Source organism: Haliotis rubra, unplaced genomic scaffold (genome assembly GCF_003918875.1).
Source record: "Haliotis rubra isolate DU_JTF1 unplaced genomic scaffold, ASM391887v1 Scf45, whole genome shotgun sequence".
NCBI lineage: Eukaryota > Metazoa > Mollusca > Gastropoda > Lepetellida > Haliotidae > Haliotis > Haliotis rubra.
The window spans coordinates 743,365-815,047 of record NW_025767135.1 but is presented as its reverse complement, the minus strand read 5'-3'; the positions used below and the strand labels follow the sequence as shown (position 1 = coordinate 815,047).

At 41.0% G+C, this 71,683-nt stretch overlaps 1 protein-coding gene and 1 long non-coding RNA gene across 3 annotated transcripts; one reads left to right on the top strand and one right to left on the bottom strand.

Annotated features, from left to right (window-relative positions):
• The first annotated feature begins 12,093 nt into the window (after positions 1–12,093).
• LOC124289823 (calmodulin-A-like) lies at positions 12,094–53,718 on the top strand. 2 transcript variants are annotated; one of them, XM_046726497.1, is made up of 6 exons: positions 12,094–12,333; positions 32,585–32,608; positions 38,072–38,102; positions 47,368–47,511; positions 50,182–50,421; positions 51,919–53,718. In XM_046726497.1, exons 1-6 carry the CDS (start codon positions 12,316–12,318, stop codon positions 51,945–51,947), a joined length of 486 nt encoding a protein of 161 aa, XP_046582453.1. In that variant the 5' UTR covers positions 12,094–12,315; the 3' UTR covers positions 51,948–53,718. The 2 variants fall into 2 exon arrangements, with proteins under 2 accessions (XP_046582453.1, XP_046582454.1); XM_046726498.1 differs by lacking the exon at positions 32,585–32,608 and having other exon boundaries at positions 12,099–12,333.
• Positions 30,616–45,478, bottom strand: LOC124289833. The gene is made up of 3 exons (XR_006901770.1): positions 45,467–45,478; positions 38,439–38,445; positions 30,616–30,702 (listed from the first exon to the last, which is right to left on the bottom strand). It is a non-coding gene; the product is annotated as an uncharacterized LOC124289833 (long non-coding RNA).
• Positions 53,719–71,683: the final 17,965 nt, after the last annotated feature.

The following is a 71,683-nucleotide window of genomic DNA, read 5'->3' as shown; positions in this document are numbered from 1 at the left end:
GCATGCGCACAGCGAGTTGACAAGTAATGTGAAACCAACGAATTGAAAGGCATAGGCCCAAATGTTAGACTAAGTGTACTCTGTGAATCTCCGTAATTGTCGCTGTGTAAGTATAATACTGATAAACTTATAAACATATGATTCTTTAGCCTGCAGAGACGTCTACAACTGTGGTAAAACCCAAGAGAACTAGCCATTATTAAATCAAATCTGCCACATCTTTCTGGCCTGTGGTAGAGGTACTATCCTAGGCGCATGGAACTCTGGGTAGGAGAGTGCCCTGACGCGCGATATGCGAGACGGGCCTCAGCTTACTCCAGGTACCAGATCATTCTTGACCCACGTATATTAACCAGTTCTGGTTCCAAATTGCGCAACCGCGAAATATGACTTTACTAGACCAGACCAAGTGTACAGACATGCTTGGTTGTTACAGCTGTTGACAGTAGTAATAGTTGTCTAATTTTGGGATGGTTAGATCGGACATTTGTTATTCGTGCAAGGATTATCGGTTCCTTACTGTCCACTGACAACCATGAGTCCATTCGAAACGGTATGAAACGTTGTTTGTCACCGGAAGTATTACGGTATCGCAAAGTGCCGTGACCTATGGCCGAGCCACATGTATTCTGCGACAAGTCATCACAATCTTGGTCCAGATGAAAAACAATTTCCATCGATTTATTTCAAACAACTCCGATACATAAAGCAGTGTACACAGTGATGTTGTCCACACTGTTGCGTTCGCTCTCCAAAGAGAACCTGGGCCTAGATTTTTTAAGCTCTCTTAGCGCTAAAATAAGTTAATGTTAATGTATGGCACTTACGACTATCTTAGAGCTAAGAGAGCTTCGAAAATCTAAGCCCATGTACTTACCACATTCGTCATCCTGAGTTTACCATAATGTTATATACAAGCAACACAAGAGACGATTTACGTGAGACATCATCAACTGCAGCACAAGTTATCATCTCTTTATGAAAATGTCAAACACTTAAGATTAGACCCAGACAGTGTGGGTCGCATCCCATGATGCTATTCCCAGATTCGAATAATTACAATTAACTTGGTTAGTGTATGAGTGGGTTGGGTTTTATGCCGCCTTTATCAATATTACCAGAAATGGGCTTCAGATATTGTACCGATGTGGGGAATCGAACCCGGGCCTTCGACGTGACGAGCGAATGCTTTAACCTCTAGGCTACCCCACCACCGCTTATATAATTTAAAGGTTTAGAACACTCAAAGCGTACAAATATTCAACAGATCATATAAAGTGGGTGAGTGCGTTTAGTTTTACGCCGCTTTGAGCAATATTCCAGTAATATCACGGCGGGGAACACCAGAAAAGGCCTTCATACATTGTACCCATATGGGGAATATATATGTATATGTTTCAAACAAAAACGAAGGTTTTGGAACTAGGAAATAGTGTTACCAATAGCTTGACCCTTCATTAATGACGCCGTGTATATATGAATCTGCCTGTCAGTGTTTGTTATGCCATGCAGACCATGATACATACAATATTTTACGGACGCTTCTAATACCGGACGGCGTAATTTGCCCGGAGTTCTTAAATCGAAGGGGACATGTCGGCCAACATCGGGAGAAGTGAGTGAGTAATCCAGCTATATGGCGGCGGTCTGTAAATAATTGAGTCTGGACCAGACAATCCAATGATCAACAGCATGAGATCGATCAACGAAAATTGGGATACGATGACATGTGTCAACCAAGTCAGCGAGCCTGACCACCCGATCCCGCTAGACGCCTCTTACGACAAGCATGGGTTACTGAATAAACCCGGATCTTCACGGGTCGGCGTTGGGAGGAATTGGTTTGACATGGTTCACGAGTTCACATGACTATCACCAGAGACCATATAAAAGATGGTCTCTGCTATCACAGAACATGTCGACAGTGGGTGTTAAAATGTTTGCTCAGTATCAAATTGTTTTCGAAATTTTACTGCATTCTAAAAGTCTTTTCTCAAAAATCATCATCTTACGTTTGTGCTCATATCACATGTTTGTGCTCATTTCACTACCCTGGCCGACCCAGGGTATCCATGTTGACCAAAGACCAACCCAGATTAACCTTGGTTGACCAAAGTTAGCAGATGATTCTGATATACGTCTTGCTTCTGTTAGCCTTAGTATGCCCTCCTTAGGTACTGTTTGATTGTTTGTTGTTTAACCCCACACTCACCATTATTCCAGCTATATTGCAGCATTCTGTAAATAATCGAGTCTGGATCAGACAATCCAGTGATCAACTTCATGAGCATCGATCAAAGAAATTGGGATACGATGACATGTGTCAACCAAGTCAGCGAGCCTGACCATCCGATCCCGTTAGTCGCCTCCTGCGACAAGCATAGGTTGCTGACGACGGGTCCTGAAGTACTGAACATGTGCAACCATTGGTCAGCTCAGGTTGGGTTACACATTGGTGGTATTACATCTTCCCATCAACCTACTGCAGGTGTGCTGAAGCTTTACTGTTTAACTGATGACTGGGAAATGATGTCTGTGATCACACCTCCATGGGTGAAATGTCCCAGATGACGGGACATCAAATGCCTGAGACATATTAATCCGAGGTCCGAGGCAACTAATCAAAACATGTGATGCAAATATGTCCTATCATAGATTGTCCGAGGCCACCTGTGACTACACTGCATGTCCAATACAGCTTCTCCTATCATAGATTGTCCGAGGCCACCTGTCACCACACTGCATGTCCAATACAGCTTCTCCTATCATTGATTGTCCGAGGCCACCTGTGACCACACTGCATGTCCAATACAGCTTCTCCTATCATAGATTGTCCGAGGTCCAATACAGCTTCCTATCATAGATTGTCACCCACCACACTGCATGTCCAATACAGCTTCTCCTATCACACCTGTCACCACACTGCATGTCCAATACAGCTTCTCCTATCATAGATTGTCCGAGGCCACCTGTGACCACACTGCATGTCCAATACAGCTTCTCCTATCATTGATTGTCCGAGGCCACCTGTCACCACACTGCATGTCCAATACAGCTTCTCCTATCATAGATTGTCCGAGGCCACCTGTCACCACACTGCATGTCCAATACAGCTTCTCCTATCATAGATTGTCCGAGGAGGCATGTCCAATACCACCTGTCACCACCACACTGCACTGCATGTCCAATACAGCTTCTCCTATCATAGATTGTCCGAGGCCACCTGTCACCCACACTGCATGTCCAATCAGCTTCTCCTATGATTGTCCGAGGCCACCTGTCACCACACTGCATGTCCAATACAGCTCTCCTATCATGATTGTCCGAGGCCACCTGTAGACACACACTGCATGTCCAATACAGCTTCTCCTATCATAGATTGTCCGAGGCCATAACCACACTGCATGTCAATACAGCTTCTCCTATCATAGATTGTCCGAGGCCACCTGTCACCACACTGCATGTCCAATACAGCTTCTCCTATCATAGATTGTCCGAGGTCACCTGTCACCACACTGCATGTCCAATACAGCTTCTTCCTATCATTGACCACACTGCAATACAGAGGCCACCTACTGCTAACCACACTGCATGTCCAATACAGCCTCTCCTATCATAGATTGTCCGAGGCCACCTGTGACCACACTGCTATCAATACAGCTTCTCCTATCATGATTGTCCGAGGCCACCTGTGACCACACTGCATGTCCAATACAGCTTCTCCTATCATTGATTGTCCGAGGCCACCTGTAACCACACTGCATGTCCAATACAGCTTCTCCTATCATAGATTGTCCGAGGCCACCTGTGACCACACTGCATGTCCAATACAGCTTCTCCTATCATGATTGTCCGAGGTCCGAGGCACCAGACCACACTGCATGTCCAATACAGCTTCTCCTATCATAGATTGTCCGAGGCCACCTGTCACCACTGCACTGCATGTCCAATACAGCTTCTCCTATCATTGATTGTCCGAGGTCACCTTAACCACACTGCATGTCCAATACAGCTTCTCCTATCATTGATTGTCCGAGGCCACCTGTCACCACACTGCATGTCCAATACAGCTTCTCCTATCATAGATTGTCCGAGGCCACCTGTGACCACACTGCATGTCCAATACAGCTTCTCCTATCATAGGATTGTCCGAGGCCACCTGTCACCACACTGCATGTCCAATACAGCTTCTCCTATCATAGATTGTCCGAGGCCACCTGTCACCACACTGCATGTCCAATACAGCTTCTCCTATCATAGATTGTCCGAGGCCACCTGTCACCACACTGCATGTCCAATACAGCTTCTCCTATCATAGATTGTCCGAGGCCACCTGTGACCACACTGCATGTCCAATACAGCTTCTCCTATCATAGATTGTCCGAGGACACCATACAGAGATTGTCCGACCACCACACTCTGTCACCACACTGCATGTCCAATGTCCTATCATAGATTGTCCGAGGCCACCTGTCACCACACTGCATGTCCAATACAGCTTCTCCTATCATAGATTGTCCGAGGCCACCTGTCACCACATCTATCCTATAGATGTCCAATACAGCTTCTCAATACAGCTCCTATCATAGATTGTCCGAGGCCACCTGTCACCACACTGCATGTCCAATACAGCTTCTCCTATCATAGATTGTCCGAGGCCACCTGTCACCACACTGCATGTCCAATACAGCTTCTCCTATCATAGATTGTCCGAGGCCACCTGTCACCACACTGCATGTCCAATGCAGCCTCTCCTATGATTGTCCGAGGCGACCTTAACCACACTGCATGTCCAATGTTTCTTCTCCTATCACTGATAGTCGGAGGTCATATATCCAGATCCAGATCTCAATCCAGTGATCAACATCATGAGCATCGATCGACGAAATTGGGATTCAACGAGTCTGGCCACCCGCTCCTGTTCGTCGCCTCTTACGCCTTGAATACTCGGGTTACTTGTCAAGACATTGAAGAGTGCTTCTCATTGCTTTGAAGGTCCGGGGCTACAATTCCTGACTTTGAATGTCCGAGACCAGAAGGTTTTATATAGAGAGATAGAGATTGAGGGCACTGCTTTGCGATGTTCTCCACTTTGTGTCACTGATTGTTACATATGGAGATGTATACAGTAATATTGGAACACTTAGTTTGAGAATATATAAGAAAATATGCGTGGATTAAATAGATCATTCACTCTACTGAAACTACAGTAAACAACGTTATAACGAAGACCCGAAAAACGAATTGACGGATATAACGAACTGTTTTTGGTCCACTTATTATGTATGTTATTTCTAGTATAACGAACTACGGTTATGACGAAACTGCCTTCAGCGGTAGGTTTGTGTTCTAACTGTGGGGACTGTATTATCATGCAACATCTTACAGACGCTTTAACTTGTCAACTTCGTGTTCATGTTCAATTTCAAGCTTTTGAACACCGATTTGAAACTTTTATGGTTTTCGTGTTGTACTGGCATACTAGACGGTTGACTTATCAATTTATAATGAGGGGCAGTGGGTTAGCTTAGTGGTTAAAGCATGCGCTCGTCACGCCGAACACCCGGGTTCCATTCCCCACATGGGTACAATGTGTGAAGCCCATTTCCGGTGTCCTTCGCCGTAATATTGCTGGAATATTGCTAAAAGCGGCGTAAAACCAAACTCACTCACTCACTTATCTATTTAACAACGTTATATACGGGAGATTACACTGTAAAACAATGAATTTTAAGGGCCTAGGAAATTTTTAAAAATGCTTAGTAATATTGATATTTGAACATGCTTGTAAATATAATCGCTGCTTCGATGTTTATACAGAGCTGACCGTCTGTTTCATATTGTTGTTTTTTAACGGGTTTGATTTGAGACAAAATACAAATTTGTTTCCTGTTTTGCACACACTTTTTGGCGTGGTCTATCATTACCTTGGCAATAAATCTTACGTTCTTATTTTGGTTACGTCTGATCAGAAACTACAAATAATGTCCTCTCAGTCCAATATACAGCTGTTAGGATACCGTACTTGTGTATTGAACTGCCGAGAGACCGTCCATTGGAACGATTGCCTGCACTCAGTTTTTCATTTCCATTTCAAATCTGTAGATGATGCAATTAAGTGAGTATTCTCGAGAGAGACTGTGCGGCGCTTGAGGAGATTTAATCACATATAGAACTTCTGCTTTCCTTTCTGTCTTGACGGCCAGCCATATTTATTTGGGAATATTATTAGGGATAAACATACTTTTCAGTTTAGAGCTAAGTTATATGTTGATTTAATCGCGATAAAGGGAATTTGAAACCAAAGGCACATCGGACTTGGTGTGTTTTGGATCCTTGCTGTCATGGCGGACACTGAATCCTTATCACAGTGTAAACGGGATTATCGTCATCATTGCGGCCACGGGGTCCTCGTCATCATGGCGGACACGGGATCCTCGTCATCATGGCGGACACGGGATCCTCGTCATCATAGCGGACACGGGGTCCTCACCATCATAGTGAACAAGGGATCCTCGTCATCATGGCGGACACGGGATCCTGGTCATCATGGCGGACACGGGATCCTCGTCATCATGGCGGACACGGGATCCTCGTCATCATAGCGGACACGGGATCCTGGTCATCATAGCGGACACGGGATCCTGGTCCTCATAGCGGACACGGGATCCTGGTCATCATGGCGGACACGGGATCCTCGTCATCATAGCGGACACGGGATCCTCGTCATCATAGCGGACACGGGATCCTCGTCATCATAGCGGACACGGGATCCTAGTCATCATGGCGGACACGGGATCCTGGTCATCATTGCGGACACGGGATCCTCGTCATCATAGCGGACACGGGATCCTCGTAATCATAGCGGACACAGGATCCTCGTCATCATGGTGGACACGGGATCCTGGCCATCATGGCGGACACGGGATCCTCGTCATCATGGCGGACACGGGATCCTCGACATCATAGCGGACACGGGATCCTGGCCATCATAGTGAACAAGGGATCCTCACTCATCATGGCGGACACGGGATCCTCACCATCATGGCGGACACGTGATCCTGTTCATCATGGGATAAACATACTTTTCAGTGTAGAGCTAAGTTATATGTTGATTTAATCGCGATTAAGGGAATTTGAAACCAAGGGCACAGCGAATTAGTGTGTTTTGGATCCTTGCTATCATGGCGGACACTGAATCCTCGCCATCACTGCGGACACCGAATCCTTATCTCAGGGTAAACGGGATTATCGTCATCATTGCGGCCACGGGGTCCTCACCATCACAGCGAACAAGGGATCCTCACCATCATGTCGGACACGGGATCCTTATCATCATTGCGGACATTGAATCCTTAGCACAGAGTAAACGGGATCATCGTCATCATTGCGGCCACGGGTCCTCACCATCATAGCGGACACGACATCCTCGTCATCATGGCAGACATGGGATCCTCGTCATCACGGCGGACATGGGATCCTCGTCATCACGGCGGACACTGGATCCTCTTCAGCGAGGTTGTTACGGGATCTTCATCAGAATCCCCCAAAATTCATACAACGCCCCTCGTTTCCCCCCCATTTCGTGATTGATCACATAGATTTGGGTACGTGTTCCGTAGTGACTCGCTAGTAAGGTAAAACGTAATATGTTTATAACGAACTAAAATTAGTGGTCCTGTTGAATTCGCTATAACCTTAGTTAACTGTACATAGCAAGGAGAAAATTATTAGCGGAACACAGTCACTCATAATTACATACTGAGCTTAAGACGAGCCTCAAAGCGGTGTGATACCTGAAATACATTTCTCAATATTTTGATATATTCCATAAAATGATGGAAGATATTCATTCCGTATTTTATAAGTGATGCATTTAGATAAAATTGATACAATTTAAATTTAATACAAAGGGATCAAAGCCTATCTTCCTTATAAATATATTATACCAGTTTCAAGTTTCAGTTTGGAGTCGGTGGTTTGAAGGGAAGTGTCCCTGTTCCATATTCCAACAAGACTATAGACTAACTCCGTGACAGATGATTGAGTGGACGTCACAATGCATGCCCAATCTCACGTTGCATGCATACTAAAGCGGCTGTTGTTTTCCTGCATGCACAAGTAAAGTCTGAGTAATCAACATCAGGGGAAGAATTGAGTGAGTTTAGTTTTACGCCGCACTCAGCAATATTCAAGCTACATGGCGGCGGTCTGTAAATAATCGAGTCTGGACCAGACAATCCAGTGATCAGCAGCATGCGCATCGATCTGTGCAATTGGGATACGATGACTTGTCAACCTAATCAGCGAGCCTGACCACCCGATCCCGTTAGTCACCCCTAACGACAAGCATGGGTTACTGAAGATCAGTTCTAACCCGGATCTTCACGGGTTTAAGGAAAGAAAGCTAAAACGTTGAGTTTATATGTACTTGATGCTTACGTCTGTGGTTCGGCGGACTGACATCGGGTTCTGTGATCAAATACAGACGGTGAAATGTGTCAGTTTTATCTGACAGGTTATACATTGTCATTGTTCATTGCGAAGAACTATTGAAAGTTAATATGCTGTTATAATTTTAATCCAGTGGTTAAATCTGAGGACAAGATTGAATCATTGAGCTTTGAACAACAACATGTCAGTATAATACCACGGCAGGTCAGTTTAACGGGGGAAGGAAGCCCGAAATAAATGCAGGTGTTAGACATTGACGCCAAAGGGCGAAAGAAAAAAACGAAAAACCAATAAACATATTCAGGAGGAATCATGGATTCGAACACCCGCTCATAATTGTTTAGCAGTCATAAGGGGAAGAAGACGTGATGGCCTCCAAAAAGTACCGACAGCCCAAGAGGCCTTGGATAAAGAAAGTGCTTTATGCAAAGCAAGTATCCTTATGGATGGTCTTTGATGATGAGTGAGTATGGTTTTACGCCGCTTTAAGCAATATTCCTGCAATATCATGGCGGGAGACACCTTTTATCGGCTTCACACATTGTACCTATGAGGGGAATCGAACCCGGGTCGTCGGCGGGATAAGCGAACCCTTTAACCACCTAGGCTACTCCACCGCCATTGTTTGATGAAGACCATCTTGGGCATGTGTTGCCATTGGTGTGCTAGCCACTGTCCGCGGTCCACGATGAGGATGGAGAGGTGCGGTCACAGTATAATCTGTAGTTCCGGAAGTTGACGCGTCTGGTGAAGCTTAAGACCACGCCATCACAATGACACCGATAGGTGCTCATCGACCAAACCTTGTCTGAACTGAGTCAGGCATTGTTCTCCTCCAGTATCATTTCATGTTAATCTTGAGCGAAATATTCAGGACGACTTGCCGTTGGATTTCATCCTTATACCCTTATAATTATTTCCAGTCCTATACATAGGTCGATACCGATACACCGGGGATCCCGTGACGAGGATCCCGTGTCCGCCGTGATGACGAGGATCCCATGTATGCCGTGATGACGAGGATCCCATGTCTGCCATGATGACGAGGATGTCGTGTCCGCTATGATGGTGAGGACCCGTGGCCGCAATGATGACGATCATCCCGTTTACTCTGTGATAAGGATTCACCAGCTGCACCCTGTATGGAACAAATTAAACCTCTCCCCTGAAATAAATATCTCCCCTTGCAAGTCATGTCCGTCAGAGTTTCAGCCCACCAGCAAATGATGTGGAGATATTTAAGCCGAAGTAATTCTTCTGTTCGGACTGCACATCCTGGTGATTGCAAAATATTATTTTTGTGCTAAAACATTGTATAGTTCAATATCTAATTTGTCTGTTCGTTCAATGTAGTCAGCAGAAACGTTGTATAAATCGTCCTAATGCTAATGTCGTTAACAGGTTTATAATCCTTTCAGTATGATGTTTGTTCTTCACCAAATGTTATGATCTCAGGTAATCAGAATCCGACGTTCATTTGTTAGGTAATATGAGCGTCTCTGATCCTGGCCATTACGAGATGACGCTCACATGTATTGTCTGGCCATGGATCAAATGCTAGGTAATGGTGAACCGTGTTGTCTCCGATGCCAGTGCCCACGGGATACATGAACAAGACCATGCATCACAAGAAAGGATGTGGACCGTATGAATGCTTTTAACAATGAGTCTGTCACATCTGCGATATCTTGTTACACTTAACCTCATTTTCTTGGAAAATGGTTTAAATTCCTTAAGGCTGTTCCCCCACATTAAGATAGCATAGTGTTATATAACTGAAATACAGTTCAGTGCGATGAACTTAGGCTCTCTGAGCTCCATCAGATGAAGAATGCTGAATGCACCTTGGTCATAAAATATTAACCTAAGCTGTCTCGGAGGTTGTGTGTCACTGTGTAGTAATCGAGAGAGACATGATGATACATGAATGTGCATTGCCTCAGAAATCGGACGGGGCGGTGGGGTAGCCTCGTGGTTGCTCGTCACGCCTAAGACTCAGGTTCGATTCCCCACATTGGTACAATTTGTTAAGCCCCTTTCTGATGTACCCCGCAATGATATTGCTGCAATATTGCTAAAAGTGGCGTAAAACTAAACTCAATCACTCAGAAATCAGACCCATGAACCACTGAACCGTATTCTCTCTCTCTCTCTCTCTCTCTCTCTCTCTCTCTCTCTCTCTCTCTCTCTCTCTCTCTCTCTCTCTCTCTCTCTCTCTCTCTCTCTCTCTCTCTCTCTCTCTCTCTCTCTCTCTCTCTCTCTCTCTCTCTCTCTCTCTCTCTCTCTCTCTCTCTCTCTCTCTCTCGTACTTTAGCAGCTCCTCAATCATTTGTAATTTTTGCATTTAAACAATTTGAATCGTAATCTGTATCCCTAGACATTGTAGATTATTTATGCCCATTTCATTTTCTTTCGAATTGTGCGTCTTCAAGGATGCTCTTCGATTAGATTCCCAGATCAACCCCTGAGGTTTCGTGTGTGTTTCTTTATTTTTCTTCAGGCTTTTCCTCGTCATTAATCAGCCAAGCCATGATATCACTGAAATGTTATTCGCAGGAAAGTCAAGCCCTTATGTAAAATAATATGAGCAAGGCGCGCAGGTAATATTCACCTTAAAGACATTAGGTTTTAGCAATTGATCCGAAACAAAGACGTCTTTTGCACGCCAAGTATCAGCCATCTAGATTTTGTATTTTCATTTGTAAACGTCCTGTCCCATTGCAATACATCTGATATAAATTGTTGTAAATATCTTGCAAATTACCCCAAACCGATATCGGAACATTATGTTTGGACACAGTGATGTCATCCACAGCCCTATGATGAAAATGCACGCTCAATCAAACTTATGCCTGTGACCCATATCTTCAGCCCTTGAAGATCCCGGGGGCGGTCGGGTAGCCTAATGGTTAAAGCGTTGGCCCGTCACGCCGAAGGCCCGGGTTCGAATCCCCACATGGGCACCATGTGTGACGCCCGTTTCTGGTGTCCCCCGCCGTGATATTGCTGGAATATTGCTAAAAGCGGCCTAAAACCAAACTCAGTCAGTCAGTCAGTTGAAGATCCCGGTTAGAACTGATCTTCAGCTACCCATGCTTACTACTGTAAGAGGCGACTATTGGGATCGGGTGATCAGGCTCGCTGACTTGGTTGACACATGTCATCGTATCCCAGTTGTGTAGATCGATGCTCATGATGTTGATCACTGGATTGTCTGGTCCAGACTCGACTATTTACAGACCGCCGCCATATAGCTGGAATAATACCCGTTGTCCCATTCAGAATAAGTCATCATGTAAAAAAAGGAAGCACTAAATATTTTACAATATGGTCAGTTTTGATTACTGGATAAAAATACATTTAAGAAACAAAAACATCTTACACAAAATCATCCAATCACAGCCGTCGAAAGGATCAATCTGCACTGAAGATTCCCTACGAAAAGTGCTTGCAAAACTACGGATTCTGATTTGGTGTAGTATAACCTTGACTGAAACCCTTTCGCAAATATGAAATTATATCCTACATCATCAGGAACTGATAAAAAGCCATATAACACCGATATCGTTCGGACTCTCTAGAGAGCTGATCACATGCTGTCCACCAATCATCTACGGGTTACTGATACTGTCCTCCTCACAACTGCATCCAGTGGTTATAAGCGGCAGTTGGTTCTGTCTCTGCGCGTCATTCCGCGAGGCTCGCTGCATAGTCGTATAAGGACGACTGTTGTAACGGTGGAAGGACGTTCACGCGCGACTGTTGGCGTTGTGAAACGACAGGACCAGGCTTCTTATTTGGAATTCTAAACTGGAAATTTATCCAAGACTTTGATTTATTCAACAAAGTCATGTCTACTACATGCCAAGCAAGTCAAAGGTAAGCATAATTATTTTTTACCCCTAAATCATACAGAAAGTGTGTTATAAAACCATTGAGTTTTGAAACAACAGTATGACTAATCAATTGATACTGTATTGTGACAAAACTTTGTGAAATTTAATTAAAATTGATTTTATAAGAAATCAAAAAAAAGCAAGAAATATCGCAGTGTTTCTACATATATGTCGTTGTATAGCCAAATGCATCCACCCTCTTCATTGGACGTGCTGGTTCCAGTGATGACCGCTTCTTCGATGCATTTTGTCGAACCCAAATAGTATAACAAATGTAACCCTACGTATTTATAAACAAGTTCTGGACACAGATAAGCTCCGTGGTGTTTCTACTATTGCACAGTGTGTGTACAGCGTGTGTACACTGGGTTGTCCACAGCGTAATTTGCTGGTTGCGTCAACCGACAATTGCTGTACCAACGGAATGGTATTGCAGAGCATGGTAATTATTATACTTCCTCGTAGATTAGGAATGTGACTTTCGCCATGACTGCGTACCCTTCAGTGACATTAAATATACATATAATAGGCGCATACGTAGTTAATACGATGATTGACGTAACCCTTCAGGTTACACTCGAGGTCATTGCCAGGCCAATTTTTTGCATTAATTCTACTGTCTGTCTAACACTGGGAATTAAGGAATTCCAAAGGTTTGTTAATTGACATAATAACAGTTAATCAAGAACACATAATTATGGCAGTTTCTTTACAGTGCACAGTTCGAAGCCTTTTAACATTGTAAATTAGTGAGGGGTGCGTGAGAATGGTTTTACGCCACTTTTAGCAATATTCCTGCAATATAACGGTTGGAGAAACCAGGAATGGGCTTCTCATGACATTGTAAATAGAGTTTACCATTCTTATAACTGCTTGTTATTAAATATTGTGTTATTTGACGCTGCTAGAAAAACCGATTAACTGTTAGGTAAGCCATCAACAGTCCAATCGCGGCATCCAACAGAACTATTATTCAGTTATCACGGTCAACCGACAAACTGGACGCTGACCATTGTTCAGGGCCAAGATTTTCGAAGCTCTCTTAGCGCTAAGATAGTCGTAAGTTAATGCTAATGTTAATGTATGGCACTTACGACTATCTTAGCGCTAAGGGAGCTTCGAAATTCTAGGCCCTGTTTGTCTGTTCGTTGCTTAACGCCGCACTATTCCAGCTATATGGGGGCGGTCTGTAAATAATCGAGTCTGGAGTGAGCGAGTTCAGTTTTACGCCGCTTTTAGCAATATTCCAGAAATATCACGGCGGGGGACACCAGAAATGGGCTTCACACGTTGTACCCATGTAGAGAATCGAACCCAGGTCTTCGGCGTGACGAGCGAACGCTTTAACCACTAAGCTACCTCACCGCCCCTCGAATCTGGACCAGACATTCCCGCATCATAAGCATCACGAGCTTCAATCTACGAATTTGGTATACGATGACATGTGTTAACCAAGAGAATAGCTATGTAACAATGTTCTCGCTGCAAGGTTGTCAAGAAGTGCCTACCTAAACCCATACGTTCACGTCCGAGTGCTTCTAACAGTTCACGGACCATAAATATATTGTCTTAAAACTTAAGAAGAATATTACCCGTATTTTGTCAATGAAATACCGATTCAAGATGTTATTGGCACACTGTCCATGAGCAATAATGTAAGCTCATTGACCATGCACAGACAATTTTATTGGTAACGCTGTATGAATTACAACGACACCTTCGATTGACAATTTTCTATCAACTATTTGTGCCTTCATGGAACATCAAACGTTTACTACTACTACTACTACTACTACTACTACTACTACTACTACTACTACTACTACTACTACTACCACCACCACCAAGACCACCACCACCACCACGGAGATCCGGGTTAGAATTGGTCTTCAGCAACCCTTGTTAGGTGACTAACGAAACCGGGTGGTCAGACTCACTGACCTAGTTAACACATGTCATCGTGTCCACTAAATTGATGGTTCACTTTCTACAGGCGATCTTAATTCCTATACAATTGTAAATCTAGTATTCCCTGCATGTCTAAGACTGCTTCCTGGGTTCGAGACCGAATATCATAAACAGTGTTTCTTACGAACATTCCATACGTATATGTAGTTCGTCTCTTCCGATAATCATCTATATAATTCCACAGGCCACTGTGTCCTCCAAGACCGTTCTGTCCTCTCGTGACATTACTAAACTTACAGAATAAGTGATTTTCTAACCTTTTGCTAGTAGTGCTCTTAGAGCATATCTTACATTTACAGTCCAGAGTACTAGTTCTACTTTCTGAGCCTCCTCAATCTTAACCACAGACTGACGGATATGTGAATCACTTACATTAATGTACTTATCCCGTTCCATCAGTCGGTACTGCGAACTCTCAACAGAATAATCGGATACCATTTTCGTAAAAAATCCTATCTGGTCAAGCCATCAACTTGACCTAAACCAGGACATACTTTTGACTTAAACCAGGTCAACCTCAGAAGATCCTCGAAAGTCGGTTATGATGTTGAGCCATCCCTTAAAGACGACGTTCATGTAATCTGCTGTCGCTGTAGAGGACGTTGTCGTGTCACCGATGACTGTCAAGATCCCTGTGGTCCTAATTGCCGACCACCAGGATCAATAGAGGGGAGCTGGTCACCGAGCCTTTTATTTGTTGAGACCGACTAAAGAGATCCACGTCCGTTACACCACCTTACACAACCCAGACTTCCGAGTCCAGACTTGGGCTCACAAACACCGATTGATCAGTCTCGAGTTCCAGCTGCTGGGAATAAACCAAATAAATCAATTGAAAACGTTTTTCGATACCGATTAATTTCAGAATAAGAACGTTCTTGATGACTCTTTCGTGGGAATGGATTGCTCTTTCTCATTTTTGTGGCAATCTTTGTTCCGGGAGATATGAATGTATTTACTTAAACGCTTCCTCTTTGGGCTTATATGTTTCCAGATATCCTAAGCTTGATGATATGGACCCAATAGTCTTTCTTAAACGCTCTTTGTCGTGCAAAGCTGTTTTAGTGCACCTTTTTGCAGTGTAGGTTCATACATCTTTAACCTTGAATAATATACTGTTTGCATGTTGCCGTGTCATTTAGCATAGAGCAATAGCTGCGTCCGTTATTTTTTATGTAGCATGTCACAGAGGTGGGTCAGATGGTTGTATGTTTTCTGTACAGCAGTATGGCTCTACAAAATATATCCACAATTTGACCAAGATGATGTACATGTAGCCGTGCACCAGAATACGAAAACGGAGTATTTGAGTGACGACCGAGCATGCTCTTTCTACCAAGACTTCAAGATCGTCATAAGGTTATTGGTCTTTTTTATCATGGTTAAACATTCCAGGATTCAGTAGGGCCGCTAAAAGACTTATTGGTAGACACTCGGAGTACATTTCCGGATTTGAAATGAACAACTGACCTGTCTTTGTGTTTAAGACGGGCGCCACATCTTCGCCAACACCTGGGGGTATCTCTGTTTGACAATGATTAACAGACTAATGCTTATGATATATTGGCTATAGCACAATGGACTCTTTTTCAGCTTAACTGTATATGACTATGGTTTGGTTCGTTTTGAGTGATATTTATGGAATCCTGGAAGGGACATTGTCGCGTTGTCGCCCTCTCAAATACAAGCAAAATGAGGCAAAATTAACCAAAACGCGACACGCGACATCGTGACAATGATACAAATTGGCGAAATGGCGAAATGTCGCGTTGTCGCGATGTCGCGACAATGTCCCTTCTCGGATTCCACAGATACTAGACTGAGTTAGCACAATGGTGGACATGCAATAATATATGCATCAAGATTAAGAGTAATATGCTTTGCAAAGGAGAATACTAGTATATAGATAGATATAGATCCGATATAGATCAAAAGTTTTTTCGTAAATACATTCAACCATCAAGATGTTGAATGGCGTGAGTTAGGCACCGACCTTCTGGTACTTTGGTGTGCTTGAAAATATAATCATCAATAAGATATTTGAAATACAATTTAATATCAATTTTCTGCAAAAGAAAACCTTAATTGGTGAGTTTAGTAAGAAGACCATACAAATAGTCTCCATACGAATTCCCAGAACAGTATATATCAACTTGCTTCCTATTCTTTTTTTTTTTTTTTTGGGGTCATGACATGAAATAATGTTTTTTCACACAAAGGAGTTACAAAGGACAAATGTTTGTTTTTTTACGGAGCGCTCAGCAATATTCCAGATACCTGATGGCCTTCAGTGAAGAATAGACTGTGAATGCTCGCTGACTGAACCACAATCCCACAATGCATCCGTGGAATGTCCCGTGACTAGTCAACTTCATCTGGATTTACTGTTCTAAATGTACGTTGGTAGTAGAAGTACGACGTTCACATTGCCCAGTGTGGTTTACGATAATCACAGACGAAACTAAAATAATATTGAGAAGATATTTAGCCCGTACGTAGACCGTATTCAAACTGTTTATCATTTGTTTTCACGGCAACGTGCGTCTTAACGTAGGTGGGTCAGAAACGTTAGATAGCCCTCAACGAGGATTGCCAATTTAGGTCACCGACGCCGTCTCTTTTCTGTTTGTTTTCTGCCTAGATTAATTCCTGTGTGTATTAAATTTGGCATCATATAATAGGAATACAGTTCGCTCTACCCCGATGTATAGTGTAATACAGTACACTTTTGCCCTAAACTATTGTAGGTAAATTACGAGGACGCTTGCGTCAGAGTGCTTTAACGTTATAATAGTTCAGGACAAAAGGTTCTTTACTACACTATACACGGGGATAGAGCAAACTGTGTTTTTTTATTATTATTATTATTATTATTATTATTATTATTATTATTAAAAGTGTTGTCTAATATATTCAAAACTACAAGAAGTAAGAATACAGGAATACAACAGGTTCCTGTTTGTGGTGGACACGAAGACACAGCATTCAGACTCATACAGACATATAGATTTGGTAAACATTGTATTGGAAAGAAATGTCATGCGGTATTCGGCATCAATGCAGATAAATCCAGACAGAGCACATTATAACCAGAACTGATGGCAAAATACATAATGACAAGCAAAAAAGATCAGTGGTTGCAAAGAACGGTCATTAAACACATTTTGTAAACATCAGAAGTTTCCCGACAAATGTAGGTCCAAGTCGTGTTATGTCAGACAGAGGATCAGTGAACGAATAACAGAAAACAACGTCGGCAGGAACGTCTTTACAACAAGGCGCGGCTTCAGACTTCAATGTTTATTGATTTTTCCACCACTAACAGTGTAGGTGTCTCATGTCGTGGGTCTTTGGCGTCTTTCTTTATCGATTTGTTAATGATTTTATCCCATTTCCATATATCTCCATATGTAGTCTCTAAATTATCTTAATATGCGTTCTATTTGACAGAAGACGTCCAGATCACGGAGTTTCTTTGTTCGTTTGGAAGGTTCTATGCACATAAACGCTCTCATTAAAAGAAACAAGCTGAATTCCCAGTAACAGTACAGTGCCACCACCACTTGTTTGGGGCAAAACTCGACTGAAATGACGATCAGGTGGTCTGGTTCTGTGACATTCATTGATTGCCATTTGTGATGATGAAGACGTTGATCACTTTTACTGGTTTCAGCCATTGGTTTGCCTGGTTCAGATTTGTATATTTTTAACCATTGGTGTGTATGGTTCAGATTTGTATATTTTTCAGCCATTTGTTTGTTTGGTTCAGATTTGTATATTTTTAACCATTGGTGTGTATGGTTCAGATTTGTATATTTTTCAGCCATTGGTTTGCCTGGTTCAGATTTGTATATTGTTCAGCCAGAATAGTTCAGTGTAAAACTCCTTGAAACATGCTGTGGGGTAGCATAATGGTTGATGGGTCTGCTCATAACACTACAAATCTGGGTTTGATTCCCCTCATGGGTACAATGTGTGAAGCTCATTTCTTGGGTCCCCCGCCGTGATATTGCTGGAATATTGCTAAAAGCGCCGTAATCTGGAATAATGGTTTAAGGTGGCAAGAATTCCAGGTTTTGTAAACATATGTCATCCGTACAGCAGGAGTAGGCGCAGACGTTCCGTGTTTGTTAACAACAAAGGGGGATAACCCCAAATCGCACTTCCTGTTACAATGTGGCCACAATATCGCTGGACATTTTACCTGCGCTTCAATCAATGGCTGCCACTGTCAAAATACCGGAACACCAGTGCATATGTAACAGGGCGCGGGGTCATCCCATCGATGGCATACCTTTTCCGATTGCTGACGGTGTTAACCTCTTTGGTCATGGGGAATCCATGGTTCGAATCCATGCACGGGACTCTGAAATTTATTTGGCTCTACTTTGGTGACTTCTTGTGAGATTTGCGCAGGAGGAGCATCTAGAAATCTAATCTTGTTAAATTGAACTTGGGAACGAAACAGCAGAAAACATTTTTTGACATTTTGAAATTCAATGTGCTGCTATTTTAGTAGATTACAAAAATATTGTCTTCTACTGTATCCCCATGGGATTTACATACATAATATAAGTGAGGTCTGTCAGTGTGGCAAGAAAAGTGCCTTTGCCATACTCATCCTTAACTACGTCAGCAGTATTCCCGCTGAATTAATCCTTAACTGTGACTGGATCTATCAGGCAAGATCTGACAACTCCGAAAAAATAGGTCGCATTAGGTGAACCCTTGGCGAACTATGAGTGTCCAAACGAATGGAGGATAGAGACGTTTTGAGCCAATCAGATGACACCATTCTCAAACAACTTCATATTGCCAATAATGCCATCGTTATCACTTTCATTCCGGAAGCCCGTAAACTTCATTTTCGAAAAAGAGGCATTAGTATTGTTGCTTGGAATATTTAACTCGCTGGTAAGGATACTGTATAAGCCTCCACACTGATTTCAACTTTGTCGTTTAACATCGCACTACAGCTATATGACAGCTGTCTGTAAACAATCGCATTAGGATTCGATGAGTGAGTGAGTGAGTTTGGTTTTACGCAGCTTTTAGCAATATTCCAGCAACATCACGGCGGGGGACACCAGAAATAGGCTTCACACAATGTACCCATGTGGGGATTCGAACCCGGGTCTTCGGCGTGACGAGCGAACGCTTTAACCACTAGGCTACCCCCACCGCCCCTAGGATTCGATGATATCTGTCAACAAGGTCAGTAAGCCTGACCACCCCGTACGGCAAGGATCATAATCAGGAGACGTGATCCTATATTGGAATGACTCTCAGATCTTGACAGATAGCGATTTGAACTTAATGCGATTATGTCAGATGAGCCTGTTTGGAATAAGACACCGAGTGTCCTCATAGTTGCAACCACTAGTCTGTTCGAGTAGATGCTACAAAACAGGCTACAATCATACTGCTGATTATCGCGGTGTAAAACAACATGCACTCCTATCTCACAGATTTCAAATACCGGTGAAAGAGAAACCATATTCAACCACTGCTTTAAACTATAACTTTGTGGACTGTAACTTCATCTCACCAACAGGGATGGATTAATCCCACATGCCTGCAGCGCTAAGTCCCCATGTCACAGAGCACAGAAACCATGTTAAATCTTACAAAATCCTAAGGAACATTTCCTCGATAATAAGCTTAGAGGATCACAGAGTACATGCAGCTCTACACAACAGGAAGGTGAGTAGGTTGGATGCGTTATTGTTAATGGGCAGTTGCTGCTGCTGATTCTTCTCTGAATGACCTCTTTTTATCAAAGATGATAATAACAACTGTAGGCTTGAGTGGCTGGTCTTGATCTCTGGAATAGTGGAGCTTGCTTTGACGAGAGATCAGGTCAGAAGAAATCGTGAACAACACGAGTAGTCTGGAGACTTTCGGTGAAGTCGATTCGAGGAAAGCTACCATTTTAATTATTTGTCAGAGGTACTAAATCATATGACCGCCTCCGTGGTGTAGTGGTTTGAGCGTCCACCCGGAGTGCGGAAGGTCGCGGGTTCGATCCCTGACCGCGTCATACCAAAAGATGTTAAAATATGGTACTTGTTGGTCCCTGCCTGGCACTCGGCATTTTTGGGTACAACAAGGACTGGTCGGCTCGGAGTCAGTATAATGTGTCTGAGTGGGGTATTCATGCTTCCCTCCGGCATGGTATCTCAGTGGGCTAGCACTATAAAGCCGGCTTCAGTCTGGGCTAGTATAAGCAGCCGCACATACACATACACACGCATGCACGTCGTCATATGAGCGAAATATTCTCAAGCACGACGTTAAACCCAATTTCACCTCACCTCACCTAAGTCAAATAATATTATGTATATCTCGATTGTTATCCGGTTCAAAGTTTTGGTTTGGTTTGTTGTTTAACGCTGCACTCATCAATATTTCAGATAGAGGTTACAGATGCTGCAGTTGGAACTGGGCCGCCGTTATCGCGAGGTCTCAGTGTCATGACACCCGTGAAGGTCCGGGTTAGAATATTGATCTTCAGTAACCCATGCTTGTCGTAAGAGGCGACTAACGGGATCGGGTGGTCAGGCTCGCTGACACATGTTATCGGTTCCCAATTGCGCAAATTGATGCTCATGCTGTTGATCAGTGGATTGTCTGGTCCAGCCTCGATTATTTACAGACCGCAGCCATATAGCTGGAATATTGTTGAGTGTGGCGTTATACTAAACTCACTCACTCACTCACTCAGTGTCATGACTACTTTTCTTATATTTGTTCAACTTGTTATACAGCTGGAATATTCTTGGTACAGGACTGATTAAAAAACAAACAAACAAACATCAATCTGCCACCTGTCCGTGTAACCAGGCAACGGGTGGCTCATTCGTCTAAGGTCCTAAATTCAGCTTCAGAATCCTATATGGCGGTGGAGTAGCCAAGTGGTTAAGGCGTAGACTCGTCACGCCAAAGACCCGGGTTCGATTCCCCACATAGGTACAATGTGTGAAGCCCATTTCTGGTGTAGCCCGCCGTGATATTACTGGAATATTGCTAAAAGCGGCGTAAAACTAAACTCACTCACTCACTCAGAATCCTATAATCATGGGTTCTAATCAGAGATTCGTCCAGTTCCTGGTTTGCCTGCACCATAGCGTTGCTGGTGGGAATTGGTCACAGTAGTAATAGTCTTCAAACAGCCTCACTTCAGGATCTCCACTGACATTAAGTAGACACTGATGCTGTTCAAAGCCGTCTACACAGCATTACTCTCCGTCTTGAAAGAAATACCCAACCACACAACAGAAAAGCCTGTTGATCAGGACAGAAATCTGTATTCGTGTCATCTGGTATGGACAACGAAGCACATAATCAAATCAATGTTCTTGTCGAAAGCAGATTACGCCAGACCTCCATCTGTAATGCTACTCCAAGTGGAGATTATATAATGCCGTGTTTGCCATTATCCAATTTCTGCTGGATGAGCTCCAGGCTTCTCCCTGGAGTAATTACGCAGCAAACAGAGCCCGTGTCCACAACTCATTAAACGCCTAGGAAATATTATCTTAAAGCACGGTTCAACTAAATATGGAAATCTCTTGAACTGTCAAACTCCGACTCACAAAACTTCGTGAAAGCAGATTGGTAATATGAATATACGATTGCATTTTACATTTATTTCTTAAATAAAAAGCCTCGGGCAAACAATTTAAATTTCATTGTGTTATATCGGGTGCATGGATACATGTCACACACCTACTACCAGATTCCACAAGGTGTAAAGACAACATAAGCAGTGAAACATTATGAATAGATCACTAAGAATCAGTGATGACACCAGGTGTTCACGAAAGGGGTAAGCATGTTCTGCCCTACATTTTGCATCCTCCACTCACACGGTGTTCATATACAGTAAGTATTTGTTATCAGACGCTGCACAGCAGTACGCCTGACACACAACGACGGCCCTAAGTCTTCATCAGATAATCAAAGGATGGACCAGACAATCAATGGACACGACAGCATATTTACTGAGTTTCATGAATGAACAAGGACGTTAAGGATATGATACCCCAAACGACATTAAAAGGTTCCGACAAGAGACTTCACCAAACCCAACGTCCAAAGAAAAACCATTTCGTTCAGTATCTCATGACATATCGATTTTAATGTTTACATTATTAATAGATGAGCACGTCGGTTGCCTTTCGTCCACAACGCCAGTTTGCAGATTTGTGTTTGGTAGTATGTTTACAAACAGCGCAATCTATTACCTTCAGCACGCGCGTTTCCGATCAATTCAAGGTCATTTGACACAACCACTTCCTGTGCAGGTAAGATACTGATTAGACTGAATCATGTCAAATGGTGTACAGACAGGCCGTCATGGCACTTTGTCTGTGATGTAGAGCAAGACAAATACATCAGGTTAGTACAACCATCAGCTGCGATCGCTGCAATTGGAAACACGGGATAGGATCTCATTCAGACAGAAAAAATAACAGAAATTATTCGTGTTCACCTGGGTCTTTCCGGACCATTTCCTGAATCTGACAAGAGTTTGATATAAAAGCATATAGCTAATGTTGGCCGGATGTATTAACCGTATTCAAATCGACACATAAACATTTGAAGATGTTACCGATATTGATGTTTTTCTAAAACTCCCGAATGACACAACAACATAAATATGCTGAAGGTCTTTAAAAGCATACCTTTTCTATATTCATTAGCTAAAAGCAGAGTCGTTTTTAAATATCCGACTGTATGATATGAGAATGGATGCATGATGGATGGAACTACCAATGAAAACGGTTGAACATGTCATCGTATCCCAACTGCGTATGTCGATGTCCATGCTGTTGATCACCGGATTGTCTTGTCCAGACTCAATTACTTACATATAACGCCGCCATATAGCATAAACAACCAACCAACCATTCAAAATGTAATGATTCCAGGTGTTTGTGTCGTACCCGATTGGTGGCACCCATCACACACACATGCAAAGGCTAGTCAATTGTTCACCCGAAAAATCACGGAGACATATGGTACATGTACATAAATATGGAGTTACATCGGACATAATTTTCACTGTTGCGCTAATTGTGAAATGTCCCCCATATGTCAGCTAAACAACGAAGTGAAACCTCTCCTCTAAGCTTTGACTGTTGTAACATTGATTAAACGAGTCATATGGCGGTCTTTGAAATCTTTGTGGAAGGAACATGCTCGATTGTTCCTTGAAAAATGCCTGATATGTAGAAAAGTTAGGTGGGGTTACTTGAATTTTTTTTTACATGAAGGAGAAATTGACTCTTTCAAAGTATCCCTCTTGTCAGACAGTATCATAATGAAGTTTTAATTGTCACTAAATCTTTATGCATAGCTCTAGATGAGAAACAGATAAGGAGGTTTATAAGTGGCTATACGACCATTATTCAACGATATCTGATCATCGATGAATCTGAAGCCTAATTTAAATGTCTTTGCTTGTTTTGACTTTGCTGCTCCAGAAATTCCGTGCCAAATGCTTTAAGAAGAGTATGAGCAAGACGCGGAGCATTGGGCCTATGTGCCAATACCTTCTTCCGGGGTGAGAAGTCTAACACCTAATTTTTTTGTTGCCAATGAGGACATTCAGCATTATTGTCTAAGAACAACATTTGCTTTTATTTTTGACATGTCTGAAACTTCTGTTTCTGAGACGTGGTCATCATGTTTAGTAATGAATGAATGGGTCAAGGCATGAGGTTTTTCCCTAAGTTAAAATATATTTGACAGAAGTTTGCTGTTCTTAGTGTTTTATTTCAAGAAAGTCACCCCTTCAGTGCATTAGAGAATTAAGACTAACCTTTGGGGCATGATTTGGTGCTACATTTGCTGGGTCCAGAACTCTATTTCTCTCTCTTGTTTGGATTATCATTGAGCTTTGAAATCTAGTACAAAACAAGGAATGAACATATTAAGTATCGACATTTGGTAGTGCTGATGCATAGTTTTTGCAGATCCTCCTCAGTTAACATACTCGCTTCAAACAGAGCAATTGTTTACATCAAGTTCTTTGATCAAACAATGAATAGGTAATGCTCATATGTAATGGATACATATTTGAAGCATTGTCAGTTACAAACGAAGAAGCTGGGTGACAGATGACTGTCATAAAGGATATTATTCCCGTACCGAACCTCCATCCTCTCTTACAGCTCTGTTGGCTCATTTTGGGGATATCTATTATTATACTGCTGCAAAGAATGTGTGATCCAAATTTGAAGGCGTTTGTTTGGAGATTAATTCCATGACTTGATTTAGAAACTTTGATCGCAAACAGCATATGTGGCTTCCTGAGATTACTTGACCACCGACCGACCTTTTCATGTTCTGATAGGAATGCTTTTAAAAGACAAATTATGATTTTCACAAAACAACCCATCCACCCACCTCTCCGTTTAATGTCAACCTGTTAGTCCCATACACGGCTAGGTATGAATATGTCATGGTGTACCAAGAGTAATGAAGGCTCTTTCGAGTGGCCAAGTTATTGCTTGGCGGTCAGTGATTGGGGTGACATTTGAAATTACCCTTCGAACAGCCTATATAAAACGCTTATTATCTTCGTTTTTCCCAATCATGGAAGGTAATACGAAGATCGGAAGTCCATTGCATCCGGTGGTTCGGATTTCCTTTTGCGTCTACACCAGCATTTAGACACCTCACATTGTCTGACAGCAATTTTTCCGGGGACAGTTATCTCTATTGATCTAAATGATAATAGACAAGTGATATGTTTGCAGAGAGTTAGGGATTCCTATCTCGAGTGTCTGTACAACATAGCAGTGATGGGCGTGACGTTTACTTTAAGCAAGGCGTGTATAGGATCATTAGCATCTTCGTATTCTCAGATCGTTGCATTTACAAAAAATAAATACCTCTCTTTATTGACATTAACGATTGATGTCTAAAATTTTAAACGACCTCCATCTGAAAAGTACGCTTAATGAGCAGTAATAATATTTTGATGTGACATTAATATTGTGAACAGATCTAAAAGATAAGCATCAAACATTTGAGAGTACTCAATCAATCTTTTCGTCTGTAACTTATCCCCCGAAGGATCTTACTTTGTAAAGATTAAACCACTGATTGGTGGCTATCATGAAATTAGCGCTCTGAGGATTGGAAAGACAGTATTTCTCTGAAACAATTATGTAAAGACCTTTTGACGGAATCTGCGCCTATTTTAGCACTGGCTTAATACCACGGAGCGGTGAAGGATTTACGGACATATTTGTGATTCGGGCATTGGTCTGATTTAAGACACGCATAAATCAGCTAAGACGAACCGCTCTCTGTCCTTTGATGACCATCTTCAGGGACGAGTGCATAAATAGAATGGACCCGTGTCTCGTGTGTTGCTATTTTCGCTGGTAAGTGTTAAAATATAATATAGTGCCCAATTCTTATAAACTAATGTCATCCATATTCACAGAATATTTGGTCTACTCGTGTCAACACTTTTTTATAACCCGCATCAACATTGATCAAAGTATGTGTCGTTGGTTTGATCAGCAAAATCACGAACTGGACGCCTGGTATCAACCATAGAACATGTTATCATCACTATTGTATTTGAAAACGGCATTTGTGTATTTCAAACAGCTGATGTCACCCCAGTTTCTTATCAGTAAATGTCACTGTTTTGATCTCTTCTTGCCATCACTGTTTTGATCATTCGGTTTGATCAATTTTTCATTGCAAATTAACGCCTCCATATTATTGATAACATGGTGGCATTACTATTTGAATCAAATGGTTACGTCACTGTTTTGATCACATCACGTGTCCTTATTTTTGATCATTTGGTGACATCATTTTCCGCAATAAATTTTTATAATCATTTTTGTTGGTTTATTCACTCCCGGATTTGAATGTTTTGGAAGCGCTAGATTTAAGATTCAACCATCACATAAACAATAAACGGTAAACGCTGTGACATACTGCAGAGACTTTAAAGTACACAACGTTGATCATAATCAACGGTACAACAGATGGGAGTTGGTTTTATGTTGACTACCCAGCGAGAAGTCGGGAAGTGTGTCTCTGAAAAACAGCAGCTGTTTGGCGCAGTGCAATTTATTTCTATAAAACAAGCGACAAACCAATTTCATGAGTCAGACACCCTTTGAACCAGTGTCCTGCTACAAAAATCGATAGGAAAACAAATTAAGCATGTAGTGTATCACTTATTCTAATAGCCGTGCAGCGCTAACGTGGGAACATGAGTCTGCTTGGCTGAAGAGGGTTTATCACACACCTCTAAGCACATGCTCCATCAGACAGAGATATGTGTGTTGCCCGCACCGTGTGACTTGTACCGTTAGTAACAGTTAAAGGGTAACGGTATGGGGGGATTGGGATCCAGCGTTACTCCACATTTCATTAATGTGACTGTTTCTAAAGAGCCCTGTCTTGTGTTCATAAACTAGTGCGGCAATAACAGAAGAATATTAACGGCATCAAAAAGGCCATCATCACCATCGTCGCTACTGTCATCGGTATTTGGGGCGTTGTGGTAGCCTAGTGCTTAAAGCGTTCACACGTCACGTCGAAGACCCGGGTTCGATTCCCCACATGGGTACAATGTATGAAGCTCATTTCTGGTGTCCACCGCCGTGATATTACTGGAATGTTGCTTAAAACGTCGTAAAAGTATATTAACACACTCATTGTCATTATTTACAAATTAAAATCTATACGTGAAGCAAAGAGGGCTCGGGTAATCCTGATACAGGCAGGCTGGTTAGGTTCATCATCAGCTCAAGGCCCTCTTTACACGCAGACCAGACAGCGAAAGTATTTTCTCCCAGGAAGCGCTGTCCAGTCGAACTTTTGCCAAGAATACCCTACATTGCAGCCTTCTGCATGAGTGTCGGAAAGGCCGTGGTCCCGATGGAGGACCCTGGCACGCTCCAGATTTGCGTCAAGAGATCAGGAGGTACCAAACCAATGACACCGAAAACAATGGGGAGCCTGGCGAAAGTGTACTTGGGATGCAAGCGAAACGTTTCAAAGGTCCTCATATTTATCATGCTTTTCCTGATTTTTTTTGCAATCACTTTACTATCAAAAGAGACAGACAATTCAATAGCATACCAAATTTCACTGGCTTTATCAAAAAGAACAAGATCTGGTCTGTTGGCTGGAATTCATGGCCTGTTCCAAAGAGGTTTACAAGCGTCATTTTCCATGACCACCTGGATATGTTAGACCCCGGGGTCTAGACGGCAATAACACTGCAAGATATGTTGTCTGTAACAAGAAAGGACATCCACTGACAGACTCAGCTATTTTATTACACAGTCAATATTTCATGTCAACATTGGGATGTGACAGTGGGATATGACTGGTCATTTAAAAAAGAGTGAGTGAGTGAGTTTAGCTTTACGCCGCACTCAGCAATATTCCAGCTATATGGCGGCGGTCTGTAAATAATCGAGTCTGGACCAGACAATCCAGTGATCAACATCATGAGCATCGATCTGCGCAATTGGGAACCGATGACATGTGTCAACCAAGCCAGCGAGCCTGACCACCCGATCCCATTAGTCGCCTCTTACGACAAGCATGGGTTACTGAAGGTTCATTCTAACCCGGACCTTCACGGGTATTTTTAAAAAAGAAAGCCCTCTGTTTCACTTTTAAGACCATCCGTATTATTAACGTCACTATCATTTTGTCAAAGATATTCAGACTGCCAATTAAGTGTCTGCGTCAACTGCTGACGTTGAGATCTCGTTGAACTCTTCCCTTATGTGTGTCGACGCATGTCGTATAATGGCCCATTACATTGGTCCCTAATCTCGAGTTTTTCTAACACAACCGATCCTTTCTACAGCGTCCCTCTGTTCTGCCTTGATAGAGGACCACGACACTGTATCATTTCATAATGTTATCCATGTAGTTAGGATGCGCATTAACACAACACAACGACCCACCATCAATGTCCACGCGTATTTGATCGGCGCCTATCAGAATAGATCCGTTGCCACACAACGTCCTGCTTCTGTGAGCGACATCATTAGCGGTGGAAACAACAAGGCCGATATAATCAGGGGCCGGATATGACAGGGTGTTTGATAGGCTGTTGAAGATCTTCCATCTCAGCTGCATCGACATCGACATTGACACTCCACAACACTGTCAAGAACATGAGATGTAACATACGTTATATTTGGGATTACACTTTCTTAGTAAAGTACAGATTCTAGTACTTTTTGGGTTGAGTCCCATCCGGGATTCGAACCCACACCCTCAGAGTCAGGCACCTAATCGCCAGCACACAAAGTCAGACGCCTAGACCGCTCAGCCACCGCGGCTTCCACAAAAATGGAAGTCTGACAACTGGTAGTCTAGACTGCGGACTTTGTGTACCCCTCTGATAAGTGAAAAGTACTAGAAGTACTAGAATCTGTACTTTACTAAGAAAGTGTAATCCCAAATATAACATATGTTACATTTGACCACTTTCTAAAAATGGCATTGTGTATTTCATAGCTTTCGTGGGAGCCGTGCCAATTAACACTTATCAGAGGGGTACACAAAGTCTAGACTACCAGTTGTCCGACTTCCACTTTTGTGGAAGCCGCGGTGGCTGAGCAGTCTAGGCGTCTGACTTTGTGTGCTGGCGATTAGGTGCCTGACTCTGAGGGTGTGGGTTCGAATCCCGGATGGCACTCAACCCAAAAAGTACTAGAATCTGTACTTTACTAAGAAAGTGTAATCCCAAATATAACGTATGTTACATTTGACAACTTTCTAAAAATAGCATTGTGTATTTCATAACATGAGATGAATTTGGTAAACATACAAAATAAGGAAACTCAGTTTAAGTTTACCTGGCCCCGATTTCTCGAAACATACTTAAGTTTTAACTCAAATTTCAAACTGAGTTTGACAATTTGAAACAGCTGGATTTTTATCTCAGCTGCATTTTTTAAATATAAAAGCCCAAACAACTTAATTATTCTATTCACCAAACACAAATTGTCTACTATGTTTGAGTTTAATATCGATTTCAGTTCATTCTGGGAAATGCGTTTTCTCAAATATGAGTAAAAACTCTAACTTAAGTCAAAACTCAGACTTAAGTTTGTTTCGAGAAATCGGGGCCTGAGCTACCTTCATTAATTTACTGGTCAACTATTTTATCAAAAATCCATGCTTCCATTCAAACTATGACCCATTCCAACTTTATTTAAATTTCTCAAAGTAGAACATTTGCCTGTTCTGGCAATGTGCCTGAACTTCAGGTTCGTTTGTCTACAAGTTCAAGTACGATGATGTAAATATATCCAGAAGCAATAGTTTTGGGTTAGCCTCGTCGTTAAACCGTTCGTTTGTCACGTCGAAGACCGACGTTCGATTCCCCATGTTTACAATTTGTGAATCCCATGTGAAGCCCAGTATACCTTCAATATCGCTTAAAGCACAAAGCCATTCTCACTGTCGTTCTCTCACTAGCTTACTTGATTTTACCCCTCAATTGAGACAATGTCGCAGCTTTAAACGGGGTATTGTTGCCACGTATAGCCCTAGACTGGAAGTGGGATGTAGGAGCAGAATACACCTTCATGTGATATCATGCCTCCATGTACTTGCATCGAACATCGCCAGTTTCAAAGTGATGTGTGTACTTTGTCTTCTAATGATTTTCGGATTTGATGCTTATTCTATGATTATTTGTTGTCAACATTACATTCAGCGATATTCCGGCTATAACAGGGAGGTCTCTAAATAATCGAGTGTGAACTAGAAAATCCAGTCATACAGTTCAGTCTATGCAATTAGGATACTTCAAGCACACATCTTTGCAGCTAAAATAGATGCTATTATATCACCTCACCGACTTCTGTCTTCTTCTCCCTGATGATGGCGCCTGAGGTAAACATTACCCTCACCAATCATTTTTTTAAAAATCAAACAAACCCTTTGGTGTTCCAACAGGAATATTGTTTTTAAACCAATTCCGAAAAAAAATAACACTCATCGATCCATTTTACATATGGATCCAAGGATGATGGCAAAGTTGTCAGTGCTACTGTCATTGGATCCAAGTCTCCTCAGGAATCCCAGATAATGGTGCAATATTCAATGCTGATGTCAAATCTCTCATTATGGCTTTGACCTCTATTAAACAGCAAAACCATTGTGAAAACTTAATCATCTTTCCAGACTCTTTGTCTTGCCTCCAGGCACTCAAAGTGCCTCCTTGAGTCATCCAATAATCCTTGACATTTTAGAAGTGTATAACGATCTTTCTACATCGTCTTTACCTAATTACTACGTCATTTAGGCATAGCAGGTAATTCAAAAGCCGATGCTGCAGCTAAAGCAGCCCTTGACAAAACGTTATCTTGTGTAGTGATTTCACTATGCAAAGTTATAATCCGAATCTTAGGTAAAACGAGATGGGCATCCATATTGGAATCAACAAACATCATGAATTTATACCAGCACTCATTCATACCTACCCGGGTTGTCAGTAAAGACTTAATGAGGTCATTTTACGATGATTACATATTGGCCACATTTGTTTTACTGTTGAATATCTGCTAGGATGAGGACGAAGCTCCTAAGTGTATCCCTTGCGATGAAACATCACCATCAATCATATTTTGTTGTGCATTTTTCATTTGCAAGGGATTCACATTATAAAGCAGAAAATCTGAAAGATCTGTTTACCTACGTGAGCCGGCCTCTCGTTATCATATTCTGTGTAACTGATCTGTATCATAAATTATAGATATATACTCAATTGCGTTTTATAAATTTGGTACGATGGTGTTTTAAACTGTATATATTATTGTAATGTTGAAATGTGTATATAAAGTAATTCCTTTAAAAGATAATTTTGTAATGAGAACTTCTCGTCGCTATATGGACAGAATAATAGGACGTTACATTCTGACTCACTCAACCCCAATAGGATTCTAAATCATGCGTATTGTTCAACCAAGACTGGAAGCACGACTTCTATAAGTGTGTACATGAAGGAATACAAATCAGAGGGGTCCAGACTCCCAGTTGTCCGACTTCCAGTTTTGTAGAAGTCGCGGTGGCTGATAAGTGAAAAGTACTAGAAGTACTAGAATCTGTACTTTACTAAGAAAGTGTAATCCCAAATATAACGTATGTTACATTTGACCACTTTCTAAAAATGGCATTGTGTATTTCATAGCTTTCGGCCGTGGGAGCCGTGCCAATTAACACTTATCAGAGGGGTACACAAAGTCCGCAGTCTAGACTACCAGTTGTCAGACTTCCATTTTTGTGGAAGCCGCGGTGGCTGAGCGGTCTTGGCGTCTGACTTTGTGTGCTGGCGATTAGGTGCCCGACTCTGAGGGTGTGGGTTCGAATCCCGGATTGGACTCAACCCAACAAATTTAAAAGTACTAGAATCTGTACTTTACTGAGAAAGTGTAATCACGAATATAACATATGTTACATTTGACCACTTTCTAAATGGCATTGGGTATTCAAGTCTCTGCTTGTTGTAAAACAAATAAAATTGATCAGGTAGTCAGTTTTCGTGTCAGTTTGATTGTGGCTTTCAGCTCAAAGAACTTTAATCAAAATATCAATTACTGGTATTTGTGACCAGAATTTATGTCCGCCACGACACAAGTGTTGCCATAAAGCATTATTCACTTAATATACTCCATGTTAGGAATAAGCCATGACTGTCACGAAACAAGAATTCATCAACTTTAAATGACGAAAACAGCGACAACTGTGCACGCCTAATACGTATTTTGCGTGACAATGCCTTGAGTATTAAGACAAGTAGATCCACATGCCTACAGAGGCCTTCACGATGAAGTGTAAGTTTCAGATGATTACGAGAAGTCAGCAATCAATTGCAGCTAGGTGTTTCAGTGAGGTGTATTCATTTGCATATCAACGGAATCATATCCAACATCAAAGGTAAATCTATAACATTCAGTTTTGTATCCGTGCGTTGCATTATATATTGCGGAACAAAAATTACTTTAAGCATGACAGACAAAGCAGTAATTTTTCTCACAATTCACCAGGTTGCTATAATAACTGAATTAGTGGAAGCCCAGCTTACCCTTAAGTAGAAGTGTTGTTTAACAATTAGTGGAAATACAGAATACTCTTAAGTAGAAGTGTTGATTAACAATTAGTGGAAGTACAGCTTACCCTTAAGTAGAAGTGTTGATTAACAATTAGTGGAAGTACAGCTTAACCATGAGTAGTACCAATTGTTTCAGCAATGGTGGAAGCATAGCTCAACCGTAAGTAAAAGGGCTGTTTAACCATTAGTGGAAGTACAGTTTACTCAAATTACTTTAAGCATGGCAGACAGAGCAATATTTTTTTTCTCTCTGACAATACGTCACCAATTTCATTGCTGTAATCTCTACTATAATTCCTCTTTGCATGATTTTCTTAAAATTCCTAGGATTTGAACAAACCTAATATTCTTTCGCCGGAAACGGATCTTTAGTAATGGAACCAATATGTTTTTTCATTGGTGATTGTTTTAATAACAGCTTTCACTACTTGGATATAATGCTAATTGAGCAGAAAATTAAAATGTCCAAAAATGTGAGAAGGAACATCTGCCAAGAGAAAGTTTCAAAAATTTTCTCGTAAAAAGAGTTTGTGTCTTTTTAAAAGACACATTTCATTTACATTTTCCTCCTCCTTACTTTGAGAAAAAAGTAGAAAGATCAATCAATTTGATGTGTTCTTATTTGTGATTAAGACAGACAGGTTTCCCAAGGAGCAGGTTGATACTGAAAGCAATACTATGTGAGGTATTTGCAAAATGTCCAAGACGAATCATCGGTGGTGCGGGTGTCAGTGTTATGTCGTAACTCCCTTGTCTGGCGCCGAGCCAAGACATGGTTCAACTGTCAGGGGAGGCACTTAACCACCGAACCATCAATGGAAGCATAGCTATACTTTCCGTATAAGCAGAGCTTAATCATTAGTAGAAGCTTGGTGTAGCCATCTTTGGAAGGACAGATAAACTTTCAGGGAAAGTAAATTTTAACCCACTGAGGAATTACAATTTCACAATGTGCGGAATGGTAGCTTAAACGTACTTACATCCCACTAACACCTCGTTGCCAGGGGCAACCATTCATAAAAGTGTCCTGTTAATTATCGATATCAGGACTCCTTGTCGTAAGATATATCGTGACGTCATCAAGATGTGGAAACAGAAAATGATGAGTTCTATTTTCACATTGCCAAATATATCAGTTCAAACTGAATTGAAAACATCTTGAATCAGTCAACGACCATAACTTTCTAACTAACAGTGCGTGAGTTAAAATTTAAATCTAACTTATAGAAAAGTCAAGACGATTTATCAGTTTATTCAATGCTAGTATGTTCCATCTGGTTTTCTACATTTGATAACAACATTTGTGGAATGTGACTTCTGGTTGCCGTCGACGGCGTCATCGGCATCGTCGGCATCGTCGATTGTGACAACATCATCTTGTTTTCGTCCTGGCTTCTTAGGTGGAGGTGGTTGGAGTTTGTCCGATATTTCCTTGTTGATTTCCTCAGAGGCGCGCTTGTAAACCCTCACAGCATTGCGTCTGTGGCCTGTTCTCGCCATGATGAGCTCCTCGTCAAACTTGGCGTTGAAAAGGGTTCTCGCTAAAGTGACCTGAAGAAAGAAATGAACATTTTGCTTTATGAGAAAATACAAATGTTTTATTGGCACACCAATGTTACAATTGAAGAGAACACTTTTACTGATTAATCAGTTTGCGGAGTTAAAGTAGCAAAACGTTTGTATACTCTGCGAAAAAAAGGTTAATGACCATCCCAATTTTCAATACCAAAGTATATAAAAGTTCATACTATGATCTACATAACACTTAAGTATTGGATTTTGGGATGGTCCTTAACTTATTTTGTTGAGTATAATTCACTACTTAGCGTTTCATGTACTGAAAGGTCATGAAATCGAATTAATTGTACCTTTCCTGAATGGCCAGTAAATCTTCCATCTAGACCTGCCTCGTCGCACATTGTCTTGGACATTTTCTGCAATGTGCGTATCCCAACTTTCTGTTGTGAGTATCGCAGTTTCCGTCCTTAGCTGCAAGGGGTCGTCTGTAGAAAGGACCCTCGGCCGGTATTGCTGCCAAGAAGGTCTTGAGAAGTCCCCCAAAACATCGTGGGTTGTCAGATCGGGCGTATTGCTTGAGATCCCTGAAACAAACAAACACTTAATATTCACTCCTGGTGAATAAAATTCACCTTTGCAGTTGTAGAAGTAAACTGCATGTAGCGAACCACAAGAAGTCTCAGAAGAAAATGTGCCCTTGGCCCACAACTTCTCCTCTTCTAAAGGCGTGACAGGCTGTGCTTTGCGTGAAGAGAGTCCAATACCCTTTTGGTTGATTTGTTTCATCACACCATCAAGTGTGGCACGAAAGTTAGGGGAGACCGGGGTCAATTGTAACACTTTTTACTTAACTTCTTGTAATTCGATACTAGTCGACCGCTCACAGAGTTAATCGGTACCAACTAGTACATTGGCATCTTGGCTTTAAACCTCGGTGTCATTTAAAGTTCACTATCATGTCGTTACAAAGTTATTACCTATCGAATGCAATGACTGCAAGTGTTACAATTGACCCCTAGCACGGGGCAATTGTAACAGGTGGACGGGGCAATTGTAACAGGTGGACGGGGCAATTGTATCATGTGGATGGGGCAATTGTAACAGAGAAGGTTCAAATGTATTAATCTGTTTATTTTCAAAATAAAATCAAAATAAAATGTGGAAAGATGTTATCTTGGTCAATTGAGGTGGAAATGGATTAACATTAAACCGTCATCACCATCGACATTTAAAATGTTTTGGTTTAAAATTCTTGTATTGGTATGCCCAAAACATAATACAAAGACTAACACCAAAAACTTTCACCCGAGTGCTAATACAATCAACATAACACTGAAATTGTTCTACTGTGATACAACTAGAAAAGAACTAACATAAAACCTTCATCATAATTTACTTCAATTTACACAAGGGAACATTACATGGGGGCAATTGTAACACAGTGTTACCATTGCCCCCGATGGTAGTAGCCATGTTTCATGAGACGTCACATGTTAACAACTTTGGGCTTCGCAAATATTTCTTCTTCAAAATATGTCGTAATACTTCAATTTCATCCTTGAAAAGTTAATTTCATACCAAGCAACATCTACTGCATTAAGAACGTTTTATTACGTTTTGTGAAAAATTTACTTTCCTATGTGAAAAACGATGTTTCGTCAACTGTATGTCGCAATGAGCGAGCAGCTGAAAAACGCCTGGATTTGTATCGCAGAAAAGCAAAGGGAATTAACTCTAATCACCTACTCAATGCTGGAGCGAAAACATTTAGAGTAATCGCCCTTGTTACAATTGCCCCGTGTTACAATTGACTGAATTCGTGTTTATTCACATCCATGAAGTTTAGATCTGGTCTCTTACAAACGTCACGCAAGTAGCGTCATATACCGATACAAATATGTTTGACCGACAGTGCGGGATACACGGTTCCATCTTGTCGTTTAATTTCACAAATATAGCGACACATCCAGAAGTCGAGGGCGTCTGCGGGAATTCCAGCAGAGAGAGGAGGTACAAATACATACTGCTCACTTGCAGCTGTACCTTGTTGAGCTATTCGTGTGTTTCTGTTTTTCGCCCAAGAGTCGTGGATGTTTACACACCATTTAGTATTTCGTTGTGTATTTTAAGGAATCCGATTTTGATGCAAAGCTTCGATAAATTCACCAGTCACTCAAGCGCCGTTGCTTGACTAGATGTAGGGCGGTGGGGTAGCCTAGTGGTTAAAGCGTTCGCTCGTCACGTCGAAGACTCGGGTTCGATTCCCCACATGGGTACAATTGTGAAGCCTATTTCTTGTGTCGCCCGGCGTGATATTGCTTGAATATTGCTACAAGAGGCGTAAAACTGAACTCACTCACTTACTTGACTAGATGTAAGTTTAAAGTCTCCTCCGTCCTCAAAGTCAATATGAGACAACAACTCGTCTCAATCTCTATCGAACTCCATGGCTCAATAAAGGTATAACACGTGTTCTGCTTTTATACCTGAATATTGCACGTGCAGGAACGTCATGCTCGTGCATTTTGGATGAGCCAGTCAAATCACTTGAGAAAACTTTCATAGTACTACAGATTTCATTGACAAAAACTGGAGGGGCCCAAATAAGGTTGTGGAAATTCACAATGTTTTAAGAATTAAAAAGATATAAATTGCTTTCACTCGGTATTAATGAGATGCAAGTCACTCATTGCCATAGTTGTATCGGCAGATATCAGGATAGTTTTGTCCATGGGCCCCACGGACAAACAAAACTGTCCTGATATCTGCCGATACAACGAGGTGAGGTGAGGTGAAATTGGGTTTAACGTCGTGCTTGAGAATATTTCGCTCATATGACGACGTGCATGCATGTGTATGTGTATGTGCGGCTTCTTGTACTAGCCCAGACTTAAGCTGGTTTTATAGTGCTAGCCCACTGAGATACCATGCCGCAGTGAAGCATGAATACCTCACTCAGACACATTATACTGACTCCGAGCCGACCAGTCCTTGTTGTACCCTTTAAAGCCGAGCGCCAGGCAGGGACCAACAAGTACCATATTTTAACGTCTTTTGGTACGACGCGGTCGGGGATCGAACCCGCGACCTTCCGCTCTCCGGGCGATACAACGAGGAAACTATGGCAATAACTATTACTTATATATCTTTTATCTATCATTATAGTTTTCCTTATCTATCATCATAGTTTTCCTTATCTATCATTATAGTTTTCCATAGTGGAAACAAAATGGATCCAGTGAAGGCACCGTTTAACTGCGTGTAGAGCAGAGTGGAACCATCAGTGGAGCGATATACGAACAAATGGTGGAAGCACAGTTTAACCATGAGTAGATGTGTTGTTTCAACAATAGTGGAAGCACAGTTTAACCATGAGTAGATGTGTTGTTTCAACAATAGTGGAAGCACATTTTTTAGATGTGTTGTTTCAAAAAGTGGAAGCACAGTTTAACCATGAGTAAGCGCATGTTTAATGGTGGAAGCACATAACCGTAGAAGTGTTTTTTAAACAACAGTGAAAGCACAGTTTAACCGTAAGTAGAAGTGTTGTTTCAACAATGTTGTTTCAACAATAGTGGAAGCACAGTTTAACCATGAGTAGATGTGTTGTTTCAACAATAACCATGAGTAGATGTGTTGTTTCAACAATGGTGGAAGCACAGTTTAACCATGAGTAGATGTGTTGTTTCAACAATAGTGGAAGCACAGTTTAACCATGAGTAGATGTGTTGTTTCAACAATAGTGGAAGCACAGTTTAACCATGAGTAGTTGAGTCGCAACTCCAGTTTAATTAGTGTAAAGCACAGCTTAACGCTTACTAACCAGTAGATGTTGTTTCAACAATGGTAACAGAGCTACCTCGCCATTAAGTACATCAATGTCGTAAATACGGGCTTTCTTAGTCGTAATGACGACTTTTCGTAGAAATGAGAGACCAACTCCAGTTATGTGGTAGCTATGTTGAAATGTCAATGGAATATTGCAATCAGGTACCATTCAACTTAAGAAAACCACGTTTCCATAATATACAGTCAATAAAGTCATGTTAAAGAAATCTATCTTTATTTACACCGCGTGTATAATGTTTTCTTTTCTCATTTTCAGCAACAGGATCTGTCGAAGGAACAGCTCGATGGTAAGATCATAAAATATATTTCCACGGCACCATGAATTTGGTTTTGTTAAACATTTGAATTAAATATTTTTACCAGCATTTTATAGATTCTTGAACAGCATTTTTATAAAATGTTAGAGCAAATGCATTGCACATGGAAGATTTCGGAAACATCGTTATAATCAACCCCAAATTAGAATACTGTAGCAGTTACACTGCGATATACCAACCACTGAGTACAAAATATAAGCACCCAAACACAAGCAATAAGTGGTTATTTTTAGTTAACTCGCATTCATTCGTCCGGTCCGTGTTATCACGCCGAAAGAGTTAATAGAACCATTTGTTATGGAATACTCACTGCCTCCCCAAGGGAGACAATCTCCCGTTTGATCGATGATACGTCACTGTGCGAGTCTCACCTACATATAACTGTTCTCTAAATGTGTCTAACCACATTTGGCCATTAAAATGTATGTACATTGTTTATGTATGTATTGAGCCGACTTCGGAAAGGATCGGAGACAACGGATATCACTACAACGGGTCACTTAGTGATTATCCTTGTGTGAGCAGACATCTGTGAACATTTCTTCATAGACGTAAAGACCGCCTCCATGGTGTAGTGGTTAGAGCGTCCGCCCGGAGAGCGGAAGGTCGCGGGTTCGATCCCCGACCGCGTCATATCAAAAGACGTTAAAATATGGTACTTGTTGGTCCCTGCCTGGCGTTCGGCATTAATGGGTACAACAAGGACTGGTCGGCTCGGAGTCAGTATGTGTCTGAGTGAGGTATCCATGCTTTCACTGCGGCATAGTATCTCAGTGGGCTAGCACTATAAAACCAGCTTAAGTCTGGGCTAGTACAAGAAGCCGCACACACACACACACACACACACGCATGCACGTCGTCATATGAGCGAAATATTCTCAAGCACGACGTTAAATCCAATTTCACCTCACCTCACCTCACCTCACCTCACCTCACCTCACCTCACCTCATAGGCGTAAAAAGGACCAAAGTCAGTTCCAAAATCATTTTCCTCTTTGATGTAGTCTGTGGATATTGCATGGTTCCATCAATTTGCCGCGTAAAATGGTTGTGGTTATCATGATCAGGAACCGACCGACATCGTCAATAATCTCCAGAGATTTTTGAAGTATGTCAGGTGTGAACAGGACCATCAGTCACCTCTAGGCCTCATCAAGTATCACAAAGCATCACCAAGTATCTCAAGGGATTACCAAGCATCACCAGGCATCAGCAAGTATTACCAAGTATCAAGAAGCATCACTAAGTATCACAAAGCATCACAATGCATCACCAAGTATCACCAGACATCACGAAGTATCACCAAGCATCACCAAGTATCACCAGGGCATCATCACCATCAGGCACACCAAGCAAGTATCACCAGGCATCACGAAGCATCACCAGGCATCACCAAGCATCACCAAGCATCACCAAGCATCACCAGACAACACCATGTATCTCCAGGCCTCACCAAGTATCATGATACCCCACCAAGCATCACCAAGCATCACCAGGCATCACCAGGCATCACCAAGCATCACCAGGTATCACCAGGCATCACCAGGCATCACCAGGTATCACCAGGCATCACCAGGCATCACCAGGCACCACCAAGTATCATCAAGAAAGGGGGCGTGGTGGGCGAGCTGGCTAAGGCGCGAGGCTTGTGATCCAGCGAGCTTGAGGTGTCGGGATCGAGCCCACCTGTGACCGGGTGTAAAAACCTTGGAGTCACAGTGTTGTCACCACCCCTAGTGTACAGTACACAACCCTGTGCACTTAAAAGAACTCACGAATCCGTTGGTATATGACCAGATGGTGGCCACATGAATACGTGCAAACACCTACTTGCGGGTACAGCTACGTGCAGTGAACTTGGACAAAGTACTGTGAGTATGTGTACCAGTCCACCCAGCTATGAATGGGTACCTCGTAAGGATGGGAAAGCCACGTTAACTCGGTGCTCCTAGTGGATGCAAGACTTGTATGGTCCCCAGGGAGTTGAGATTGAAAGTACGATGTGCCGCTTAGAGTGACATCCAATGATCGAGGGACAAAAAACAGCGCCTTGAGCATGCACTAGTTGTCTGGATATGTGCGCTATATAAATATCCTATGATAATAATAAAAAATTATCATCAAGTATCACCAAGCATCACAGAGCATCACCAAGTATCACCAGTCATCACCAAGCATCACCAGGTATCACCAGGTATCACCAGTCATCACCAAGTATTACCACGCACCACCATGCATCACTAAGTATCATAAAGCATCACCAGCCATCACCAAGTATAACACAGTATCACCAGATAGGCATCACCAAGCATCGCCCTACCTATTCTAGAATATATTTTATTTGCATTTGAAAAACTGCATCAGTCTGGTAGCCGGTCATATACTCATGCCAATAATGGTTGTCAAAACCACACACACACACACACACACACACACACACACACACACACACACACACACACACACACACACACACACACACACACACACACACACACACCTCCACACACACACACACCTCACACACACACCTCACTCACACACTCACACACACACTCACACACACACACACCTCACTCACACACACCTCACTCACACACACCTCACTCACACACCTCACTCACACACCTCACTCTCACACACACACCCCTCACTCACACACACGCACACCTCACACACCCCTCCCCAACCCCCTCTCCAATTAAAAAAATTGAAGGGGGTGACAACCATTATTGGCATGAGAATATTTGGTAGACATATACACAATATCCCCCAAGAGAGATAAAAAGAATTTGACACATATATACGTGGAAAGAAGCGATCAATGCAAACTAATTATTGTGTTTGTAAATCATATTATACCGAACCCAAATGTCGTTGTGACCTTACACAATTGAAAACCAGGCCTCATATATCTAAAGCTTGCTATTAACGGATCTATATATAGATATAATATAATGTCATTTTCAAAATAGCCATGTAGTTACAGAGTTATTTCCGCAGCAAATCACTGGATGTCTTCAAATGATTCTCTATCATGATAGGATTTTCTATAACTTATATAAGTCAAATCGCTTATGAATGTTTTTTGGTTTAATGTCACACGTGCGTAGCCTTGTGCCCTACTTGAAAGGTCTTGAAGAAAACTCTAAGTAAATCCTTGCACAAAGGCCATGGTTACAAAAATGTTACTTGATTTAAGGTGACATAATTTGGATTGAAGCATGTCATTGATTCATATCAAACAATCATTGCGAAAACAGGACAAGAATTAACCCTCCCCCAGGAAACAGTTGCAACATCAAACAAAATTCGAAAGGACCGTCGAGCGTTTGCCAGATGGATAATGCTTGCAAAGGTAATTAGCCCTCCCAGGAGCCAGGACCGGATTTCTATCTGTCTGGCATCGACTGCCATCTCGTCCTTTAGCTTTCAAATCCATCACTGCAATCGCAGTCCCTGTCCTTCTAGAACAATACAGATACCTATCTACATTGTAGGAAGTCTCTGTTAATTTCATTAAATTCTCATTGTATCCCAATTGACGGTAAAAGCTAAAGTACAACACGGGCTTTGTGCTGGATATGTTTTTTCAACAAACTGCATTTGAATAACGACCCGAGCCCTTTGGACATTCTTACATTTTTCCAGTGAACGCTAGACAGTTTGGTGCTTTTCACCAACAAACAAATTATTGGTGGCTCGAATTTAAACCCCATCAAGGTATATGGGGTAGGCTAATTATGATGGTTCATATTTTAAGGGTGTATTTTTTAGATAAACAAACCGTGTTGATAATGTACAGCAGGATTCCTGAGAATGTGCTACCGGTAAATCGACTTCTGGGAAAGAACGCGCTGTTTTGTAAGATAATAGGCGAAGCACCTGGTGTTGAGTTGAATTCAGTGGTCTTTCAATGTAATATATACTGAAAGGCAAAAGAAACGTCGTAATATTAGAAATGACATTTGAGTATCAATGGAGTATTTGAACCTATTTTTGTAAATATACACCAGAAGTCAAGTTTGAGGAAACATGAATCGTGGTCATATAGCCTGCATTGCCCAATAAAGTATTGTTTGAGATTGAAGTTAGAAATGTTTTTGTTTTTTGGAGAGGGAAAAGTTCCCACAAACACAACATTGAAATCGAGATGCACGTGCATCATAAATGCATTCAGGCATAAATTGCCGGCTTGAATGGCAATCGTTCACTTGTTTTCTGAACACAGCAGCTATGACTAGGTTAACGAGAGATCAACCACAACAAGCTATTGGACGTCTGCACGCTGGTCAACATGCTCGAGTCATTGCTAATGACTTCAGTTGCAGTGTACGAACGATAGAACGTCTTAGAGTGCGATACAACGCCACCAGCAGCACTGATGACCGTCCACGTAGTGGTCAACCCCGTGTAACAACACGTCGCCAGGACCATCATATCGTCCATCAACACGTGCAAGACCTATTCGCAAGCGCCAGAGAAACAGCTTGGGTGACCATAGGAAACCACCAGCGACCAGTCAGTGACCTACCATTCGGCGACGTCTCCAAGCCAGGAACCTGTTTTGTCGATGTCCTGCCAGGAGACCCATATTCACCCAACGTCACCGCCGGGAACGTATCCAAGTGGACACAACAGCGGCAAAACTGTCGTGGGGGACAATGGAGAGGGGTTATCTCCTCTGATGAAAGTAGGTACTGCATTTCAGTGGCGTATTATTTTTTAAAAATAGGTTCAAATGTTCCATTGATACTTAAATGTCATTTCCAATATTACGATATTTCTTTTGCCTTTCAGTATACATGTATAGGGCCCAAAAAAATAACAGCCATTGACCAAAGTTTGCATATTCTGCATAAATCGTATATTTCAAATCAGTAGTTTTAGTCCAATTTATAACACCATCAGAAAAGGTAGCACCAACACTTTATAAGTCGACGTGAAGAGAGCTCCCCTACATAACATTAATAATCGTGTGTGGTGAATTATTTGTGTCTCAGTTGCCTGTTTCTGTTCTATTGTGGTTTGAAAGTTAGGGTGGGAATTCACCATAATAGTACACAAATATCATATCACCGTCTTGTGTTTGAGACAAGAACCCTTTTCCGCCATCTGGATATTTTCCCAACAATGACCCATTCATAGCTGAAAGTGTTTGCTTCTGCTACTCTCTCAAAGCTTCATGGATAACATGGAATCTCCATAGAAACATGTCAGTGTTGACGACAAGAGATGCTGACATGAAGCACATTTTCCTCACACAGGATGTAGATTACAATGTCAAAGCCTTAAAAGTAGCATATTGTACCACTGTTACATAGGAAGTATCATATTGTACCACTGTTACATATTGTACCACTGTTACATAAGAAGTATCATATTTTACCACTGTTACATAGGAAGTAGCATATTGTACCACTGTTACATAAGAAGTAGCATATTGTACCACTGTTACATAAGAAGTAGCATATTGTACCACTGTTACATAAGAAGAAAACCATCGGACACGTAATGGTGAAGAGGAAAGGCTATCCCACTAGTTATTATGCTTGGATAGAGCTTCCACTGTCACTGTGTCAAGTTTTGCATGATAAAGGTGATTTAAGAAACGATTAGCAAGGCTCCCTTACATAACCAGATGTTATCGCTATTACACAATCGTTGACGTCATGTCACTCAACACTCATGAACTCGCCATTGGCGATGTTATTGAAGTTTCAGGTCCATTCCATACTGAGTTAATTTTTATAAAGGAGGCGACACACACACGTTGTTACTTTTCTTCCAGAGATTCCTTATGAATGTGGAAAGGGTTTGGGCGTTTCTATTTCTTAAGGCTCACAACGTGGAGACAAATGAAGCTATACATAATGGTTTGGCATCATCAAGTATCCCCAAGCAAAATCAGGAATTCACTTAAGTTAAACGTCATCGGGTATCCCCAAGGAACACCAGGAATACACTATAGTTAAACATCATCGGGTATCACGAAGGAACATCAGGAATACGATATAGTTAAACATCATCGGGAATACACGCTATAGTTAAACATCATCGGGTATCACGAAGGAACATCAGAATACGAATACGATATAGTTAAACATCATCGGGTATCACCAAGGAACATCAGGAATACGATATAGTTAAACAATACGCATCAGGAATACGATATAGTTAAACATCATCGGGTATCACCAAGGAACATCAGGAATACGCTATAGTTAAACATCATCGGGTATCACCAAGGAACATCAGGAATACGCTATAGTTAAACATCATCGGGTATCACGAAGGAACATCAGGAATACGATATAGTTAAACATCATCGGGTATCACCATGGAACATCAGGAAGACGATATAGTTAAACATCATCGGGTATCCCCAAGCAATATCAGGAATACTCTTTAATTATCATCATCAGCCCTCATCGTCCATTTAAAGAATTTGATTTGATATCAAAACAATACCATGGTCCGTAAGAAGCACCGATATGAACCATCGAACATCTTGGATGCCAGGTGTGAGGCAGAGATCATCCTGCCTGCAGGTATTGACACAGGAACTCCATCAGGAATGACAGAGGATTCCTGGGCTCACAATGCGACACTTAACTGCCAGTATAAGGAGGGGACTGGCATACGTTATCCCTGCGGAGAATTCGGTACCTCAGGTAATGTTGTCATCGCCAGTGGTGGTTTATGTAACCACAACAATTATTCTTTGAGGACTGTGTGACAATCAGATTGGTGACGTATTCATGGTGTTGATGTGGACATTTTGATATATTCCCCTCGGATCGCAAGTAAATTGTTACCAGATATAACTTTTGTTGTTTTTGTTTGTATTTTGTTTTGTTTGGAGTTGTTTTGTTTTGTTTTGTTTGTTTTTGGTTTGGTTTTGTGAGAGTAAAATGTGGGCGCGGAATCTGGTTTGCAAGCATATTAAGCAGCATGTTATGTTTTTAATGTATATAAACAAGTGGGTAGTGCGTGAATAATACTCATGTGTATACTTACACCTCCATCTCCAAAGGTTCAATACAGTTGGTTTAATTGAAGCAAACAGCTGAAACATACTGAACAAAACAGTAGGTGAAATTCTTGATATCCCCCATAGATAACATCTGGGTGAAATTTGGGTCACATGCTCAAATTGTCATCAGTGGACACCAATTGTACTCCCTTTCTGGCTGATCTCTGTTCCATGCATATGGTTTGGAATTTTGTGGGGATTGGGAAATCAGTTTGGCAAAGAAGTTCAACACTCAGCTCCGACGCACATAACCCATTCCCCAATACAGATTTACCCATCTGAACTGAAAATAGACAACATACCCGAAAAGAGAGATGGCTTCAACAATAGTCACTCAGCTCCAGCATTTGGTGTGTTTATTTCCAGGTGCGTAGCAAGCCATTGTTATCGTGTAAGCCCGATAGTTTGCAAAGCTTCATATTTAGATAGTATTGAGGGTTTGCCCTACCTTTTAGCAACAATCATGTGTAAGCCCGGGCTATTTTTATAATGGTAGCTACGCCCCATATTTCACAATGTTTGCGGCACAATCGAGCGTGTTCTTTCTTTGAACGTTTTAAATGGCGCCATTCCAATCTTGGTCACCTGTTTGTTCAGGTTGAAAAACTTCTCAGTAAAGCTTTCATAAAGGTTTACGGTAGATATGTTGAGGCTTTTGTGTCAGTGACAACAAAATGATACAATTCCCATTTTTCCCCCTATTTTGAATTGAACCATACGTGAGTGTTCCCATGTTGTTTTTCAAGCGAACAATTGCCTTGACTTTGCTTGTGCTTTTGACGGGTTCCACCGGAGGGGTATGATCACCTTACCTTTTTGCACACGCCTGGTATCATCATTAGATTGACAAACATATCGGGATTCAGAAACACATGCATATGGACTCATTATCGATGCTTTGTGCGTAGAGCATCAGCAATATCAAGATCCACAAGCCTTCATGTATCCATGGTTACCATTAAATGGTTTAAATTTGCAGACCGGCATAAAGCATGTTGATCAATATATTTCTCTGAATACTAGTATTCAAGTTTTCAGATCAACCATTCTGTGCAATATTCTTTGGAGTGTAAATTGAATTTCAACAGCCTCTATGTATGACATCACATACACCAACTGGGCAATTCAAGGCATATATGAGCAAACGGAATCCCAGAAGCAACGTTCACTCCCGATGCCAGTATAATTCATTTTGTTGTCATGGCAAAATCGTTTTGTGAAGTTCGAAGGAAAATCCATTTCTTAGATTCATCATTTTGCCTTGTACTTCTATATTCTGAATAAAGGCTTTACCACAGCAGTGTTCTAGAGTTATTGACTGGGTTGTGATCTAATTGCTGGGGTAATACGATTGTACGAGTTGATGGCTTGAATTATTAAATACAAGTTTCAATATGTACGCTATTATTCACATTTCCTCACATCTTGGAGCTGTGCTAGTGAGATGACATATAACTTGTTTATACATGTGTTAAGGTGAAAAAACATACATATAAGGGGTGTTTCATTGAGATAGAATACATTTAATCATCACTGCACCCTAAGTACTTTATTCTTCCTGAAAGGAAAGGGCGATGGGCAAGGGGCAAACATTGTGTTTTGATATATTGTTAAATGCATATTCTTTCAGTTTACTACTTATAACTTTTGTTTATTCAAATAAGATATACTTTGTTTGAGCAATATGTAAACATTGTCACAAAGTAATATATTTTCACGAATGATGTACCCTTATCCCTACTTAACCTTAGCGACGTGTGAAGATGCTGGCTAGAATTGGTCTTCAGCAGCCCTTGTTTGTCGTAAGAGGCGACTAACGGGATCGTGTGGTCTGGATCGCTGACTTGGTTGACATATGTCATCGGTTCCCAATTGCGTAGATCAATGCTCATGCTGTTGATTACTGGATTGTCTGGTCCAGACTCGATTATTTACAGACGGCCGCCATATAGGTGAAATATTGCAGAGTGCGGCGTTGAACAGCAAACAAACAAAACTGTACCTCACCCAGAAATCCTGACGTGTATTTTCTTCCTTTCTAAGGGGGCGGTGGGGTAGCCTAAAGCGTTCGCTCGTCACGGGTTCGAATCCCCATATGGGTAGAATTTGTGAAGCTCATTTCTTGTGTCCCCTGCCGTGATATTGCCGGATTTATTGCTAAAAGCGGCGTAAAAGTAACTCACTCACTCCTTTCAACAGCATACCGCGAGGCCTTCTCCATGTTCGACGAAGACAAAGACGGTCGCATCACGCCGAAGGAGTTGGAGACGGTGATGAGATCACTTGGCATCAAGCCCACGGACACTGAAGTCAGGGATATGATCACCAACATGGATATAGACAGTAAGTGGTTCACCAGAACAACTGCTTCATTTACTCCTAACCTCTTTTCATAAGGGCATGCGTTTTTACGCTGCAACATAATCAACTGAAAACATTATTTTTGCAATTAGATTTCTGTCTTCAGTCTGTCATACTGCTGGCATCAAAGAAGATTGGGTTCAAACAAGAACCAGAAAACAATTTGTAGCCATACACATGTAATCAGGGCTGTGATGACCTTTTTTAAAGAGTATTCCAATGAAGCGCTGGCAATATTCCCACCGAACAAATACTCCAATAACTGAGATTAAACCTTTCACCAAAGTAAACGCAATTAGGAGTTAATGCCTCTTAAAAACTCGGGTTATATGGAACTAATATCTGCGTCTTCAGGAATTGCAGTTTAATTTGATGAAGTTGTTTACTCTGTACATCTAGTTTTGAACGGGATATATTATTGTAATAGAATTGCTTAGCCGTATCACTGCCGCATTTTGTTTTCCCTAACATTAACTTCTGTTCATACTAGGAAGTTGAAACTAAATGCAGATTACGAAATACCCCTTTTTCGCACATAATTTACTGACATAAATATCGAAATCACAGATTATGGGAACGAACTGCATTTTTCTATGCTTGAAATGTATCATGTCAAGGATAATGGGTCTTTGTTATTTTTCGTCCGAGAACAAGATTACCATAGGGTCTTTGATGCTGATTATTTTTCTTTCTTCAAGAGAATGGCCGTGGTCAAATAACAAATAAACGTTTTATGGAAAATCAAACAGAGGTAATTAATATCTGATACCTGCATCAATACCCACCATAAAACAAGTTCTTGAGAGGAGTCAGAGTCAGCCACTAAAGAGATGGATGCATAATCGGGTTTGGGTTTCGCGCTGCGGTCAGTTTCGGACAAAGGATTTTACCAAAAAACAACATGATATTTTCATGGATATTAACTAAGGATGAAAACATGAAGGAATTCCGAAAATTGGAAATATATTGTCAGCCATAAATGCTTTATAACTTTGTAGACACAGCACATGTCTTGACATGTGAAAGCACATCTGATACATATGGTCTCACCTTAGGCAATTGAGTTTGTTCAAAATTCCCTCTGCCCACCCAGCAGTAAATTGGGTACCTGGTATGATACGATGGTAATTTGAATTTGAACCTTGAGCGCCTGACAGGCGACCGGTTGTATTCTCCACAGGGAGTATTCTGTTCTCGGTGACAAGGGGTAATATGTCAACGTGCAATGTACATGGACACATGAGCAATATAAATGGACTAATACTATGTTTTGTAGCAGTCAGCAACAGCCTAGCATATCACCCATGTATGGAACATCAGGGGCGGATACAGCTTTTTTGAGAAAGGGGGGTGCACACTATTGAGAAAAGGGAGGGTGCACACTTCATTTTTTTCCGAGTCTCAATGGTCATTTAATAAACTTTCAGGACAAGGGGGGGGACCCTGCAAATCCTCCCCCCCCCCCCTCTGGATCCGCCTATGAACATATCAGGTCCTCCGTCGCTGACCTCTACCGGTGTGATAATTGCCAATAGCCCACTTACGCATTCATCACGTTGTAGATGTTGTAGACTTGCCTTCCCCGCTGTTTCGTAAATACTGCATAAGAGCAATAGTCAAGAGCCTACGTGTTATTGTGAATAATGTAAAACGATGCCACGATAATGGCTTCATTGGACGATCTTTCAAAAAAGTCTCAAAATCAAAGACCCCCTAGCAACAGCATGGAGAAATTGTATGCTCTGCGTGCAATATTTAAAGTGTGTGAGGACGTAATGTCTTGGTTCTGTGACAGTTCTATCTACTCTAGCAGTCGTTTTAAAAGTTGTTCTGATGACTGATCTTGACATCTGTATTTCCTGATCCTCTACGTTTTGGAAAGTATATCATTACAACGTAGATCAGCGGCAATACTTACCTGTTTGCCTCTGTAGATACCTCATAATGTTGTCGATCATTTAATGGCACAATATAACACATGTTCGACTATATTTTGGCCTATATTATATCAGGGTGACTATATAACGTTGTAGATTATCCCTGATTATATATATTGGGGCATATGCACTCACTTTAGCTTCCTATTGATGCAATAAAAGACTTATTATCCCTGAAATCGATAATTGAAACTTCGAGGCGAACAGCTTCCAAAAGAGAAGACTTGCTATATATGGAATGTAAACAATTGCTCCATACATCGAAAACTGTCGCACGCGGTGTTCTCGGTGTTTGCCGAACTGGTTTCAATCACAAAAGTGCGCGTATGGTTTTGCGCCAGACATTAGCGTCAGTTTGTCTAGAACTGACTTCCGTCTCCAAAGGAGTTATAGGATATTCGTAAAGAACTCTATGGGGTTCGCATGAAATAATGTTCGGCCGGTAGAGGGTACGAGAGTCGATTTAATGCAACGTTGCATTAATTTATTCGAACTTTTTAATCTAATATTGTAATCTAAATAAGTAAGTATTTTAGGAAAAATTATATGGCATCTTCCCTGAGGACTGATAGTTAGCATTGTTGAGCAAAATGCATTATTTATGTTTAGAGTAGGGCGGTGTGAAATAGTGCCTTTAAATTGAAAATGTACCAATCACAAACAAACATCATTACAAGTCATCTCTAGTTTATCTTAATGACAATTATTTCTGCAGAGAATGGCACTATTGAGTTCGACGAGTTCGTAGCAGTGATGACGAAAACATCCAAGTCTCAGATGGAGCCAGAGATGAAGGTGACGTTCAAGATCTTTGATCAAGATGGCGACGGCTACATCGATGCTAGGGAACTGAAGCAGGTGATGAAGGCTTTGGGGGAGAACCTGACTGACGACGAGATCAGGGTCATGATTCTAGAGGCCGATAAGAACAACGATGAGAAGATCAGCTATGATGGTACGTTTTCGTGATATAGTTGGAGATGATGGCTGACTGTCATTTGGTTGTTTGCGATGGTAGAGTGCCGGGTTGCTTGACTTGACGGTTGACTTGTGGTTAGCTATTGTGTATGATGGTACATTATGATAATACACAGTTGGATATGAAAGTACGCTTTGCTTTTGGGTATGATGGTATGTAGTTGGAAATGACGATCGAATGAATGCCCTTTGGTTGGTAGAGCGTTCGGTCTGTCTCACAGCCCCTGAACCACATTTTTTCCTTAATGCCTAGCCCTCCCTGCAATGCTAAAGCCTTAAATGAAGCAACTCTAGATTTCTCCAGGTTCAAGGTCTGTTAACATCTGCAAGAAAACTAACTCACATCACTTGCTTGATAACAGTGTTAGTACCTACACCGAAACGTCGCACTCATTGCAATAAAGAAGTTGACTATTCATAGAATTTAGTTTTCCTTTCACTCAATTTAGTATACTCTGCTTTTGGGTTTGATGGTATCATGTTGTTGGAAATGACTGCAAAGTGTCTATTGGTTGGTTACGACGGCTGAGTGCCCTATAGCAAGACATGACGGTACGTTGTCTTGTGGTTGAGTTCAGTGTATGACAATCTATTGCCCTTCAATTGCATATGAAGGTCCGCTATGAGTCTAGGTATGAAGGTACATTATCCTGTAGACAGATAAGAAGTCACGTTGTCCTTAGATGGATATGATGGTATGTTGTCCTGTCTTTTTTATTTGTAAAACAGTTATCCAGTTATAAGCTACTATGACGCGTCGTCCATTAGCAATCTACGATGGTATGCAGGACCCTGTTCCTCAAAACGATCGTAGTGCTATGACAGTCGTAAGTCTATGTTAAAGCATGGAAGTTACGATCATTAGTGCTACGACTGTCGGACGTCTATGTTAAAGTATGGGAGTTACGATCATCTTAGTGCTACGACTGTCGTAAGTCTATGTTAACGTATGGGAGTTACGATCATCTTAGTGCTACGACTGTCGTAAGTCTATGTTAAAGTATGGGAGTTCCGATCATCTTAGTGCTACGTCAGTTGTAAGTCTATGTTAAAGTATGGGAGATACGATCATCTTAGTACTACGACAGTCGTAAGTCTATGTTAAAGTATGGGAGTTACGATCATCTTAGTGCTACGGCAGTCGTAAGTCTATGTTAAGGTATGGGAGTTACGATCAACCTAGTGCTACGATTGCTTTGAGGAACGGGGTCCTGCCCTGGAAACGTATGCATTGGGCGCTGAATTTGCCATAATGATCCAGGGACCCGTTCCTCAAGGCGATCGTACAGCTACGACTGTCGTAAGTCTATGTTAAAGTATGGGAGTTACGATCATCTTAGCGCTACGATCACTTTGAGGAACGGGGCCCTGTTTGATGTGTTTTCCATCTGCAAGCGTCCACTTGCAGCTGTTTGTATAATCATGTTCCCGGAGCCTACCCTTGAAATGATGATGAGTACACTTTTGTTTGTAGAGTTCGTGTTGATGATGCAATCCAGGTGAAGAACATCCGTCGCCGTGGAAACGTATACCAACTTCCGTCATGCCTTTTGCTACATTCGTGACGCCACCATTAAATATTTGGACTAAACTATCTCTTGATACTTGGTACGTCGTTTTCTGACATTCCAATGTACCATGTTTGACGGTTTGAAGATCTTAATGAAACTATGACGGCCATATGCGGTGATAATACACCCACAACAGCCGTACCTAAAGGAAACCTTTGACAGCAATATACAGTAATCATATCCAATAACATCCCCTATCACTTAAATCAAATTTAGGTTTTTGAATTTCCTTTTATGACAAAACACCATGGTGGTATGTTGCGAAATATACGATATATCACAATTCATCAATACCCCCTTCCATTTATTAAAAAAGGGGTAAGCGGGCCTTCGTAATATAAAAATGTATGTTCAGAACAGTAAGCCTAAGATTTCCTTTATATACAGTGAAACCTCGTTAATCCGGACTCGGTAGTCCAGATAGTCAGGGTTCGCAGAGCCTGAGTTTGCGAAGTGACTCTAAGACTTCTGTAACGCCTATATAGGTTAGTCCACGTGGAAGTAAACGGCTGTAGTGACAAAGCCTTCAGAGACCATTCTCACTCAGATTGGTTTGGATCAGCCTGAAATTTGAAATAAGTTCTGAAACATATGGAATATCTTGTGTTGTCTGCATTGTTAACTCCCAAAAAATGCAGTTCATTCTTTTACCACCACATGTTTTATTTTATATACAGAAGTGTTAAACAACTTATTTTATGCCGTTCTAACTCTTAGAATGATAGTTAAATTGAAATTCTCTGATTATATAAATCCCAATCATGATTTATGTTTATGTTTAAAGGGTACTAAAATGTCAAATTAATATACTCATGGAAACGAATAAGGAAACGCAGGAAAGTACAAGTGTTCCTTAATTCTTTTCCAGGTTTCTTCACAAGGTATGTGTGGCACTGTGGGTGAAATTCTGGGAATAAATAAAGGAACACTTGTACTTTCATGTATTCCCTTATTTTTATTCTATGAGTATATATGTTCTTTTTAAATTATTAGTTCCTACGTGTTTCAAAAACACAATTTAGAATAGTTTCTGTACCACCCTGCAGGCTAACTAAAACTTATCCAACACTTTATATTCTGAAGATCATGCAGAAGTTAAGCATATCGCAACTGTAAATATGGAAGGGTTAATACGCGTCGCTTCAGAAGGAACAGCAATGACATATGTTTCGATTACAACTCAATTATTTTTAAACCGAAAATGCGGGCAATGACTTTTAAGACGTTACCGTCCGCATTAACGAGAATTCACTGTTTAAAACTGTTTTCACTTTTTATCAAACTCAATCTATTCTGATTCTGGGAAACTGCGTCAACTAATCGCCTCAACTGCGCACAATTGTCTGGTAGCTTCATTGTCTACTCATATGTCCAAGAACAATTATTTCGTTGTGTTATAACTGTATGATAGCAGATACTTAAGGGTATCTCTAGCTTAGATTGTGTGGTCTTTTGAGTATGTTCGAAAAGAATGTACCCCAATTTTTTGTTTTGTTTTGTTGTTTTGTTATACAGCATGTTACGGTATATTATTGAAACCAAAGAGCCAATAAGCCTCAGTATTCATATTCTACGTGTATCAATTCTATCATGTATTTTGTTACTGTGTTAATGATCTCTAATTCGTGTTGCCATTAGTTTAGACATGTAAACATTTTACTTTCTATTCACAAAGTTGATGCAATAAATATCATATATACTTCTGTGATCTCGCGTTTCCGTTTTTTCTTTTGTTCAATGAAACACATGGAGATCTGGATTAAATGTGATCTTCAGCAGCCCATGCTTGTCGTAAGAGGCGACTAACTGGATCGGGTGGTCAGGCTCGCTGACTTTGCTGCATGACACATGTCATCGGTTCCCAGTTGCGTAGATCAGTGCTCATGATGTTGATCACAGGATTGTCTGGTCCAGACTCAATTATTTACAGAGCGCTGCCATATAGCTGGAATATTGTTGAGTACGGCGTTAAACAAACCAACCAACCAAATTTTGTTCCATGTCATATAAGCCGATTTCCAGTTGGCACTGTGTCTGTATATAAAGTGCCATGAAGAAATATAAATTATTATCAGTTCTGCACCTGAAACGAATTGACGGACTGACGAAGCTCGTTTCCAAAAATTACACTAAAGTAATTGTTTGTTTGAATTCTTGACCACATCCCAAACATGGATAAACGAAGCAAAGCTGCATTATACCCAAGCTAATATATCATCTGTCATTATCAGAATTTCCGTATAGTAACACCAATTGCACTGAAACTTCCTTTCGCATTTCTTTCAAATGATTTTCTGCAAAAATATTTTCCTCAATGCGTACATGTAAAGTTGCACGGGTTTCCACAGAGAACGAGAAGCTAATCTTGGGTTTCTTATAGTAAAGCATCACATTTGTGTCGAAAAAGAAGGCAAATCAATTACACAATGGCCTTTGGATATCCTACAAGCATTTTTGTGGAACTAGGCAACCGTATTTTAAACTGAAGCACATCACTGGACTCATGTCCACAAAACAGGACAATATTTAATCCTGCTGTTAATATACAGTTTCGTATCCTAAGTGATTTCCAAAGAGTGAGGGTGATATGGTTAATCTTGGTTAACACAACTATTAATGTTTTTTAGCGACTGAAGAATTAAGCTGGGTTGTTTGCCCTAGCTCTTGATAGTGTATATGTTTTCAAATAACTTTGTGAGTCCGGACTATAGACTCATTTAAATATTGTTTTTAAGATTTGTTTTCTTTCAGTGCTAATTCGCAGCTTGATGGATAACATGGAATCTCCATAGAAAAAGTGTACTGATGATAAGATATCTTGACATGGAGTACATCTAATCTGGAGAACATCGATCTTCCTCACACAGGATGTAGAGTAAAATGTCAACGCCTTAGAAGTATTCATATTCGTATCTCTGATAATGAATGACACGTACTAGTGTATGGTAAAAAAATCTCTCAAAATATCTGAAAATCATTAGACCCCCCAAAAGACAATACCTTTAACTGAAGTTAATGCAATCGGCAGTTATAATGAATTCTATTAGGTATTAAAATGCAAGGTGACCATGGAAACACTCTAAATGGCATGCCTCTTAATTGGGTTTTCAGAAAGTGCATTCTACGATGTTTCTACGATAGCAAATGCATATGCTGCAGGCATAATGCATTCATCAGTTAAGAAAGATGCAAGATAGAATATTTACTTTTCAAAATGAACTGTAATTACATCGCTGTGACCTTGACCTTTGACCTAGAGTTACACGTCATGAAGGAGCAATGTCCCATTTATCACCAAGGTGCGTAATCTTACACGACCGCAGTGCATACAGTTCTGTGGGCTAATTATGGGGGCAGAATCACCTCAGTCCTCCTCCTCATCTTTCGCTCGTCACGCCGAAGACCTGGGTTCGATTCCCCACATGGGTACAATGTGTGAAGCCCATTTCTGGTGTCCCCTGCCTAGATATTGCTAGAATATTGCTAAAAGCGGCGTAAAACCCAACTCACTCACTCACTCACTTCTCATCATCTCGTTTAATTGTAGCTTTTAGCTGTCTTTTTAATCCTTTATCTATTAGGCTAACTATAGCCTCATCTAGTTAGAGTTTTATAAAAGATAGAACCTTTTCTTTCCACTCTTCTACTACAATCTATTGTAATCAGAGGGGAGATAACTCTCATTTAATAGTTTCCAGTGCGCTGGAGTGTTCAAAATCCAAGTTCAAACCTCATGTCATAAGTTTTTATCAATTTTAATTTTCATTATTTACTATTTTGTACACTTCAGTTGTATGTTTTGCAAGATTTTATACCTTTTTCTGGACATATTTTCAGATAGAAAAAAATAATTGAAAAATATCATTTTGTCATAGTTTTGCCCAAAGAAAGCCACTTAGCATCAACATCCAAGGGATGACTTTTTATATATTGTTTACATAACTATTGTAAACGATATAAACACAAAACCATTTCTGTACCAATTTTTTTGAGGTTGAGAGATTTTTTCCACTAATGTTACTTGACTAACATGGCGTTGGAAAACTAGGGATTCCGAGCTTTCCAACGGAACCAAATACATCTTGCCATACCTCTGGTGGACCAATCTCCTTTATTCTGTTAACTAGCTGCACAGCCACTGGTCTATCAGTATATATTTGTTCTTGGACTGAACATCCTTCTGTATTGTTTACGTACGTGTGAAGACTGAGATTTCGAGATTTCTGAGTGATATTTCCACTGCAGAGACAAAAATGTGATATGTACACTTCGCTAGAAGGACGTCATGGCTGCAACAATATGTTCTTCCAGTACCTCGTCACACAGCACAACAAAATGCGTTTGATAAGCAAGCGTGGGTATCAGATGTCCAACTTCCAGCAAAACAAAAACAAAAACAAAAACCAACGAAAAAACACAAAAAAACACGCCCGATCAGTGGACTGGCAATGTCAAAACCATTCTGATGCACAATCTCGCCAGCCTTCCCTGCAATCGCAATCACTGGCATCCTTGCTGCAGCTGTTAACCCACCCCAAATCATAAGGCCCTGGCCCCCAAAACGACCCCCTTCCAAGACGCATGGCCAGATGTGTACTGCCATCATGTTCGATGAAGGGGGAAACCTGAGTCATCGGTGAAGTGAACGCTTATATCCCAGGTGTTGTCTGGTCAGTGTTCTGGAGTCAGGTGGGCGGCGAAAGATCTCGTGAACTTGTAGAAGTTATGACCAGTACAAATGCCTGCCCTGTAATGCCTGCTTGCTGTATTCGCTTTGCTGGTACTACGTTATGGCTTAACAAAGGGTTTTGTCCAGCGAAAGATCTTGTGAAGTAGTAGAAGTTACGACCAGTACAAATCCCCTTGTGTGTGTGTGTGTGTGTGTGTGTGTGTGTGTGTGTGTGTGTGTGTGTGTGTGTGTGTGCCTGTGTGTGTGTGTGTGCCTGTGTATGTTATCCAGTATCACAACACTCAGTTACAGTAAGGTTGAGTGCAAATCCAATGCTTGTGAGCAAACTTCAATTTTGTTGTAGCCACATCTATATCATTCAGCCTTATCTGTCTCCTAGTTTTCAAGAGGATGGTATTGTTTTAATATGTATCAGTTATATCATATATGACACATTCCTTTTAACAAACTAAAAGCAACATGCATCTTCGGACATTACACAGAATAACAAGAGATGATATGTTGGAGCACGGTACAAACTAGAAGCCGCATGTGTGACTCAGCCTTACGTTAATCATGTGATTACCTTCGATCACATTTCAAAAAGGTCTTATCAGTGAATCAGTGACTGAAAACATGTTGTCTGCAATAACGAGATATGGCACGGAACTTATTGAAATGAAACATGGTATGTGCATGGATAATCCCTTCATTGGATGCTACCATGTTCCGGAGGTAAAATTTGAGGAAATAACAAAATACATTATGAATACAACATACAATATAACATACTATCAAAGAAAGTGGAAAGAGTGGGACATGAAACAGTGCACAAATAGCTCAGTGAACAATGGAACGGATAGCTACAAAAAATTCATGCTCCTGAAATGAATATATCTCACATTTACTTGGGAATCTCAACCTGAAAATGGCGTCAATATATTCAAGATTATAGCTTTCAGATCAATTCTCCGTCAAGCATTAGATCAAGTCTCCGTCCTGGCGTAGTATTAACGTTCACCTGACAAATTATGTGTTTGTTGATAATGTACCCTGTTACTTGCCCTTACAGCATGGGCATGCTTCAGCCAAGAGCCGTCGAGGTGTCAAAAACAGACACGTGCTAAAACACTTACAGCAAGGGCATGCTTCAGCCAAGAACTGTCTTGGTGTCACCAGGCATGGGCTAGAACGAAATTACACAAAGACTTTTTCAAGTTTCTCCCACGACGCTGTTTGCGAGCAATATGCTCAGCCTCTGAAACGTCAATTCTCCCGAGCAAACGTGGCTGTGTTGTGGTCTATGAAAACAAGAAAAGAGGGCATCAGTGGAGGACAACTCTGTTTAAATTGGAACACATTTTACTTATTGGAAATACGCAGTGTTTAAGGGACGAATGCGCGAACAGAGTCCGTTTGCAAACAAAGGAACCGGCTATATATTCGTCTGTGGGAAACTTTACCCTAGCAGGCAGATTAACCGTGCAAGGAAAAGGAGTGGCCAAAGAGCAGTCACCTCTGCAAAAAAGGTTTCAACAGACAGTTAGAGAATGACGCTGCTGTGCATCAAATTGGCAAACACAGAGAAACAATCCTCCCATATGAACATGCCTGTATATTTCCTTCAGGGATTCGGATTCCAAACGGACTATTTCTGACAGTTTTGTTTGGACAGGACATTTCTGAAAAATATGTCAATGTATCTTTGTACGACCTTGATAGAGGTCAACAATATTTAACAGGACTTCAGTACACTTCTGATATTTCCATAACGATACACGTGAATGAATGTTCTATGTATTCAATTTTAAGGAGCGACAGTGATTCTTTGCTACGTAAACAACGTTTGGGTAAAAAGCTTGGAAAAGAAACACTTCTTCTAAAAGGACGCATAAGCAATTATGCACTTGATACAGCAAGGCAGGTGATGTATACAGTATGGGAAACGCAGAGCGGGAACGACGTCAAAGTGTCAGAGGTGGATGGAAGCAAACTACGAAAGTTATTTTCCACTAGTCACGCAGTAATGCGAATATCTAGCCTATACAATACATGTAATTTCGTTTTTGTTTCAGAATATTTACGACCTTCCCATAGGTATTACCTTACGGTCTCCGGAATCAATGGAAAGACGTGTACATGGAACTTTAGAAATATGAGTGTTCAGGACTTAATTTATTGACGCATGTTTTAGGGGTGAAGACAAATGTTTTGGGGTTATACGAAACTAGCGTGAAATCCATTTTCACATGTCCGTATGGGGAAGCTGCAAATGACTGCTTTGTTCACAGCCTTGGAGTCATTTGCGTTCAGGAAACAAAGGCAGATGTACAGATAGATTCAAAAAATGCAACTTCAACACTACTACGAACTCTAAATGGTTTCCTGTCGTATGTACCTGTAGTTTACTGACAATGGCTTGTGAGCTTCGTTTCATGGTGATTTGCAGTTCTACGGCCACAAATAATCGGTACAGTCTAGACCTTCAGTTAAAAGACTCAAATATGTTCAGTCAGGTTCGGGCTACAGGCAATTTTGATGCTCGTCATCCTTCGCAAGAAAAGTTTTAAACTGTTTGGAAAGACAGCCCAGTCATGATATGTTTATTCAGGAAACGTGTGAGGTTTTTTTTTCTATGTACATGTCTGTTGAGCAAAGAGGGACTCCCACCCATCACCAATAGTCAGACAGCTCCAGGGGTTATCTGTCAAACAGCGGATTGAGTTTAAAGTGCTAGTATTGACCCACCAGTGTGTGTATCGCAAAGCTCCACAGTACCTGCAAGACTTTGTCTGTGTGTATACCCCTGCAAGGCCGTTGCGGTCCATCACCCACCTTCAACTTTAAATGCCCTCATATAAACTGAACACTTTGGGCTACAGATCATTTCACTTTGCAGCAGCACATCTTCGGAAATCTCTCCTCAAAGAACTCAAAACTTTTTCTTCATGTGAACTTTTCAAACGCAAACTCAAAACTCAAATTTTCCGTGATACCTGTTAGCGCTTTGAGCATGCAATGCATGAAGTATAAGCGCAATACAAGCAGACATTATCATTATTATGTTTTACAGATTAAGATGAAAAATGCAGCAGAGAGGGTTCGGGTGATCCTGGCACAGTCAGGCTTGTAAGGCTCATCATCAGCTCAGGGCCCTCGCCCCCTCTGCACGCAGCCCAGACAGCGAATCGGACTTCTCCCAGGAAATGCTGCCTAGTCGAAGCCACCAAACACTTTTCGGAGAATATGAAGGCTCCCCAACACTGCAGCCTTCTGCATTACCCAGAGCGTCAGAAGGGCTGTGATCCCGGTGGAGAAACCGGGCGCCAAGAGATCAGGAGGTACCAAACCAAGGGCACCGAGAACAATGTGGAGCCTTACGACAGTGTACTTGGGATGCAAGCGAGACATCTAAAAGGCGAGATCCGCATATTTAGAATGTTTTTCCCGAATCTTGCCATTCACGTTGCTGTCAAAAGGAACAGAAAATTCAATGAAATAAACAAATGCACTGACTTTATCAAAATCAGGTTTGTTGGCTGGAATTCTTCTGATGCTTATTATTGGCCTATTCCAAAAAAAGGTTTGAAGGCATCATTTTCCATGCATGATGCCCTGGACATGTTCAGGGTCGTACCATGGATGGACCTCTGAGTCGAAGCCACAGGCATGGCGAAGACGTTAGTAGAAGCAACAAGCCATGCCATTATGTCGTTTAAAATACTAGTATACCGTGTGTGCCAAGGAAGGGCATCTACTGACAAGGTGTTGGACAGTAACTGTAAATACATTGCACACTCGACATTTCATGCAAATAAATATTTTCTTTTAGAATCACATTTTGGCGATTGCGAGTGGAAAGTGACTGGTCTTGGGCAACAAAAAGGAAGCCCTCAGTTTCACATTTAAGACCAGCCGACTTCATCCAGGCGAAGCAGTCTGTGGGATTGCTATTCTGCTCCACACACTGCATATAAACTTCTATATATATAAGCTTCTCCACGAATGACGGACTCTGGGCAGACATGGTGAAGGACTTCACCTGGTTTACTCCCAGCACTGTACCGTTCAGCAGTACATTGCCATCAACAAAACGAACTTCAAATTTCAGATTCTGTCCAACAACCTTGGCACGCTTAACATAGCTGTGGAATTTCTTGTTTTCATCATGAATCTTGACATGCATCACCAGAGGATAATCCAATAAATAAATACGTGCAAAAATACACACTAAAATTATATCACGAAGAGTCTCCACATTAATCAAATCCCGACCTCCAGAATTGATTGGCTTATATAAACAATTAAGAGAGGTATGATGGTGGTGAGCTCTGTTATTAGACATTATCCTTCTTGTCAGGCGGTCAAGACTCTAGATGTCTTGTTTTGTCCAATCAAGTACTCCAAAGGAATAGGAAAGGACTGGCACAGCAAAAGCATTGGTGGCTTTGACTTTGCTTTGAGCATATAGCTCTGAGCCCCAGATTTTCTTTAAGCGAGTTCTATACTCGACCCGAAGTTTTTCTTGAATTTAGGCATTCTGGAGCTTGCATTCCAAGATAGGCCTATCTTCCACAAGATGCTCAATAACTCCTCCCCCTTGTAATATGACCGATCCATCATTAATTACCTTGCCACGTTTCAAATGAAGAGTATTACATTTGACGAGTCCAAATGTCACCTGTTCTTTGAAACTGGTATCTCATTTGGCAAGGAGCTCGATGTCATCCATGTAAAGGAGACGAGTAAGCAGTGTTGGGGATCTTTGCTGAGGAGGTCCGGGTGGTAACCATCCTCTTTATTGAAAAGAAAACTCAAAGGATTTAAAGACAAGCAAAAAAGCAAATGACTAAAGGAATCCCCTCGAATATTCCCCTTCTTATTGGAATAGATTCCGAAGTCTGCACCTGCCCTTGTGAGTACATCTTATAGTCGGTCGACCAGCAACTCATTAACGACTTGAGTAAATCGAGTAGTCGCTCAAGGATGTCGATACAATGAAGAGACTTCAGAATCCATTCATGAAGGACAGAGCCATATGCTTTTTTGTAGTCAATCCAGCACATGGAGTGAGTGAGTGAGTTTGGTTTTACGCCGCTTTAAGCAATATTGCAGCAATATCACGGCGGGGGACACCAGAAATGAGCTTCACACAACGTACCCATGTTGGGATTCGAACCCGGGTCTTCGGCGTGACGAGCGAACGCTTTAACCACTAGGCTACCCCACCGCCCCTCCAGCACATGGAAAGGTTGTTGCGATATGTCTTAGCCTCTTCCAAATTCATTTTCTGTACAAGAAGTTGATCCTTGCACCCCCAACATCCCTTTCCCGCCCCCTTCTGCTCTCTATAAATTATATGCCCATGTAATTGGAAGAGCAGTAAGATGTCACAAGGTTTGTCAAACACCCTGTGAATATTTTATATTGTGTATTCAAACGGCGGAAGTTTTTGGGATCAGTCAAGTCTCCTTTCTTGGAAGGAGTATTGTGCGACCTTTGCAGAACCATGGAGGAACATCACGTGTGTCCACCAGAGAATTGAAACAGTGAAGTAATGGTGTTTGGACACAGGGGACTTATTATTAAATCTTTGACAGAAATGATTACTGTTTCATTGTTTTATACTGCACCTGTATTCTGTAGATCATATTCCGCCTTCATGTTGTTCGACCTAAACTGTCTATGGACACAGACGATATGTAAATCTTAAGTCATTTATGCTGTTACGTTGTACTTTCTCCAGAATTAAACATAGGTGATTATGCATGCGTGTACAGTGTCGTTTCTATGACAGATGGGTGACATGATTTAACAATGCATTAAACCACGGCTAGTTTGTTTTTCTGATTTGATTGATTTAAACATATTCACAAATGTGAAAGGGATTGGGGACAAGTTATCCAACTTAAAATACCCGCTCCCGAATATTTACATACATTTTCAATTAAATACATCTTAGGAAAGAATACAGAGAAGAGAAAGGAAAGTTAAAGGAGAAGAGAGGAAGGGACACAACCTATGTGATCACTCAACACGTTTTGATTGATGAATATAAGTTTGCACGTATTTTCATTTAACATTTATCTCTCTTTGAATGTTGTACAGTTTACATTCTAATAGGAAGTGATGTAAATTTTCACAAGCATTGCCACAGTAACAAGAAGCAGACACTTTCATATTGAAACGATACAGATCATAATTTAGTTGACTTGTCATAAAATATGTCTCAACTTTGTGTGTATAATATTAAATGTTCTAATACCAGACGAGTAATATGATGGAGCTGCAGGTTGCTCACGCTTTATATACGACTTGAAACTTTGTAATGAAGGTCGATTTCTTTCAGTTTCAGAAATATTATTCCATATACTTACAGTTGATGGAAAAAAGGAATCATACGAAAGTCTTAACCTTGCAGAAGGTAGGATTATATTGTTAGCATTCCTAAGGTTATAATTAGATCTTGATCACACACTATCTGGAGTAATATCTTCTAAGTATACAGGAGCTAAATTATTTTGAATGTTATAAAATAGACAAAGTTTTCTTCCTTTTTCTTCGTTCATCCAGTCTTTCCCATCCTGTCTCATAATTAAAGAATTAAACGAGACTTACCTAAGTTGAAGTTTGATTGAGATTCTACCAACCAGTCTTCAGTGATGAGTCCGGACATACCGTCCTCCATTTGTGTCAAGATCGTTTAGTTGAGGGTCAAAATTGGGTTTCAGTCGACTTGCAGAAATAACTTTTTAAAGTTTTAATCGATTGCATGCGATGGTAGCGCAGCGATCGGCAAAGCAGGCGGGTGGGTATCACCGAAGTGTCCGGCCTTGTCATAATGTATTGTGAGGCATTTCGAGTCGGGGGTCATCTCAAAAAAATATTTTTCTTGATCTTTAATCTTCGAAAAGACACGAGGGCCTGTGGTACCAAGTTGAGTGAACCCTTCTGTCAGACCTGCGTTCACTTTCGCAATTCATCAATCATGACGCTAAAGTCACTACAACCTGCAGACGTACTGGGTGTAGGAACATTTTAACTGTTACTTTTAGAGGAAGCTGGTTTGGCTTTCCGAGTTTTGTCATAACATTTCTCGTGTTTGTCTTCTAAATTCTCCGCCTCAGGGAGAGATTGGTCCAGCCATTTCAGTCAACCACGAGGATCAAATATCATCAATATACATGTAGTTGACAATTTGTACAAGTTGTCAAAAAGTCGAAAAGCATGAGAGCAGCGCAATGAGACAAGCTGCCTGAAGCATGGCGATAGCTCACACTGATCCACGCATGCGCGACTCATAATCTCATGTGACCTCCTATCACGTGACTGGTTGATAGAATATAGAATTTGCCGTGCGGTATATCTAGGAAGAACAGAAACTATTCTGGCAGCTTCTAATTGAAGTTTCTCTAAGTTTTCCTTCTGTTGTACGGTACAACCATCCAATAATTCACAAGCATATTCAAAGTGTGGTCTGATAAATATCTTATAAATACTGTTGATTGTATTTCTGTTAAGTAAATATTTCAATTTTCGCATTGATGATATCATTTTGGAGCACAACTTGACAATTTGATTAGTGTGACAAGACCATCTGCCGTTTGCTTCAAATGTTATTCCGAGATGTTTATGATTGTTTACCAAATTGATTTCCTTTCCGTTCATAAAATAATTTCAATTCTTCTGTTTCATCAATCATGGAAAACGACACTGCTTCTGGGGTTTTTTCAGCATTAGATGAGACCAACCAGTTTTGCTCCAGCTATATAATATGTCTAAATTGGCATTAAGAAAAGTTTCTATTTCTTTCCAAGCGTGGTGTCATCAGCAAAAAGTCTTGTTACACAATCTAATTTATCAGTTTGTCTTTCTCTGATCATTGGATCAATTCACATCGGCAAAGCTCCAACAATTACTGATAAATGCACTGTTTTGCTATATCTAAATGCATGACTTTCGGGTGAGTGAGCGAGTGAGTGAGTTTAGTTTTACGCCGCACTCAGCAATATCCCAGCTATCTGGCAGCGGTCAGTAAATAATCAAGTCTGGACCAGACAATCCAGTGACCAACAGCATGAGCATGGATCTGCGTAATTAGGAACCGATTTCATGTGTCAACCAAGTCAGTGAGCCTGACCACCCGATCCCATTAGTCGCCTCTTACGACAAGCATAGTCGCCTTTTGTTGCAAGCATGGCTTGCTGAAGACCTATTCTACCCCGGATCTTCACGGGTCGGGACTTCAAGATATTAACTTTGGCTTAACTAGCTAATTCTGTTCATGTGTCTTTAATGTTGTGTGAAGGGCTGGTTGATAACACATCTTTCTCTTTTAAATGACAAGAAGTTTGATATTCCTGTTTTGTCAGTGCTGGTATTTAACGCAAGAATAGATTTACATGCACAGCTCCCGCCTGACGAAAATCAACGGTACAAACGAATACCTTATCTATTTGTAATGACCTTGACATTCCTTCTCCATTCGAGATGTTTTCAGCATCACGTTAAATCACGCGAACATCATTATACGGTGGACCCGTGAAGGTTCGTGTAAGAGGCGACTAACGGTGACATGTCATCGGTTCCCAGTTGCGCAGATCGATGCTCATGCTCATCACTGGATTGTCTGGTCCAGACTCGATTATTTACAGACCGCCGCCATATAGCTGTAATATTGCTGAGTGCGGCGTAAAACTTAACTCACTTACTCACTCATTCTACGGTCCAGTGGTTTGCGTGTGTATTTGAACGAGTGAATTGACAAATACCATAATGGTTCGAACATTTTAGACTTTTATCAACACACTGAGGTTGCTTTCAGAGTAAATAGTTTAAGATATTGGTACGGTATAACGATATCGCAGCAAGGCTTACAGGCAGTCGTCATGAAACCAGAACATATATATCTGAAAATTCGATGTCAGTGATCAGAAGGACAATATTGCAATGACTGAAAATATGTTCATCATAAACAAATATTGCCTTTAAAGATATATTTTACAAATGAATGAAGTTGAAGTAGTGCTTTTGTGACGGTTATGTGGTTATTCAAGCCTTGTAATTGAAGGAACGCTCACAGTAGTAGTGACCCCATTTGTTTATCATGCGTTCACTGCATTAGTAAAACCTACAACCACGTATTTTAGAGAAAAAAAATTAGGCTAAAACATTTATTAAAACGTAAGACCAACGACTTCTATTTGTTTGGGTTTTTTTGTTTAACGCCGCACTCAGCAATATTCCAGCTATATAACGGCGTCTGTAAATATTCAAGTCTTGATCTGACAATCCAGTGATCAACAGCATAAGCATCGATATACGCAACTCGGATACAATGACATGTGTCAAGCACGTCAGCGAGCCTGACCACCCAATCCCGTGAGTCGACATTTACGACAAGCATGGGTTGCTGAAGACCAATTCCAACCCGGATCTTCGCCCCTTGATACCGATGCATGGGGTACCAGAACATGAATAAGACTGACAAAATACATGATCATTGTGAAGACTTATGTCATTTTCTTTTCTAAAATTGCATGGTTACCGTGGAAACGCCCCAAAGTGACATATTGTTTGACACTTTCAAGTCTGGCAACATTGGTTTTGGAAAACTAGTGACTCCAAGCTGTCCAACGGTACCAAATACATATATACTCATATGCTTTACCTCTAGTAGACCTATCTGGTCTGCCACTTGTCTGTCAGTACATGTTATATTATATATTATATCCTATATTATATATGTAATTGTGAAGACTGAGATTTCGAGAGAGAGAAAAGTGATATTTTCACTGTTGTGACAGAAATTTGATAAGTCCACTTTGCTGGTACTACGTCATCATGGCTTAACATAGTGTTTTGTCCAGCAAAAGATCTTGTGAACTAGTAGACGTTATGACCAGTACAAATCCCTAGACTTCCATCTTCGGAAATTAGACAGTATAAAACGGGATGATATGTAAGAGCACGGTACGAACTGGAAGTCGTATGCGTAACTCAACTTTATGTTAATCATGTGATTACCTTCGATCACATTTCCAAAAGGTCTTGGTTGTCTCGAATCAGTGACTGGGGACATGTCTGCAGTCACAAGATATAACAAGAAACATATTGAAATGGCACATGCTATGTGCATGAATAATCCATGCATTGCATGCAACCATGTTCCGGAGGTAAATTTAAGGAGATAAAGAAATCCCTTCTGAATACAACATAAGTCACCCATAACATACTTTCAATGTGGAAAGCGTGGAACATGAAACAGTGCACAATTAGCTCAGTGAACATTGGAATAAGTAAGTACAAATTTTCATGTTCCTGAAAAAGGAATATGGTTTGACATTTACTTGGGCATCTCAACCAGAAAACGACGTTAATATTTTCAAGTTTATAGCTTACAGATCAATTCCCCGTCAAGCATTAGATCAAGTCTCCGTCCTGGGATAGTTAGTATTAACGTTCACCTGACACACGATGTGTTTGTTGATAATGGACCTCTATAGAGTATCAACCCTGCTGCTTGCACTTACAGCATGGGTATGCTTCAGCCAAGAGCCGTCGAGGTGTCCAAAACAGACACGGGCTAAAACACTTACAGCAAGGGCATGCTTCAGCCCAAAACTGTATTGGTGTCAGCAGGCATGGGCTAAAATGAAATTACACAAAGACTTTTTCGAGTTTCTCCCTCGACGCTGTTTGCGAGCAATGTGCTCAGCCTCTGAAACGTCAATTCTCCCGAGCAAACATGGCTGTGTTGTGGTCTATGAAAACAAGAAAGGAGGGCATCAATGGAGGACAACTCTGTTTAAATTGGAACACATTCTACTTATTGGGAATACGCAGTGTTTAAGAGACGAATGCGTAAACAGAGTTCGTTTGCAAACAAGGGAACGGGCTACACATACATCTATGGGACACCACTTTACTATTTCGCCAAGCAGTCGGATTAACCCTGCAAGGAAAAGGAGTGGCCAAAGAGCAGTCACCTCTGCCAAAAAAAGTCTTAGCAGGCTTTTAGAGAATGACGCCGCTGTGCATCAAATTGGCAAAAAGAGAGAAACAATCCTCTCATATGAACATGCCTGTATTTTTCCTTCAGGGATTCAGATTCCAAACGGACGCTTTCTGTTAGTTTTCTTTAGATCGGGCATTTCTGGAAAATATCTTAGTGTCCATTTGTACGACATTGAAAGAGACACCCAATTTCTAACAGGACTTCAGTACACTTCTGATATTTCCATAACGCTACACGTGAATGAATGTTCTATGTATTCACTTTTAAGGAGCGACAGTGATTCTTTGCTATGTAAACAACGTTTGGGTGAAAAGCTTGGAAAAGAAACACTTCTTCTAAAAGGACGCATAAGCAGTTATGCATTTGATACAGCAAGGCAGGTGATATATACAGTATGGGAAACGCAGAGCGGGAACGACGTCAAAGTGTCAGAACTGGATGGAAGCAAACTACGAAAGGTATTTTCACGCATTCAAACAGTAATGCGAATATCTAGCCAACACAATAAATTTTTTTTGGTTTCAGAATATTTACGACCTTCCATTAGGTATTACCTTTCGGTCTCCAGAATCAATGGAAAGACGGGTACGTGGAACTTTAAACATATGAGAGTGTTCAGGAATAAATTTATCGACGCATGTTTTGCGGGAGATGACGTCTTTCTTTGGTCTTACAATACTGGGGTGTTTCAAGTCGACATTCGCTCAAACCGTCAGAAAACACTTTTCTCATGCCCCAGTGGGAGCACTGTAAATAACTGCTTTGTTCAAGGAAACAGCCTTGGGGTGATTTGCGTTAATGGAACAAAGGCATTTATACAGATCTATTCAAAGGATGCAAATGAAACACGACTACGAACTCTCAATGGTTTCGTGTTCTCTGTGCCTGTAGTCTACTAGTGGTTTGTGAGTTTTGTTTCATGATTTGCAGTTCTGCTGCCACAAATAATCGGTAGAGTTCAGACCTTCAAGTCAACAATAGATTGGATTGATTTTAATTTTCAGTCAGGTTCGGGCTAAAGACAATTTGAATGTAAGATAAGCTTTAAACTGTTTGGAAAGACTTACAGCCGTGTTATGTTTATTCAGGAAACATGTAATCTCTTTTTCTATGTACATGTTTGAATAAATCTTGGACTGAAATTATTACTGTTTCCAACGTTTTTGTACTACACCATTATTCTGTAGAAAATTTCATGCTGTTCGACTCAAACGCTATTTCAATCCCACACAAACGCTATTTCAATCTTAGTTAAGACCCGTGAAGATCCCGGGTAGAATATGTCTTCAGCAACCCATGCTTGCCACTGAGGCGACTGTGCTTGTCGTCATCGGTTCCCAAAGAGGCGACTAATGGGATCTGGATTGTCTGGTGGTCAGACCCGCTGACTTGGTTGACACATGTCATCGGTTCCCAAATGCGCAGATCGATGCTCATGCTGTTGATCACTGGATTGTCTGGTCCAGAATCGATTATTTACAGACCGCCGCCATATAGCTGGAATATTGCTGAGTGCGGCGTAAAAGTAAACTCACTCACTCACTCTTCGACTTACTCACTCAATCTTAGTCATTCATGCTTTTAAGTTGTCGCTTTCTTATAAAGTGATGATATTTGGGTGAAATAACTGATCAAATATATAAACACTGACATCGATACTATAGGTCATCGATTGTCTTTTCTTCGGTATGCCATTCTTTCCATTGAACATACGTCCGATGAGATAACGTTAGATATCCCTGGTCTGATTGAAATGTTAAGACTCAAGTATAATTGATGGTCACTTTCAGTAGGATATCAGACGAAACATCTCTTTTTCAAATATATTTTGTTTTTTCGACTTCTGAAAAATGTTCATCTTTTGATTAATGTTTATTTTTTTAATGGTTCATTCAAAAGTGAAACGACACGGGTCGGAGTATTGTGACGACGTCTTACAAAGTTAGAAAGGTGTAAAGTATTTGGGCAGTTCATTAACGGTAAACTTGAAAACAATTCATGCAACACAACTGAGTAGTTAAACCCCAGAAACAGGTATATACTTATATCCAGCTACCTAGATATGTACTCCCCTCAAAAAATGTATGCGATACTAGGAGGTAACTTCACTTTCCAAAACTGTAATAAGTAAAATTACTTTCTATGAATAGCGGTGTCAAATTATTGCATGAACACATTACTTTTGGTACATGGAATGAAGTACGACAGCAGGTGATATGACCGCGAAGATCGACAGGGTTAAAGAAGGGACATTTCAAAATTGACGCTATAGGATCAGTAGTAATCTGCCACGATTTCTCAAATGTTCCTTCTGTCGACACGCCAGACTGTGTACGTACGTTCCAATGGACATTTGAGGGAGTACTTCTCACTCCTCTGGCAGCGCCTTGCCTTGTGACGCACATGTCCCAGACGTATACAGTGAGGGAAAAGTCTGGGTTCGTTGCTGGCCACACCATTCTATGGGTGTTGTGCTGCTGGCAGTGACCACGGGCATTGTCGTTCTGAAGGACAAAAGCCGAACGCCTTTTTAAAGGGAACACAAAGGCCGTATATTGTCTCGATGGTTTTTTAGGTTGCCCTTTCTTGCATAACATAGATGGACCGCCAAAGCATTCTTGAATTGTCATTTTGACGTTGGCTTTGTTGTTATGAACTGATGCCTTATTACCATTTAATTCGTTTAACGTTGCCTACTAGAAGACTCGTTCCCTTTTCGATGGCAGGTTTATGTTGGTTGTTTTTTTGTTTTTGTTTAATCAACAACATCAACCTTTTACTGCACCCATGCGAGTGGTAGTAGGGCCTATTCCATCATTTGACAAATCATGCCAATCCCTGTTAATGCTATTATATGGACTTTTGAATAGCTTTCTTTGCCATAAACAAAAAACATGGTGTAAACAAAAAACTCCATCCATGGTTCCCTTCATTACTATATATTTCATATTTTATATTCAATGACATTTGGTAACAGGACATTTCCCCCCTTCTTAGAAACCAGCAACTAGTAGGCTCCAAACCTATTCAGGCTCACCCAGGGTCTACTAATTACCGCCATGTTGCTTTACCCAGCTGTGAGCAAGATCAAAGAATGTGATGTAAATGGGCAACTGGTGACTGGATTGAAGTCATCTTATCATTGAAAGTCAGTGTGGCTTAAGACACCAGAGGAATACCATTGAACATTGTCAGAGGAGTGCTTAGTGTGTTTTTATAAGCAAGCTACATGTAGATTTCATGTTCATTTATTCAGAAAATAAACGCTATACAATGCTAAAGTTTTAAATGACAACATCAGTGGCATCTTTCTTCATTAATTTTGTTTGTGATTTTACAATCACATGTGGTGGTAGTAACGTGAATGCCATTCAATGGCAATTGCAGTTTGTGTCATTAAGCTACAAGAGGAAACTGGAAAACAGTTTTTTTTAAGTTTTCCAAACCTAAACCGTGTCATGTTCAATCTTGTAGTAAAGGCAAAGTACAGAATCATCATGGTTTTATAGTTTGCAACTCGCATGTATCTATTTTTACATTTGTATTTATTATTTACACAGTTTATGCAAAACTATCCCTTCAATCAGCAATCTAATCCAATCATCCACCACGGCTTCCACAATAAAGGAAGTCGGACAACTGGTAGGCTTGATCACGTACATTGTTCACACCTCTGACAAATGTAAATTGGGTGCCACGGGCGAAAGACAAATAGGTGCCTGACAGTGTGAGTTCGAATCCTGGATTGGACTCAACCTAACAAAAGTACTAAATGCTGAACTTTACTGAGAAAGTGTAATCTCAAATAGAACATATGTTTGCCATATATTTGACAACTTTCTAAACGGCATTGTGTATTCATTGCTATCGTTAAACTAGAACGATACTCGAAGATCCGGTTTAGAACTGTCACAAAGCAATATATATTCATGCATAACTTCATATTGTACCCGACCTCCTCCGTGGTGTAGTGGTTAGAGCG

Coding starts and splice junctions, on each gene's coding strand:
- LOC124289823 (XM_046726497.1), top strand. Junction 32,609..38,071: donor GGTGGAAGCATAGCTCAACC/GTAAGTAAAAGG, acceptor TCTCATTTTCAG/CAACAGGATCTGTCGAAGGA. Junction 38,103..47,367: donor GTCGAAGGAACAGCTCGATG/GTAAGATCATAA, acceptor TCCTTTCAACAG/CATACCGCGAGGCCTTCTCC.